The sequence below is a fragment of the Cicer arietinum genome, chromosome 2 (genome assembly GCF_000331145.2).
Source record: "Cicer arietinum cultivar CDC Frontier isolate Library 1 chromosome 2, Cicar.CDCFrontier_v2.0, whole genome shotgun sequence".
Taxonomy (NCBI): domain Eukaryota; kingdom Viridiplantae; phylum Streptophyta; class Magnoliopsida; order Fabales; family Fabaceae; genus Cicer; species Cicer arietinum.
In genome coordinates, this window is record NC_021161.2 from 2,021,993 (window position 1) to 2,085,591 (window position 63,599).

A 63,599-nucleotide genomic window follows, 5' to 3' on the forward strand; every position below is an offset into this window, starting at 1 on the left:
AACATTCACAAATATATTGTTCTTCTAACTTTCCATGTAGTTAAACAAGAGAAAAATATTGAAAAATCTGATGCCACCTCCATATAAAAACTTAGCCTTTCACTTCTTTTTCACCCATCATAGGATGATTTATGATATTTTTTATTCAGAATTACCTTAGTTGAATTTTTATATAGAAACAAAATTCATTTTTAGAAATAAATGTCACATTATGTTCTCAAAAGGAGGAGGGATCACAATGATTAGTGAACTAAATAAGTAAATATAAAAATTATCTATAGTGGTATTATTCATTTTATTGATCGATCTAAATTAAATTTCACATTTTATCTGATCAAACTAAAAAACTTAATTTAAATGAGATTTAAAAACAAATGAACTATTTTTTTTTCATGTTCGCAAATAAACATTTGAATTAATCAATATGAACGTGTGCATACACGCATCTAAATTAATTAAAAAATTATTGTCAACAAAATTAATTCATCTTGTTATATGAGTATGTGGGTATCCGAAACCCGACTGAGCTAGCCCGGTATGTGATTTATTAGGCTGGGCTAAAGAGCCCAATTAAATTGTAGAGTTAAATTTCATCTGGACTATTCGGGTTTACCCGATTGGGCTAGCCCATATTACTGGCTCTAGATTCAGGCAAATCCAACACTACACCTAAATTCAATGCTTCTTCATCATGCCAAAACAACAATAGAGAAAATATCGAATTAATCATTTAATTTGTACTAGTACTACTTCAATCTCAAGTATAAGAAAAAATAAGTCACACTTTTTAAGATTAGTTAATCTCATTTAATTTTATTTGAAGTAATAAAAAAAAAATTGTACTCTTCTAACTGTCCTTACGAACTAGCTCCATTAAAACAATTTTATTGTTGAAAAATAATAAATCTAAATTAAATAAAAAATATTTTATGAACGACACAAAATTATTAGTTATAGTTTGTTAATATTTTGAACCGCTTAACACTTTTAGATCAAGATGAAACCATCTTTATTTTGAATTGTGTTTATAATATAATTCGGTAAAAATCGAACAAATCTTTATGTCTAATGTATTATCATTATCATTATCATTATCATCTCATTCTATTATTAAGGTAGGTGTATTTGTTTGTTGCAATGAAAAAGACTGAAATCTAAAATTAGAAAATATGGCATAATTCTCTATGCTCATTTTCCTACAAATAATGGGATATTTTACGTGTACTAGTTAACTTTATTTTCCATTTTTGTAGGACCCACCTTAATTTATGTAATTAGTTCCCTTCGGCACAGGAAATGGTAGTAGCAAAATATAACTTTGCTACAAGGCTAAAGTTCAAAAACTTAATTAACTCTCTACAAGAAACAAATGAACGTAGTACAGTAAAAATGAGATTATTACTTTTAGATAAATGTTAATCTTTGTCCTTAAGGCATACCTTAAATATCAGATGTATAGAGCGCAACACCCTTATTATTATTATTACTATTACTATAAATAAGTAATCTTAATTAACAAAAATTGCAAGTAGAGATGGACCATTCAACCAAAGATATATGTCTTCTACCTTATTGAAAGAAATTTTGAGAACTACACAAAAAACGATGTAAATATTTCATAAACTTTTTCAACGAATAACTTGAATAAGAAGATAAGACTATTCAACCAAGTTTCGTACTAAAAATTGCAATCAGTACAAGATGGTTGCTTTGGAATTTGACCAATGTTCAAATCGCAAATTCCGGTAAACGAAAGTTTGTTCAAATTTTGCTATACGCGAAACAATTAGAAGTTAATTAAAATTTCATTATGCTATATAACTGCCATTTGATATTACTGAATTTGATGACTAGATCAACAAGTGACAATAAACTATCAAGTGTGTGCATCTTACCAACCATGCTCTTTAAATCATGGAATCATTCCATATATGTGAACTGCATGTTCTATCTCCAACTACACATAGATTGTAAAAGAGATTCACTTGTGCAATAGCATATACTTCAACTTTGTTGTTAATGAAAGAAATCAATGTAATACAGTTAATGCTACTGCTATTTTAACACTTCTGCATCCAGAAAATGGATTGGTTTGAGCATATAAACATGAAAATTTATTTGTAACCTTGTGAATATTAAGAGAACAATAAAATCAAGCTTACAATTAGAAAAATTTGAAGTCAATCTAATAAGCAACTTTCAGTTTGAATGGAAGCTGCGCTTGGAGCCATTAGGTTGAGGGCAAGTTTCAGTGATCAAAAAAATAAGCAAGTTCCAGTGGCGAAGTAGACAGGCTATGTCGAATGTAATGGATAGAAACATAAAATACGTGGATTTCAAATTTCTAAAATCAGATGACAAGGTCTTCACAAATCGCGGCCACAAAGCAACAACAATTGGAGCCGCATCAACAACATTTGACTACAATTCTCTACAATATCAAGGATTGCAACGTGACTTTAACCGTGACATGATTTAAAATCTTAAATTTCATAGGAGAAATCGAGAGCGAAAAAAGAACATATTTCGGGTCAAAAATTGTTGTCATAGTTTTTTAACAACAGATAACAAGACAGATAGAAAGTATAAGACTCTAGAAGCAATAGGATAAACATTAGTCCAATAAACATGGAGCAGACATATCACAAAACAACTACAGAAGGAGACATTAATAATAAGACAACAATAATCTTCAAAGTTATCACCAAATTGTTGTCTCCACAAGAGAACTCAATTTTCAGACAAAAGAAATCAATCAAATTAGAAAAGTGTTGTCGATTGCATACTGTGGAATATAGCTATTTGTTCAAATTCCGCTACGCTACAGTGCTATAGCGTTGCTATAGTCACTATTTGACTACATTTTGAATTAAATTGCATATCACAAAACAATAGCAATTTGTTAAAATTCTGCTACACTATAGCACTTCAGCACCACTATTGGCATTATTTAACAAACACGATAGAAAACCAGAGTTTACATTTACCTGCAAAAAAGATGTCCTGTACTTGAGCCCTCCAATCCATGGTTTTCATTTATCACCTCAGGCAACCACTCCTATAAGAGTCTGCCTACAATGAAAACCAATTTACTGAAAAAAGGAGAAAGTGTACACCACTGTTTTACCTGTGAAATTAAGTAACAGAAACCAACATATAAAGCTTTGCTGAAAATGTAATGCTTTTTAAGTTTTACATGACTCTAACAAGATTGAAACAAACATGACAAGATTAAGATGAATCATTCATATTAATGAGACCATAATCAACTTAATTCAGCACTTGTAGCATAAGTGCTTATGTATAACCTAAAGTCACACTATTTTCATAGAAGTTATAAATTGTTTTCATAAGCTATCATAGAAATTTAATGAAATAAACTAAAAACAACTTATAGACATGTTGTAAGTTGTTCCCATAAACTCTGTCAAACAATCTCCCAGATGCTTCTACCAATTTATAAGCCCAAATAAGTCAAACCAAACAAGCTAACTTATATAAAAATTGGAAACTTAAATCCTAGGCAATTATCACAAAACATGACATAACAACAACAGCCATTAGAGACAATGGAATTCAGAAACCTTGAGCAAAAATTGTTAAGAATCATAAATCTTGAATTCTAAAGAACTAAATTTCAAATCAATGTTTTTTTTATATTCTCAAGTATAACCAACTAAATGTGTGTGTGTGATCCATAGTTCCTTACAACTTATTGCCAAGGGGCTTATTTAAAAGCATCATAGTTCCTAATAGAATGAAAAAAACCATTTCTCTTCCAAAAGGACAAATTACACATTCTATAACTCATTCAATTTTCATTTCCTTTCTTCAAAATGATGTTGTTGTGTTGTATTGTGTTATGTCGCGTCGCCTTCTCTGATGTCACCTACTTCTTGATCTTCCGATGTTTCTTCGGTCCCGGAACTTCTAACCTACCAACAGAACATCCACACCTAGCTCTCAAAACAAGCACAGCTCTTCCATTAGGTGGTGCCATCTTCTTGAGTTCAGCTTCAAGTTCCTTATGATGATCGCGCGGTAATTCGAATAAACCCTTCTTATGAACACCACCAAAAGATGGTGAAGAATTCTTAACACAATCTTCAGTCTCCAATTGAATATCAAATTCAGCAGCTTTTTTCAAACCCTTACAATTTGGTTTCCCACATTTATTACTTGTGCAAACAACAACACACCAAGTAGCAAATGCAGCACAAAAAACACTTAAACCTATAGATATATAAATTGAAGGTGCAATAGAAACCTCTTCTTTGATCAAAATCAACACAACTTTTATAATCATAATTGATTTAATCACTATAAGTTCAATGTAAGGGAAGAACAAAAAACCACAAGATGAAACAACAGCAATGAACATAACAACATCAACCATAGCTGATCTAGATTTATCACAAGGTGGAATCTGAAGAGAATTTGATGATGAACTTATGTTCCTACGATTCCTTTGAAAGTTATTAGCTTGTCTCGATTTCGATCGATTTAAATCGATCGAATTCGACATCGAAGGAACTTGAGGTTGATCAAAGGAGTTACAAAGAGAGATTGAGCTATGGAAATAGACCATTTCAAAATCACACACAGAAACAAAAAAGTAACGAAATCGCAAAAATTCAATTTTTTAGATCAAACCCATCAATAATTAACCGAAATTGAATCGACCCATTAATCAAAAACTTGAAAAGATTGGAACTTTGAATTTGAAGTGATCTGGGCACAGAAAAAAGATCGAATTTTGTCGGTGCCCAGATGGATCAAAATTCACAAAAGGGGAAATTTTTTTATATATTTTTTTTTCTTTGCTGAAATTTTGATTCAATATGTGATGATTTAATAGAAAGAAATAAGAATGAAAAATAAAATTGGTGAAAAAAATGAGTGTGTTGAAATGGGTTTTAGGGGTTGTGAAGAGAGTTGATGAAGAAAGTAAGAAGACAAAGAAGGGTCATCATTCACTTCTTTATTATCATCATATCATTATATCATATAAATTCATATTATGAAATGAAATTAAAAATGTGTATCTGTGAACAATTTTATAGAGTCATACTTAAGTTACATACACGGCAACACAAGAGAAAAAAAATGAAAATTTCCTTAAAAAAATATATAATAATTTGTATACGTCGACTAGCATACCATCAAATCACACGTTTACCTCTAATAACTTGATTTAGAGATAAAAAAAAAAATAGATTAGAGAATTTGTATATATATATATATATATAAAATAGATCACAATAGATTTAACTTTAATAGTTAGATTTAATGTTAGAAAAATAGATATTAGATTTAATAAATTTTAGAAATTTAATTCTCGCTAATGTTATTAGAAGATAAAAAATATAAATTATTTATAAATATTTAATAAATTTTAAAAATTGAGATACTTCTTTTCTTAAATTTTTATTATAAAAAATTTACAATAAATTTGATGGAGATATTTTATAAATTATTCTAAAAAATAACACTAGTGTGATTTAACTTAATGCATTTTTACAAGGTCGGTATATAAAACTTAATTAAAAATGGATAAAAAAATAAATTAATCTGAAAAATGAAAAGACAAAAGAGAGAGAGAATGAAAAAGTTTAACATAAAAAAGGAGAGAATGAAGAAGAAGTACTACCACAAGGACAGGTTTTTGTGGGAAGAAATTGAAGTGGGCTAAATGATGGTTATAGAATGGTATATTAGGCTGAGAATGGGCTTATTCACTTTTTTTTGCTAACTATTTTCAAATCATGTTTGGAATGATTTGGTGGGACATTCCTATGGGCTTTACCCACTTTCCTTTTGAGGAAATTTCATTTTGCTTGCTTTGTTATTAGTGGAATCATCCTACGTCCCACAATTTTGTTCATAAGATATTAAATATGTTATCAAAAATTAACTTTTGATAATATATTTCAGTCAATTTTACATTACTGAAAATTGACTTTCGATAAAATGACATTGTCGGATGTCAACTTCCGATAAAATGTCTAGAAAATAGAGTCTTTGAGTCTTTGTCATATTATTATTTGCTATGTTTTTATTTAAATATTATTATTACATTCATTATAATTGGATGTGTGAATTGTAATACAATCATTGTTGAACTAAAGAAAATATTTTTGTATTTTTTATGGCAACATACTTTTATTTTATTTATGAATCTACCATGGTTGAATCAAAGAAATTTTATTCTATTCATTTCAATTAATATGCAACCAGAAAGAAAAAATTTAGTACAATAAAATAAAAAATTTGTACTTAACTTTCCAAAGTTTAGCACAATATAAACTTTTCAAAATTTACTAATTTTTTATCAACCACTCATTACCACAAGTTAGGGTCTTCTAAATCTATTCAATTATGCCAATTAAGCCACCAATTACAAGAAAACGACTATTCATCAACCATTAATTTTTTGTATTACACACATATATAGTAAATAAGTTAAGGTTGTTTTCTCTATTTTTAATTGAGATATCATCTCTTCATCTTAAATATGCACCTACATATTTAAACTTTATAAAATTATATCATTTCTGAACTTTGATTATCAATACCTTTACTACCGCGCTAACACGTTAGTTGCAAATTTAATATGTATTATATTAATTCAATTTTTTTCTATCTTATTACTATATACATATATAGTTGACTTTTGAATACTTGAATACGTATACATGTGGAGCTTTGCTTAGAGACTGAGAAAAAAATATGCATGGGAAGGTGAAGGAAAAAAAGTTCTCATGATTATATATATGGTGGTGAGATATATAAACCTTTTCTATTAAATACTGACTAGATTTCTTTGTTTTTTTTTTTTTTTTGAACAAATAATACTGCCTAGACTTGGTTTTCATGTGTAAATAACAAAAAGAGAGTAATTATTGGTGTCGCTACATTTGACAAAACAAAGAAAAAAAAATGTCTTCTTTTTGTCAAACTTAAGAATGGTGATGGTATTAACATTAGAGCTAACTCCCTAAAACTATAAGTAAGATAGGCAAAGATACATCAAGAATTATCAACGGTAAAATATTTGACTTTTACTTTTAAAAGATATTTAATATTGTGAAAAATATCAATTATATCAACAATTGATCTAAATAACCAACATTCACTCTAGAAATTAATTCAAGAGCCATCACCAAGATTTTAACTAATATTTCCATGAATAAGATGTAAATTGAGATGAATATCAGACCAAATAAAAGAAGATACAGTGTACCTAGATTGTTGATTGTTTTTAATAACTCTTTTTTGTCTGCCCTTATTAAAAGGCTTACATACCTTATTTTAGAAACACAACATCTTTAATTCTTAGTTTAAAACAACAAATACATATATTATTATATTGAATGTCTTATCTTAGATTTAAACCTTAAATCTCACACTTGTATATTAGTTTATTGTAGTATTTATCATTTTTTTTATAAAAAAAATAGCACAACCATTACTTACTATATATACATATAAAAAAAAAACTTTCCACAAAAAAGAATGTTACATTTTTTATATCTTGTTTACTTTATCAAATTATATGTGTTTTTTATTTTTTAAATTATGTGTCCATTTTATTTTCATAAAAAATTATTAATTAAGTAGCAATGTCAATTTACAAAAAAGAGGGGTTTGAATTATAAATTCACCCTTTTAAAATTCATGTTAAAAACTTAAGAAAATAACTCAAGATTGATCTTGATTGTGAAAACAAAAAACGGAGAACATTCTTGGTTTCAACTAGAAAATGGAGGACGTTCTTGGTTAGTTAAAATCAATAATTTAGTTTATGTATTTGACTTGATAATCAATCAGACTGAAAGTAAATAGATAAGGGAAGAGATACCACACAAGGATATATCCTGGTTCACCCAACTTGGGCTACGTCCAGTCCTCACAACTGTGAGATTTTCCATTAAGTGTTCAAAACAAAGAACCTTCTTGGTTTTACAGCACCTAGCTCATATCAACTTTGATTTGTTACAAAGTTAAAATCTTTCCACCCAGAAAGGAGTTCAATCAGGTCACCTATCAACCTTGATATGATTTCTTACAATCTACCCAAACTATAATAAACTCTTATAGTTTGAGTTTTACAATAATGATGAGATTGTTTTGTTAGATTGTGAGAAGGCTCAACACTTGATTGAGTTATGATTCTTTGACAGAAAAATACACGAGAATGATTCTAGAAATTGAATGAGAAAAATCAGAACTGATTCAATGTATATGAGTTAGAGAAATTCAAGTATGATTGAAATGAGTAATGAATTGCTTAGTACTTGAAGCTCTGATTTTTCCTTGAGTTTGACCTTCCTTTTATAGGTTTTAGGATGTTTAATGACAGTCAAAAATAGCCATTGGAAGTGAACTACTGTCATGTGTCAGATTTGACCAAAGACCACATTTTATGATTAAAAAATGTTCAAGCCTTTGAACACTTTTGACTTCTGTTTGACTGGTCTAGAGTTCTTCATTCTTGACTGTGATGATCATGTTTAATGATCCTTTAATCTTTAGATATATGATTGATGAGATCAGTTCAATACAGTATTTTGATTCGCATAAAACAAACTAGAGAATAATGTCAATCTGCTGGAGAATGATGTTGAAAATTCTAAAGACTGGTCTGATCATTCTAGAGACTGGTCTGACCATTCTGGAGACTGATCTGATCATTCTAGAGACAAATCTGATCATTATGGAGAGAAATCTGATCATTTTGGAGAATGATGAGAATTCTAGAGACTGATGAAAACTTTCTGCAGACTGATGTTATCATTCTCGAGATTGATGTTTAACATGCTGGAGAATGATGATGAACTTCTGTAGAATGTTTATTAAAAATGTTGGAGATTGATGATCAATCTGGAAACTTAGTCTTTCAACATCTTTGAGATTGATAATCAATTTAGAGGTTTCGTCTTAATCATTCTGGATGTCTTCCTGATCAATCTGGACATCTTGTATAATTCAAGATTGTTTAAATCTCTTGACAGTCAAGCTGGAGAATGTTTAGACTTGCTTGATGACCTTTTCTTTTTGTGATTTGAGTAGTTTCTTTGAATTTGATCATCTCAGTTTGTTCTTTGCTAAGTGCTGATGATATAGATGTAAAATTCATAGGCTAAAACTTCTTTTAACCAGTAGAGATTGATTGATTTTGGAGTTGTGATGGTCATTCTTGAAACTGGAGAACATTCTCCATTTTCCAGATTTTGTTAAGAATGTTATATATTTTTGTCTGTTAAGTTTCTTGCCTTTTTATACTGATTTCTTTGCTTTGTTTAAATCTTATCTTTAAATTAATACACTCAGAAACACAAGTTAAATTAACATAACATTTAGAATCTTAATTAGCATTCTTAATTAACTTTTTGTTTGTTTTCATCAAAACATTAAATTGAGATTTTTTCTCAACAATTAAAATTGTAATAAAAAAAAGATGAAATAATAGTTAAAAAATATATATATTAAAAATAATAAAAACATTGTTTTTATTTATAAAAATATAGACAAAATTTCTATAACAAATAAATGTAGATAAATTGTTCTGTTAATACAATTCAATTGCAAAAACTGAAGATAAAAAAAATTCAACTTGCTAGATTATTTTACGGCATAAAAGAGAGCTAAATTATTCCCTTCAAAAGTATAAAACAGTGAGATATGTTGATGTTTTAGCTCGTGCGTTCAATATTACACGTGTACTCGTGAGAGTCGAGACTACTTTTTAGTGGGGCCAACTTTATCTTTATTATAATAACTTAATAACAAACATATATTTTACTCATAGGATTTGCTAATACAGTCGCTTATTTTTTGTGGGTGTAACTTTATTAGATAAATTATAAATTTGTCATTTTAAGGTATAGTTTGCCATTTGGACCAATTAGAAAATTAGTGAATGCGAGACTTAGTAAATTCTATAAGGTATTTTTATGATAAATGAGAATTGAACTGAGTATTATAGAGTTTACAACATTCACAAAGATTGTGCACCAAGTATATACAATGAATTTTCATAAATCTTCAGGGATTTGTTATTTTTTAGTGGGTCTAATTTGCGATTTATAACTTTTTTTTAAGAAAGAAAACTATCATTTATTATCATGTTAGTTTTAATATTTAGTTATTTGATTAAGTTAAATTAAATTTAAATTTTGATTATTTTTGAAATTCTGTAACTAACAAAAGTTGAAGATAAGAATGAATTTATTTTTATCTTTTTATATTATTAAATAAACATCAATTATTTTTTACTAATATATTTTTATTTATTATATGTTAACTTATTTAATAATTATTTCACTATTTATTATTAACAAAATAGTTTTATTATTAAAATCAATTCAACTATAGTAAGAATTTTTTAGAAATTTTGCACACTCTAATTGAGATACTCCTTCTGTTTTATTATAAACAAAAGTACTTATTTTTACATTTATTAAATATGGTAGTTTAATACATTCAATTTTAAAAAAAGACAATTACTAACTGTTTCCTAATTATTATTATATTCCATAATATTAAAATATTAATGCAAATATATTTTTAGAACAATATCATTAAATAGGTATAGATTACCTAATTTTGTTTATATTTAAAATCCACAATTACATTCATACTTTTGTTTATAAATAAAACTAAAGAGTACTATAAACGAAGTATTAATAAATAGGTTAAATTACATTCGTGGTCCCTTAACTTAATTTCAGGTAACGTTTTAGTCCTTTATCTTTTTTTTTTTTTCCCGATTTAGCCTTTTATTTCTAATAATATCAAATAAAGTATGAAAATATGAGTTTATTTAAAGATTTGCGTTACGGATTTGATGAAATTTGTATTATATTGAAGAATATAATTAATTTTATGAGTTTTGATTGAATTTTTTTTTGAATTATTGTTTAAAAAAGGATAACGTTGTTAAAATTTTAAAACATAAAATATCAAATTGTCATTTAAAATTAAAATAAAGGACTAAGTCGGAAAAAAAAAAAGATAAAGAACTAAAACATTACCTGAAATTAAGTTAAGGGACCACAGATGTAATTTAGCCTAATAAATATTAATTTCAATGATTTGATTTAATTAAAAAATAAATATTAAAATATTAAAATATTAAAATATTAAAATTTTAAATTTATAATTTAATTTTTAGTAATGTTATTAGAACAAATAAAATATAAATTTTTATAAGTAGTAATGTAATAACTTTAAATGTTTTTTCATTTCTAGACTATACATTCCCCTTAAACTAATTTTTAAAAAAAGTATTAACAAGCATTAATTGTTTTGGAGAGCTAAAATAGGATAAGTTTGGACATGAATGAATGTGTTTATCTGTATAGGAAAAGTAATGACTTGGATTGAGAGAGATGGTGGAGTAGCTATTTTTCCACATAGAAAGAGTAAAAAAGTGGGAAAGAGAAAAAACTTTTCAATTCCACAAAAATACTTGTGGCTCAAATTCATTGTTGCATCTGATGCAGCAACTTTTTCTATTAACAAAAAAACAAAGCACTCTTCACCCACAAACACAGGATCTCACTTGAGTGAACTCATTAAAAGGGGCATTCACGTGGTCGGTTACTTCGTGACCGTACGATCTAAATCCAACGGTTTACATCTTTAATCCCTAACTTTTATTATTTTTAAAATTAAAATTTACTTGAGATGGGAATCGTTCGATCGGGAACTACACTAAATCCAAATACACAAACACAACGTGTCACTTTCTCTCTCTTTCTCTAAATTTTCTCTCTCTATGACTTTTTTGTCAAAAATATATTTAAAAAAATAGATGCTTTTTTAGTTTATCCTCCTTATAAAAAAAAATCAAAATTAAAAATAAAAAAACAGAGAAAAAATGTTGGAAGCTAGAGACCCAGCGATCAAGCTTTTCGGGAAGACGATTCCGGTGTCGGAGATCTCTCCTGGATCCGGTGACTCCACCGGTGCTCCGGCTTCATCTTCTTCCGGTGACGCTGTTGATGATGTTATTTGTCAGAACCATGTCTCTTCCAATACAGAAATGGATGGAGAAGAGCGAGAGATTGACGAGGTATGAAGAAATTTTCGATTTTGAGAGTGACCCATTATTGTGAATGTGAAAATATTTAGTGGGTTGGTGTTATTTTTTTGATTTCATGTTATTGAAGATTCTGTTGACTTGCTGTGTTTTTTAGTTTTCAGTTGAAGTTTTGGTGTTTGTTGGATCTGAGTTTTTGATTGGTTTGTTTCAATTTTACAATTCATATTTAGGTTTGTAATTGTTTTCATTTTTCATGTTTTTCTCTGACTTGATGCTGTTAAGTTTTTTATGGTTTAACATTGAACTGTTATACTGTTTTAAGTATGTTGGATTAATTCTAAAGATATTTGGTTTTATTAACATTAAATGATTTTAAGAAAAACCCTAGTGTTGAGTTAATCTTAGAATCTAAATGGTGTTATCAGAGTCTATCTTAGATCTGTTATTAGGTCACCTTTATTAATTGGCCTATGTTTGGAGCCGTCAGAATTGATTCTGGAGGTGTAAACTTGATTTTGACATGTTTGGTTGCTCTTAAGTAGAATTGATCTAACTTGAAGCTAAGATTTGTAGTTTTTGAGTCTAAACACGAATTTTACAATTTACACTGAACTTTATTTTTCAACTTTTACGTGAATGCATTCAAACATAATCCATTTTACATTCAATTGACTTTTAAGTAAAATTAATTTTATAGAATCTCTTCATCCAAAATTAATTGTCACAGCAGAACCAAACATAAACTTAATGGTGGGATCAATGCACCAAGTTTCAATTGGATTAATTAGAGCTTATACTGTGTAGACAATCCTCACCTTGCAAACTGTTTTTTTGGCTTTAGTTAGGTTCAAACCCTAAGAATAGTTGTTCTGGGACACAGGCTTGTAGTAAGATCTCTTTGTAAATTGTATGCTTCCGCTTCTAAAACTTTCTCTTTGTGTTTACATGGAAACCTACAGACGTCAATCTAATCTTTGGATTCTATATATTAATACTTTCTCTTTTTGAATGTGAAAAATGCTTTCTCTATTTGACTTCTGAATTTTGTATCTCGAATTTTCCAAATAAAGAAGATAAGATTTAAGAACAGTGCTGTCTTTCAAGTTTTAGCTCAATTTGTCATACTTTCTGCTTTGGTTTTTTTGTTCATTGTGTTTTTGTCTATAATCAGTTAGCCTTGCCTTCTTGTGGATTTATAATTGACGTTCTATCTTGAAGAGAAGAATAATTTTCTGTTAAACATTCCTCTTTGATTTGCTTCTCAATTTTGCTCACTTCCCTTAGTTTTTGTCCAGCCAATGTACTAGAGTTGGATGGTTATGTTTCAACCTCAGCCTTTGAGAAAATATAAGATTAACAAGGTTGCAGATGAAACACATCAAATTTTCAGTTTTGACAGTTGACATTGAACTGTGGATTCTAAACAAGTGATGAGAAATTTATTAATTTTAGTTAAATACTGTAGTACTGATTTAGTTTTCTTCTTATAAATGGCTTTTCTATACAACATTACCACTTTCATTTATTATTATATTTACTGTTTCAGAGTTTATTTTCAACTACGATTGATGGCCTAATATTGCTTCTACATTTTTTTAATACTTTTGCAAATATGTGTAATTGCATAAGGTAGAAAGTTAGCACACTGAAAATATTTGTGAGGCATTCTTTTCATAATACAATGCATTGTTTGTATTAAAGTTTTGTTCTAGAACATCACACTCATCAAGAGTTTTCTTGAATTCAGGAATCAAAGGAAGAGGAAGTGATTGAGTGTAATAAGGAAGATAAAACTATCACCCAATCATCAGAAAAGATAGCTGATCTAGACACTTCGTCAAGAGGGGAAGAATCTATTAAGCCTTCCAACGAAGAGGAGGAAAGCACACTGAAAACTGCAAAGAATAAAGAAGAACAGTCTGAGAATTCACAAGATAAGACGTTGAAAAAGCCAGACAAAATACTGCCTTGTCCTCGTTGTAATAGCATGGAAACAAAGTTCTGCTACTATAATAATTACAACGTCAATCAACCGCGTCATTTCTGCAAGAACTGCCAGAGATATTGGACTGCAGGCGGGGCTATGAGAAATGTGCCGGTAGGTGCTGGTCGCAGGAAGAACAAGAATTTTGCTTCTCATTATCGCCAGATAACTATCCCTGACGTAATAGTTCAGAATTCTCAATCTGACTCACCCAATGGAGTCCATCATCATTCTGTGAACTGTAATGGCACTGCCTTTACTTTTGGAACTGATACACCCTTGTGTGAGTCAATGGAATCTGTACTGAACATTGTTGATAAAGCAGTTACCAGTTGCCCAACAAATGGATTCAATAGACCAGAAGAACTAAGAATTTCTGTTCCCTATGCTGGTGAAGAAAAGAGCAATGATCATTCCAATAAATCTTCAGATGCATCAACAACGCCAACTGAAGATGCAACTACAAACAGTTCTCTAGAACAAGTTGTGCAGAACAGTCAAAGCTTCGCACCTCAATTTCCCCACTACCCGAGTGCCCCTTGGGTCTTGCCATGGAGTCCATCCCAATGGAGCTCTCAAGTACAATCACCACATGCTTTCTTCCCGCAAGGAATCGCCATGCCACTCTATCCTCCACCAGCTTATTGGGGTTTCACCATGCCTGGTGCATGGAACAATCCATGGCTAGCACAACCATCATCACCAAGTAGTGCAACCCCTAGCTCCCCAACTTTAGGTAAGCATTCAAGGGAAGAAAACACACTCACATCAAATGACGCAGTAGGTTCTGACGAACAAAGCAGCAAAGGAAACAATAAAGAAAAGTCTCTTTGGGTTCCAAAAACATTGAGGATTGATGACTTAGGAGAAGCACAAAAAAGCTCTATATTGACAACTCTTGGTATTAAAAACAGCAAGCCAGACTCAATATGTGGTGGAGGACTTTTCAAAGCATTCCAACCAAAGGGTGATGAAAAAGAAGACACACAAAACTCACCAGTCTTGCAGGCCAATCCAGCAGCATTGTCTAGGTCAATTAGCTTTCATGAGACCTCATAATTTTGTAGCTTATAAATTTGTTTTTATGTATTAGATGCAGCAGATGAGCCAATTGACATTGCAATATTCAGCAGCGCTTGAGGAAGTTACAAACTATAAGAACAAATTGGTTCTTCTGTTTTTATTTGTAAGATTTAGTTCTTGTTGATCAATGGAAGAAATTGAGAAGATGGTTCTTCCTGCATTCGCTTTAAGGAGATTGGAGTCTTCTTTGTCTTAGGCGGCGGTGGTTAGGCAATTTTACATTCTTCCCTTTCATTTAGATGGCTTTTTTTAGTTCATGTACATAAATGTAAGCTTATGTGACAGAGAGGCATAGTTATTTGTCTTCCAAGGTCCTAGATGTATGTAAATAAGATTGGAAGTTCAAATTGAACTTTTTTGTTTTGCTATAATGTTTCAGATTGTTATCATTTTAGTGAAATAAACATGGTAATATTTTTATCATTGAACCTTTTTTATATCTTGGTTAAGGTTGTAAAGATCCTGAACACATGACATAGTATCATAATCTAGATATATACATTATGTTGAAATCTAGAGCACTTTATATATATAATCAAAAAATTGGGTACCATCCTCTCACCGAAGGTCCTTCATACTTTGGATAAGAGCACCATCCCTTCACCTTAAATCTGATACACAATTCCTATAAATGTATTTCTTTTGATTTCTTGATTATATAAAGATACACTTTTTCGGTAGAAGTATGGTTGGAGATTTTGTATCCATTATTATTTTTGAAAGGCTTATTATTACCATAGTGTTTCAACTATTATGTTCAATTAATAACACCTAAAATTAGAAAAATATAATATTGTGCCATAATTGTATAACATGCACTCAGATAAATGAAATAAAATTTCTTCTTAGATCGGATCTTCTAGCGAATTTTGCATAAAATTCAACACATAACGTAACAGAAAAGGAAATTTGAAAAAATGTTTCATAATATTGCTAATTGTTTTTGTAGTGCTTGATATAAATAAATGAATCAGATTTCAACCAAGGGAACAGCACTTAAAAAAATGAATGAGGTATACAAATTGGTTTGACCTTGACATTAATGCAGGGTGTGAAATCCACTATCAACCTCATGCTCCTCAAGTCTTGTAATTGTTGTAAACTAATAATTAATTAAAGAAAACAAAATAATATTTATATTTGAAGCGGCTAATCAAGTGGTTAATTAGCTTTATTAATCAAGTGATTAATTATCAAATCCCTTCCACAGAGATAATTTCAAGATTAAGACTAAAAATAACAAAATTTAAACAAAAAAAAGTAAGAATGGAACTTTGATATCTAATTCAACTTTCTCCACTTCATTGATTTAACTATATGAATGACCAACCATCTTAGTGGACCTTAACCAGTTTTTTGGTATGAATCAAAGCCTCAAGTTGTAAGATTCATTGAACTATCAAATGAGTAGAGAACAAGTCCTCCAATTAGGCTAAATGCAAAGTTGGATCATACACCAGTATATTGTTCTTAAGCAAATATTTTGAGTTGTATCAATTACTCTCTCTAGAATAAAATATTAGTAAAATTAATTAAACTATACATATTAAAAAAAGTTAAAAATCACGTTTAATTTATACAATTTCAATAAAAAATTAAGTTTATAATCTAAATTTTTTTTCATGATTAATAAGTTGGTTCATTGGATGTTTAAAAAAGAATTGGTTCATTGGAAACACAAATAGTTAAATTAAAAGAGATGTATTTTAGAGAAACTATCGTTAAATAAGAGAGAAGTAATATATATTTGCTTATATTTCACTACTAAAAAATAAAATCTAGTTTTGTAAAATCTAATTCTAAGAGAGAAGTAACCGAATTGGCACGTCAAGTATTAGTATTTGATTGGTAGGTAAATTTTCTTATGTTGACTCTAAAATGAAGCCCGTATGGTTGGAGATGACATCACACACTACAAAAAATTATAATAATCCTATCAAGGAGAGCAATCTAAAATCTTTAGTCTATCATAAACATTTGACATGTGTGTACTCCCCTTTCAACTTACTATGTGACATAACTTAGTATTATCTTCTCTTTTTAGATTTGTTAGAAATGATGTAAATATTGAAAATAGATTCTATGCATTAACTACATTACACTATGTCACATAGTTACCATTGACCGATTTAAGGCATGACAAAATTATTAAAAATTGATTTGTTGAATGTATAATTTGAACCGTTTAATCTTAAATCATTGATTGATATTAATAACTACATATAACTATGTGTTATTACGTTTGTCAGATACATTTCTATAAATTAGTTGTAGTCGATTGTATGTAAGAAGGATTCTTTTTTTGTATATAGAATAAACAGGAAAAATATTTGTCAATTGAACTAAATATTGCAAATTCTAATTGAATATCTATAAAAATGAACAATTAGTTAACGAAGCTCATTTTCATAACATCCAGTCTCCTACAAAGAAACATTTAAATATTATGAAATTTTATTTTGATGCATTATCAATTTAAAACAAATATTTCACTTATATTTAATAATTTGTTTCCACATTAAATATGTTAATGATTACAAGTATTATCAAACTCCTTAATACATGCCAACTTTTATGGTATGACACAAGTGAATAATCAAATTCCTTAGACATTTAATTATGGATTCAAATTTCAGCTAATTGCATATTAAAAATATCTATTTGAGATATCAACTCATTAAATTTGTCTATTGTATTAAGTAACATTAGTTTATTATTGTACAAGAATGATATCTTAGTTTTAAAAAAAAAATGTTTAATGTATAACTTGTTAATGATATTTTATCACATTATCTATAATGTTCAATATATATAATACTACCAATGAAGGTTCGATTCAATTAGTAAAAAGTAGCTCATACCCTACAACAGTGATGACCTATTTTGTGATATCTTAGTATTTATGTCAGTCATCTTTGAACCTCTTTGAACCTTAGTGTCTACCCTGACCTTAATGAGCCATCGAATTTCAATTCATCTAAACTTTTCTTGCAAACAAATTCTCAATTTTGATGCCCAGAAAATGAAAACAGCTGCCATAAATTGGATTCAAGCAACATCTAAACTACAAAATTTTCCTCTACATGTATTACACTCACAAAGTGCTGGATGGAGTCTAAATAACATATCAATATGATCGAACAGTTACCAATATTTACAAATGGAGCATAAATTAAAGAGCTTGAAAATCAAGACTCTTTGTCTTTCGATATATTACGAGGCAGTCTGTTGAAAACATTCTCATCTACAATTCTATAATGTTTTGAAAATTGGAGGTGGATAACTCCGCAACACTTGTCTACATAAGCTCCATATTTTCTGTACAATGCAGGGATAGTAATCATCATGAGGGTTCCTGTCACCATAGAAGAATAAAAAATGTAAATAAAAATATTTATGAAGTCATGAGTTTATATATAAATCTCCAAATTGTGTCGAGACGAACGAAAAATATTAATACATGTTGCTCTTACTTGAAAAAAAAAAATTAAATGACTCTTCACAAAACTTAACATGATTGACTGAGATGGAAATTAGGATTAGTGACCAGTGTTGTTGAATAACAGCTATAGGGTAGCTGAATTTTAATAAGCCACTATTTTTTGCAATCCACGGTTGACAACACTTCTAGAGACACATGTTACCTAGTTTTAAAATACAGCCATGCTTGAGCAAATATCCAATAAGGAACAAGAAAACCATGCAAATGCAAAGAAAGTTGGGCAAATACCAAACAATAAAAGGCAGAAAAAGGAAAGGCAAAAGGTTCAAGTGAAACACATAAAAATGGTTTAGTATGGAATTTTCGGTACATTAAAGAGAAAGGAGGGTCTCAGTTAGAGATATCACACACTTTTTAATAGATAGACTTGGGATGCAAACATACCAATATATGCAAGTGTGAAGAAGGAGAAGATGCTGCCAATGACAGACAATAGCCACAAGCAAACCACCACCTGTTAAGTAGACAATAAACAATGAATAATTATATTCATTTTCCAAATTCCATAAAGTCATTTGCACAACATTGAGAATTACTATGTTCTCATTTTAAAATGTAAAAATTGCATTTTTATAGCAAAATAAAGAGTTGAAACATGAATAGTCAGAATAGACCATAGAGTTCTGTCATAATAAGAGAACATATCAGCAATTATAGTTGAAAACCAAATGAAAAATTGAGGGAATAGCGTCAACAAAAAAGCATTTTAGGACTTTGTTCAAGTTTCAAGGAGCTCAAAATTCCTCTTAAGCAAGGTCTCAAGTTTGAGTATTGTGAATGAAAGAAATAAGTGTTGTAACTTGTAAATGGCTTAGGTAAGGTAAGTAGGTTATGTTTATTTAAGACAATGCCTAACTTAGCTCATTTCCACACCTTAGAAAAGTAATCACTAATTATTATTTAGATAACAATTCCACCATCAAAAATCCCTAAAATATTGTAACCTGAAACAAAACTAACCTTGAAAAAAATTCTAAAATCCTTGCCAATAGTGATGTGGTGAGCTATAAGGAGCACATTATTAATTTTGACTCGAAAGGAAGCAGCTACATTGTTAACCATCTCCTCTGACACAACTAGCTCAGGTAATCTTGGTGGTTGTCTGCTCAGAGAGAAAAGGATAACCAAAAACATAGTGTTAGTGTTAAAATGGTGAAAAACATAATACAAGCACAACACGGCTTACTAATCATACTTATTTCTAAGGGCAGCATAGTTAGCATGCAGAAACAATACTACGATCAATAGCAGCAACACATCTGAACAAATTGTTAAGAACGGTAAATCAGTCCACTCGAGTAGGATCCAAGCAACCGTAGCAACAACAATGACACCGAAGGAAACTTTCCACTGCTTCCACAGTAGAACATCGGAAACTACAATAGAGAAAAGGAGTGCAAACATCAGAATTGGCATAACCATATTAAATCCAAAAATAAACTGCAACAAAGCAGAATAATGCTCCTCAGCAAATTTTTCCAACTTTGTAAAGCTACAACAACAACCAAGCTTTATCCCACTAAGTAGGGTTGGCTACATGAACCAAACGATCCGAATTTGGTAAAGATAAATAGAGTTTAAATTTATCAAACAAATATTTCACATATTAGAATTAAATTTTACATGGAAAATGTCAAACTCCTCATCTAAACAATTTTCAATCCCAAATCGAAACCATATTGAGATTAGACCAACACAAAAGAATAACAGAATATGCAGACCAAAAACAGAAAGATACATTAAACATGAATAACCATATATGTACATTAAAAAAATAAAGGTTCATATGTGTGAAACTAACTATCTATATCCTCATTTGAAACAATGCACTGGATGAAACAAAACATCTGTGAACACTTATAAGGAAATTACACCATTACCAAAGGTGGTAGTAGGAGGCAGAGCATCTGACTCAGACATTAAATTAACTCTCCAAAATGGAAGTCCTACCAACTGAATTGCCAAGACCTGGATACATAATCAACGCGTTAGTTAGCTGAATTACTATGACAACGAGCTTCACAACAGTAAAGCATCAAAATCATTTTTCAGCATTTAATCATCTCAACCAAATCCCAACAATCTGCAAAAATCTAACAGAGGCAATACACCAGCATCCTAATGCGATGCACTTAAATAAATAAAAACACACAAAAACCACTAAGGGTCGTTTACTTCATGTGTTCCCTATTTCTATTTCCACTTATAAAATAAACATTAGAGAAAGCATTATGGAGGTTTTAAAAAATGAATTTTAAACGTAGGTTGAATATTTTTGAAAATTCTGAAAAATTTCAAAACATTATTATCAATGTTTTCGGAAATGCATTATCTCTAGTTAGCTTATATCTTCTCTCTATCACAATTGTAAAAGGAAAGTTCATAATCAAATGTCATTTCAATTCAACCACATATGAAGGGCCTTTTTTAATTAGCTTATTTTAGCTTATCTACTAGCATAAGCATGAGTGAAACAGCTCTCCAGAGTTTATGGAAACAACTTATAACAAGATGTTTTCAACTTATATCCATAAGCTTATGAATACAACTTTTAACTTATATGAAAAAAGTTTGACTTTATTTTATCTTTTATTATAGATATAGAGTATACATAAGCAAATATATGCGCTTAATTAAGTTGTTTATCCAAATAGAGTCTAAGACTAAAAATGAAAATGTTGTTAGAAAGTAAACGGCTCCTAAGTGATTCAAACATGGAAGTGATGATGAAACAAATGGATATTTGTCCACAACTTGAAAAACTACTTCAAGGTTAAATTACCAAAATAAAAAAAAAGTCATATAATAACAACCATCCTAAAAAACTGAAACAGTAACAGTAATTAATTAAATTATGATTTTAAGCTAGAAACTATATCAAGATAATCACTTTTTCATTAGCAAAAATCACTACGCAAAAAATAAAAAATAAAAAAACAATAATAATAGTGATAATTAAAGTTTGACATGTGAAACAAGAAAAATTCAAAATAAAAAACTAAAACCAAAGACACACAGGTTCTGTACCTCGAAGATCTGATGAAAATGAAAATTGAATTCAGAAATGATAGTGTGATGCGGAGAAAGCAAAGCGAGAAGGTGAAAGGGAGAAACTTGAAAGGAAAATTAGAGACAATTGGGAATTATGAGTGAGAAAGGGAAAGCGTAGCAAAACCCTAAGATTAATAAGAACAAAATTAAGGGTTGGGAATTGGGATTTGATTGGAGAATGAATCAATAGTTTAATTCAAATGAGTTGATTGTAACAAAAAAACAATGCTTAATTAGAAACCTTCCAAACACTAAACTTTATCTCGAATGAATATGCTTTTTTTTCTTCCTTTTCTATTTGTTTTAAGTTCGTTTAATACGTATTATAAAAAAATTATTTTATATTTAGCAAGAGAGACTATTTTTAGAGATTTTAAAGAAAAATAGAAATTATTTTTAGAGATTTTTTCAAAAGATAAAAAATATTTTATATTTTCTTCACAATAAAAATTACTTTTTTTTTTTAAATAAAAATTCAATTATAAAAAATAATTCTTTTTATAAATTACTACAAATAATTTATCATTCAAACGGTTTTTAAATTATTCTTTTTCTCTTTCTTTAAAAGTTATAACAAAAGAATAAAACTTTCAAAACAATAATTATATTGTTTTATAAAAATGATCATTTTAGAAATAATCGTAATAAACAACTCTAAATCTATAATTTTCAGAGAAATGAAGTTATAGAAATTTAAAGTTATTTTAATCATAATTTAAATTTAATTTTTTTAAAAAAATTATTCTTAATTAAAACTTATTAATCATTTAAATCAAATCATTTGATTAAAATTATTTTTCAATATACATGATTTCACGTATTAAAATATACTACTTTTAATTTTCTCAAAAACAATACTACTTTTGATTAAATTGAAATATAAATAAAGGTAAACTAATATGACCGCATTTAATTTCTTAATGGTGAGAGGAGTAGCTATTATAATAAGGGACAAATTGACAAAGGTATTTTACTTTAAAAATGGAATCAATAAAATTAAACATATTTAACTATATATCATCCTTAATAATTGTAATAATATATAGTTACTTATAATTGAGTTCACAAGATGTATATGATTGTGCTTAAATATATACACTTGAAAAGTATCGTTAGTAATATTTAAAACCATGATTAATTGTATTGATTAACGAGTTGCAATATTTTGATATATTTATTAATTATCAATTAAGTATAATTAATTATTTATTAAGACTTCGTTAAATATCTAAATTATTTTTAAATCTTCTCATTAGATATCTTAGAGCTTGGAGTGCATAATTGAAACCAATACTCGTTAGGTCTCTATCATGCCCTAACTCATAGGTCCATTTATGTTATATGGAGAAAGTTTCTTTAAACCTTTATCTTTCTAAAAAAATCATAACTTCATTCAAAAGTACAAATTTAAAGGGCAAAAAACACATATTCTTGTCCAAAAATATAAATACATAGGAAAACAAGTTGTGTGTTTTTCGAGTGTATAATTTTTGAAGTGTATATAGGAGTGAGAAAATAATATCTCTTATATGTATTGTCTTCGCATGAACCTTTTTGCTTAAAAGATAATCATTCATATGAGGTTCATTTTACTAGTGTGGTATTGTTATGTACTTAGTAATCAACTTAATCTAAGTAATCACTTTAAAAATCAAAAAATGGCAATCTCTTCCAATTGATTAATATCGATGAAGGTTGTGCCCTAACCCTTTTGTTTTCACATTTGTTTACTTTAACCACAACACTTTGTTTTTGTAGTCATGTGATAGACCACCGCCACTATCATTGATCACCCACCTCTGATCACTGACACCGACCACCACCTCAAGCCACCACCAACACCATTCGAATCACCTCGAACAAACGTCACCACCATCTCTAACCATTGTCGTCACTTCCGACTATCGCCACCACCACCGACTTTCAAAACCATCTCCCATCATCAATCACCCACTTCTGACAATCACCATCACCACCACCACCGACCACCCACCTCCAACCATTATCTTCCACCACTATAGTCATTGTTAGCCACACTCCAATCACCACCTCAAACCTTCAAGACCAATCACTACTATGTTAGTCATCTCCCACAACTATTACTTTCCACCACTATTACTAAAACTATTATAATTCAACAAATTACAATTTTATAATATTTAAATTATTTTAAAATAATTAATTTAATATTACTTATAGTTTTTCATTTTTAATTATTTTAACAGAAAGTTACTATTATTATTTTATTCAATTTTCTTTTTTTGGAAAATTCAAAAGTTCTCATATATTTATTGTCTTGTGGTGTGTGGATTATACAAGATTTTCTACACATTTTAATTAGGAACTTGCAAGTTTTTTATCCACATTAGTCATACCCACCTTAGGACCCCCCTATCACTCATGTGATGTTTCCAAATAGTTACAACCTCGCTATTAATCCCTCTCAAGCCATTTGTAGGAATTGGGTCAAGTGGCTTTTTCATTTCAACCATTAGTCTCACCAATGGGCCTTTATGTTACTCTATTTTTGAACCTATTTCACCTAAACCCTATAAACTCTTATCACCCAAAACCAAATATGTAACACAACACGGTGACATCTCAACTACCTCATTGGTGCCCAACGAATTAGATAAGTGACATTTGCTACCATGGAGAACATCATGTCGATTTGGGTTGCATCATATCATTAACCATTATTAATTTCAGTACACAATTAATTTAAATTAGTATGAGAGAAAATCTTCATTGTATATGAATTTAATTTTTATACATTAGGAATTATTATTATTGATTTTTTAAACTAGCTTTAATAAATTTATAATTTATATAGTCATCAAAATACAACAATAAAAAATCATTTTAATTTTTACATTTTACTTTCATACAATAGAATTTGGTACATTAACACATATGGAATGGATCCTCTAATTTCCATTTGAGGCAAGAGAACAATAAGTAAAATCCTTCAATCACAACACTTTTATCCAACAATGGAATTCATTCCTCCTTTTAAGTCAGAGCAGCCATCCATTTTCAGCAATCAGTTTGTGCAATAAACTTTTTACCATACATTTAATTTTTACTACACAAATGAAGCTTGGACTTTTCTCATTCAACAATAGTTTCAAGTACAAGATGAATATACTTAAACAACATTGTAAAGATGCTCTTTCTAAATAAAGCTAGAATTCCATTTGCTAAATTCACATGACTTATTTCAAATTCTATCCTACTACTATCATTTTGGGTAAAAATAATTTGCAATATAAATCAAAATGTATTACATGGACTAAACCATCTTAGTTGTGCCAAATAGTAACACTTAGGAAACATTAAAACATACACAAACATGATACTGACATTAAACACCAACAATAATTTAAGAAAATAGAAACTAATGATTCAATATAAATATATATTCAGTGTCATGTCACTGTTTGATACCAACATTTGTTGAATATCAAACACACTCATGTACTGGATACTAAACACTCTTGCAATATAAAGTGTCAGTAGTAGTAGTACATAGATTCACACATCTACATTAATATTCAACTATAACTTAGTTCTTTTTGACTATATGCATTTAAAGGGTTGGTTAGTAGATGAATTGTCTTCCAACGTAGGTTTGTCCAAAGGACCAACTAGATGGGGCAACATTAAATGACACAATACTATGACCATTACTAGTTGTGACTACAAATGAAAGACTTTGTCCATTCAAATAAGAGTTGCTTTGCCAATTTTGCCCCCAATTCCTTGACATAGCTTGCCATCTAGTCCTTGAACCTTTGATGGAAACAGAATGAACATCACCAGCACCTCCAACATTAGTCACAAGGACTAAGTTGAAATAAGAATGGCCATTTATAGTGAATCTTATTCCACCTCTTCTTCTACACCTTACCCTTTAATAAAAAAACCATGCATTAAGAAAAAAAACGTTAGCTTTTGAACAAAAAAAAAAGAAGAAAAGAAAAGTGTTAGTTTAAAAGGCCAACAAACATGTGTAGTAAAAGATTAATGATATTTGCACAAATTACACTTACATACAACTCATTTTGTAAGATCTTATTGTAACTTTTTTTTAACAAAATGAATCTAAATAGTGCTAAGTGGAGCAATTATTTTCAAGTATATAGTTGTTTTAATAAGTCTTTGAAATTGCAAAAATCAATCGATTTAGTATCTCGAATTTATAAAATAGCAAATTAATCCCTTAAATAATATCAATCAATTTAGTTCCTCTATCAAAATCTTATTATTTTCAAGATTTGAACCTGCAACTTGCATGCCACATGAAATCAAGCTTACCCTTGAACCAAGACTCTCACTTTACCTCACATGTTATTAAGGATAAAGTAAAACAAAATTAAGAAAATCAAATTACCTTCTATAAACAACAGGAACAATACCAGCTTTATATTGAGCAATGTGTTGAAAAACAGGTTGAGAGAGATCAAAATGATGATTAGGAGGGTCACACCAACCACCAGGGGGACAGAAATTAGTGGCAGTGACAACAATGGAACTAGGGAGACACCATTTTGGATCATTAACACATTTAATTTCATAGCATGCACCACAACTCAAACCATTGTTGAATAATGCACTGCTAAGTGCTGCTGTATTAGTCCCATAACCTTGACTGTACAAATTTCCATATCCACATGCCCCACCTGAAATTTTTTATTTTTGTTACATACCCATCAAACTATAGGACATAAAGCACAAAACTTTATCATAAAAATTTGTTTTTTTTTTTTGTTGTTGTTGTCATAACCGAACTATCTGCTTGTGACAATTTTGTAGCTTATGTTTATGCAGACATTAATTACATATAAAACATACCCATTGTGCCAGAAGCATCACTGCCACCATAGAAAGTTGCATGTGCATTAATCCAACCCCAATTGTTACCATAACCATAAACACATGAAATCATGGAGAAAATAATTCCAAGAAATCCAAGAAGAGACATTTTATACAATTTCCTGCATAAATGCAAAACAGAATAGAATTTCAGAGACAATTCAGCAATGTATAGTAGATTGTGCAGTAATTAACATATGAGTAAAGTATATAGTATACTATAAATTGAAAAAGAGAAGAAAAGAAGAGAATTAATTACAAGAAGGTGGTGAAGAGATTTTGAGGGGAAATGAAAGGGAGATTGGAGTTGGAATAAATAGAGAGGTCAGTCAACATCAAAGCTGACAGAATTGGGACCATGCAAAGGCAGAAAACTGTGAGGCAGTAAGAGGTCTTGGGACTATGTTTTATGGAAATTGTGCTTTTCAATTAGGATCAAGGCATTTACTATTTTACCATATGCTACTATTATACTAATTCTTTACAAATTTAATGACTCAAATTACATCATTTGGAGGTTTGAGAAATACTTCAAATTATTTTCTCATGCACTTTTGTAATTGAATGATTTTAAATTCTTCTAATCAATTTTCCCATTTTTTAGATTTATTATATTGAATACTCTATACAATATTTTTTTTTTCACTTTCGGTTGTCTTATGTTATTGATTTAAATAACGACAAAAATTTAGAAATATAAATAGAAAAAATTTATCTCTAATTTCGTTGCTAAGTGTTAAAGACACCACATTTGAAATCAATAGAGTATTATTTTACAATAAATCTATTTTTGGTAATTAAAAAAAGCTTTATTTAAAACAAGTGTGTTAAATTAAACCATCATTAATTTTTTTATTTCAATAAAACCATTATTATATTTTTTGAGAAACCATCATTGTTAACAAGTATCTTTTAGGTCATCATTACTTAATAAAATCATAATACATTCTATTTTATTTCATTTACCATTAAATATCTAAATTATCACCTAAAAATTATTCTATTCCTCAAATTTAGTCACCTCATTATTTAACTTCAATTTTTTCTTTTATATATTTGTAACAAAAAAAGTTTTTAAATTGTAATATGGAGATTATCAATAGTGATAATCAAGAAAACAAATACCTTCTAATAACTACACAACAATATTCTCAAAAGTTCAAATTAAATTAATGATCAAAATTAATTAAAGAAATGAATAATTTAAGTCGTCTGATCTAAAAATTATTTACTATGTGTAACAATAATTCAAAAACACTAGACTAAGTTTCCTTGTAACATAAAGATTCAAATCTAAGAATTGTCCCTCTAAGACATCTGAATTGTGATTGAAAACGACAATATATTAAAATAGTGACATAAACTATGCTTCCAAGATATCATATATTTGTGAAGGAGGGTGAGCATAGTATAGTATGCATCATGCTAAGTCCCTTCTTAGAAGGCTAACAAAGTTGTTAATGGTGCAATCAGTATGGATATATATCCCATCATAATCAATTCAAGAGACAATTTTAATAAATAAATACATATGTTTCTCTACAATGCCGTAATTAATCAAACATATGAAATGTATGTAAGGCTGGTAACCATATAAGATTGCTAGGCCATTAAATTCAAACACATGTGCTATTTATTCACATAAGCTGCCAAATTGTGATCAACATTTCAACTCGTTTATTTAACTTGGTTTGCTTCTTTAAATTTTTTGAAGGTTGGTTTCATTTTTGTATCTCTAATTTCATATGTATGTAAGAAAATATTTATTTTATCTTATATATCCACTTTTCCTCAATCATATTATTTTAAAATTAGATTCTTTTAAAATGAATAAATTATTTTAGAGAATAAAATAAATCATTAATTTATTCTCTAAGATTCAACAATATATTGGGCCGACCCAATAATGAACAATATTATTATTTTTATTTATAAGATAAAAATTAAAATCAATTATTTTTAAACCATTTGATTGCAATATTTTAAGCGTCCATAAAATCTTGAACGCATGAATTCCTGATTCCTTTGACTGCACGACATCAAATTCAAAAAAATAAACAAGTTTGATGCATCTAAAGCAGTAACAAAATAAAAATAAAAATTGAGTCTTGTAAATTTATTTAATTTGAATCTATTTAATTATTTAATGATTTAGTGATAGTATATTAAAATTTCATTTAATGCCCACCTTTTGGATGTAAATAAATGAGACGTTGATCAGTGATTTGTAGTAAGTATTTATTTATTTGTGAAATATATAAATATATGAATATAAATATAAAATGGAGATTTCCCACATAACATTCAATTGAAGATAATAAAGTTTGAATTTTTGTTTGTGTTACAAGATAAGACCTCACAAAAAGGTAGTTATTCGAACTAAAATTTGATGCAAACATTTTGATGATATTTTAATTTTGTATAGACAAATTTATTACCTTATAAAGGAGTAACTTCATAATCAATTTTAGATATTCATTAAGATGCTAAACAAGCAAAGAAAAAATTAAACAATTTTAGATATTCATTTTGTCGGTAGAGTTGTTATGAAAGTATACCTCAAAATTTGTTCATAATGTGGGGTCAGTTCATACCTTTTCACATGGGAAGAAGAAGGACTCTTAGCCCTACCTCCAAGGACATTTCTAAACTGCATTTTGGGAACACATGCTTTGTAGGAATTGGATTAAGATTTCAGATTGGTAATTAGAGGTGGGAACTGGATTACCCCATATAGCCACGTGGCTAAGCTTATGTTAGATTTGGGATAAGCTTAACTTGTTTTTTAAAATACAAAAGTTTAGTTTATTTTATTTTATTAAGATTATTTTGTTTTTTTGAAACGTTAAAGATTTCTTAGTTAAAATGGCAAGATGATATATATATATATATATATATATATACGATAAATTTTTTAAGTTTGAATCTGACCTATGATCTATCCTAAGCTTTTTGTTTGACTAATCTGACCTTTTATAAAAGTCTAATCAAACTTAAAAACTTATTTAAAAATTTATTTTACATTAAAATATTTAAATAATACATTTTATATTTTTTTCAAATAGGCTAACCTAGGCCTATATGTATAAGAAAAACTAGTCAAATAATAAACATAAGACAAACCGATAAAAGTTATACTTTTTTTACTTAATAAATACTAAATTACCAATATATAACAATATTAGTAAATATATATATATATATATATATATATATAAGTTGATCTATTTAACTAAATATAAATTAGATTTTTTACCATGTATTATATCAAATATTTGTTAACATTTTCAATAATTTAATTATAAGAATATTATGCTACATAATTTTTTTATGTGATTGTAAAATAAAATTTAATGAGTTTATCATATAATATCAAATTAGCTAAAAATTGAGATTATATCTCATTACATATTTATATCAGACAAATAAATCATAGTGTAGCCTTATAAAATCTAAGTCGCGCTATCTATATCTATTTATATCTTCATTTCTCATTTCTTTCTGTGACACATGACTTTTTCTTCTAATTTTGATCATCTACATATGGCAAGTGTGGTCAAAATTTAACTCTCTTACCCTCTCATAATTGTAAAATTTCTCTCATTTAATATGTTTCATTTATATTTATATAGTTTGTTGTAAATAGAACTTTATTTTAGTCCAACGTTCTATTTAAAAAATTGATAAGATGGCTTATTCAAATATGTTAATATAAAATAGACATTTAAATAAACTAATAAATTATATATGACTTTCAAAAATTGTATATGAGGTAAAAAACTATGACGATTTATAAGTCTGGCATGTGTTTTGATTTGTTTAACGGATCAAACCTAATTATGCCAAGTCTACTTAAATCTAAACTAATTTGAAATTATTTGAATCTAATCTCGTGTACGAAGGAGATAATGGACATCTTCTAAGCAATGTAGAAATGACCAAGTTTAACATTGGAAGAAGACAAGATTAGGGTTGGATGAGAGAAAATTTTCAATTGCAATTATATTTGTCACTATAAGAATGTAGTTCAAGTTTTCCCTTGACTCTTCTCAATCTCATAAGTGGACTATTGACGTATATGAAATTTCGACCTTAGAGAGGGAAAGGATATGGTGTTATGGGTGTAGAATGCTATCATATGTACTAGATGGACATGAGGGTAAACTAAAGTCTTGTATATATAGTGCACCCTAGCAATTGTCTTGTATTGTTACAACAGCCACAGAATAGTTTCACATAGTTTTGACTACAAAAAAGTGGATAGATCCAATCAAAAGAAAAGAAAAATCAATGTGTACAATATTCCTCTATCACATATTATAAGACCTTTTTTTTGGAAAAATATTCCATATTATATGACGCGTTTATAAAATTTATAGATATTAAAAAAAGTAGTTGTAGTGTTAAATTTGTCAAATATTCAAGCTAATTTTGGAATTCGCATACATATTGTGGGAATTTTTTACTATGTACATGAGGGTGAATATTAAAGTTGCGTTTGTGTCTTATTTTGCCAAGGTTTTTAGTGTTTGGACACTTCTATTACAGCTAGCTAACTTTTGAGAGTAAGACCAAATGTATTCAACACATTGAAAGTTTGTGCAAATAGTAACATTGATAGAAATATTTTAAACCCAAAAAATAATCAAAATTCTAAAAAGTATATCAGTATATACTAGGAGACAATAGCAAATCTAATGTGGGAACCAGAGTGTTGATCTCTGATGATAAGATATGCAAAATTAAAGGGGGAATTCACATTTTTGTCGTACTTGGCCCAACATGAATCCCACGACCTATATGAAGGAAATACTAATGGTGTTAGGAGGGCCCTTTTTTAAATATATATATATTTTAACACAAATTTTAACCGTTAACTAGATTTATAGGGTGAACAATATTTTATAGGGCCCTTTTGAATACTTTATTAATTATTAAAATATAAATTATTAACCACTAAAATGTGAGACATTAACTTATGATTTAGTGGTTAAACAGTATTCTAAAGTGGTTAATGCCATGTATTTTAGTGTCTAATGATATATATGTTTAAAAAGGAGTTAATAACATGTATTATAGCCGTTAATGAAATGTTCAAGTGATTAATGATACAAATCTATAGATTATATTAAAAAATGTTTTAATTTTTTTTACAAATTCTTGTTTTGTTTTTGGAAGAAAAAACAAGTGAAGAGTACACTATATACATACGACGTCTATGTATAGCTTTGTGTTGCAATAACACAACTGTTTTTGTTTCTATACACTACTATCTATTTGTTGATTTTAATCCTTTAGTATCTAGAAAAATGAAGTCCTAATAGTTGAAATTCAGATAAAAGATAAATAAAACATGATTAATAATTGTTCTAGTTAAATTTTAAATTCATATTTTTTTGAACGATTCACCATTAAATGAAGTTCATTAAACTTGAGTTAAGACACCAAAAAAATATTACGTAGAAAGTTGAGCACTTGATGTATGTTATTATTAAATCTTTTTCTCCTAAAATTGCCGATTAACAATTTTCTCAAAAAAAAAAGACATGACAATGAGACATTTTGTGAAAATTGTTTCTGAGATATTTTGTGATAAATGTTGATAATTTTTAAATCTTATATACTAATATTTTAGTGATAAAACTATTATGTTTTTGTTTTATATATTTTAATTTTTGAAAGTTTTATGTTCCAAAATAATATATTATTTATTAAACCATTACTATAGATTTCATTGAATTGTATTTTCAATTGATTATAGAATCAATTTAAACAAGGATATGTTACCTCACATGCATTATGTGGTGATGCTTGGTACAAGCTTGTTTAATTATATTGGCATATTGAATGGTGGAAGTCCAATTATAGTTTTTGTTGTAAACTGTTATTTAGTATAAAAAATCTTCATATCAAATCTTGACCAAACGAGTAAATTACTGATCATACACGAAGAAAAGGGTAAGTAGGATTTAGGGGATTGTGAACCATCATTTGTTGCAGTTCCTGCAAAAATATTTCATTCTATTCTTCTTTTCAGTTAAAAAATAAAAAATAAAAATAAAAACCTGATTTCTATATACTCACCTAATTTAGGTGTTTACGGATTCATTTTCCTCGCTCTAAACAATAATTTTCGTAGTTTCTTTTCTTTTACTTTTCCATGTGATTTCAAAACATTGCAGATAGAGGATTCAAGACTTAGAGAGAGAAAATTTATATCTCTAGATTCAATGGTTTCCACTATCGATGCACCATAATTAAAGCAAATGCAGAGGATCCAAATTTGTGTTGTTTATTACACAAAGATGCCCTTATTTTTTAAATTAACACATGCATTAAAGGCAACAAAAAGAAAAAAACAAAGGAAAAAAAAGAAGGTAGCCAAATCAAACAAAATAAAATGGAAATATTTAGCTACTACTGCATGCCTTTGCACCACATAAGGGTGGCTGACATGAAGAAATAAAGAAAATAAAACAGATTAATAAGTACAACATAAAAAGCCCTGTAATAAATTTAGATAATACCCGAAAATAGTGGGTAGTTAGGACAAAAGGTGTCATACGTGAGATATTAGAAATTGAAACTGAGGGACAAGGAATGTTATTTCAGATGAAATATTGAAATATAACTTCCTAACCATAATAAGGTTGAATACCAGGAGGCATATGAGCATGAGGCAAAGCACCAGGAACCCCAGGCTGAGTGATTCCCATGGAACTTGCATTGTGATCTATATGGTTGCTTTGAGTAAGAGGTGAGCCAGTGGCAGGGGGCAGATAGCCGGGAAACGGAGGAACGGCTTGACCAGGAGGCAAAGTACCGGGTGCCGATAAACAACTTTGCGTAAATTCCTGCTGGTTTGGATCCCATGATGGCATTTGTCCCTGTAAACCAGGGTACATAGGAGTGGTTTGAGTATTCTGCCACAAGGAAACTTGTGTCGCATGGAGACTAGGATCTAGAACTGTATAGTCTCGGCTTTTGTCACTGAAAGCCTGAAACCAAAACAATTATATTTTGTACAATACTAAAATCAGATTGAGTGAATATCATTCAAAGATTAAAAAAATACTATTAGAAGGTCAATCAAGTGTTGAGAAGCATACACTCTAGAATTATTTCTGATCAAGAAAATGCTGAAACCAAACTGCTTCTAAGAGTATCTTTAATCCCACCCCTTTTCTCATATTCTTCCCTCATGAATATTTAACTCAAACATATTTTTTTATACCTTTACATTGAGATCAGTATGACGAGAGTATGTTAGATGAAGCTTACAATAGCCACCATCATATATGCAATGTCCCTCTAAAGCTTCTCTGGCTGCTGCTCCTGTTGTAACATCTGAAAGGCGGGAAAAAGATTACACATGCTGAAAAGCCACAAAAATAAATAATTTGTTGAGAAAAGGATGCACAATTATACAATAGATGAACAAATAAGAATTTTACTTGATTGTAGATCAAAACATGATAGATAACAGAAAGTTCTAGAGTTGCAAGAGTGAGAGTTTGGATAACTGTATGATAATTAACTATGTAAAACAACAAGTTCAAATGGTAAGTAATTTATAGGATTTTACAAAACTGCTAAAATTAGTGTCATAATCTAGGGGGGAAAGCCAACTTGAGCATGAACTCAGCTTGATCATTTTTTATCAAATTCATGTCCAAGCTTGATTCAAATTATGATTTTGTAACTTTGTAAAATTTTAAAAAATTTCATTGATAAACCATATCATTATTTAATTAAAATATATCTAATAGAATAATAAACATTTTATATAACAATTAATTTTTGGTTGAGCCTATCAAACTCGGATAGAGTGATCCTGTTTGGTTGTGTTGAATATGATGCCATAAAAAAGGACTCTAATCTACATGATCACAGACCCACCAATGATAATGAAAAATAATTATAATTATGAACAGTAAAACATAGCTTAATAACTATATACTGACATTGTATACAAGTTTTACATAAATATCAAATTATTTTACAATCTTTCCATTTACACTGCGAGAGAGAGATAGACATTATTAGTATAATAAAGAATAAAAACTCGAGCATAAGTCAAATAAGATTAATACCAGGGTATTGAACCAGAGCCTGAGTTTGTCCATTCTTTTCAAATATAGCAATTTTTTGAACAGTGCCAAATGCAGAAAACACCTGAAAGATATGTCAGCAATATTAAAATACAAATCATGAAATCACCAATAAATTTCCATTTTAATAAGAAATACAAATTCTCACCGTGTGAAGAACATCTACGGTGACAGCATACTGCATATTTTCAATTGTTGCCAAAAGAACATTACTCTCGGGTTCTTTCTTCTTTCCGTCAGGACCAATTACAGGCTAACCATCATGATTTGTTAGCACATCCTAAAAATATGCAAAACATATATATAGTTAAATAATAATAAAATGAAATACCTGTAATGCACCATCAATAGCAGTCTGATTAACAGGAAGCATAGGATTAGTGTAGTCCCTACAAAGACAAAACAAAAAATGGATATAACCAAACCAAGCATTGAAGTAGGACTAATATCTACAGAACATTTATAAAATGGATATTTGACTATGCACATTCAAACAATGCCATGCACTCATGCAGGAATTGAAGATTAAAAGAATTGGGTGAAATGAAAATGAATGATCATAGAACGTTTAGACCAAAATGGACGACTAGGAAGATAAGTGACATAAATGGTTAGACGACGAGATTAGATAACCTTTAATGCTAATGCTAAAAAATGCAAGGATATTAGACATAAGATGCTTATTCCAGAAAGCATGCTTATTTGTACAATATGGTTCGCTAACAATTATTTCTAATTCTGAAAATGCAAAGATAGAAGAAATGAAGATGCTTACTTCAGAAAACATGTTTCTCATACAATTATGGCTCACTAACTTTACAATTTTACGAAAACATCAAACTGTTGTAACATAAATGTCCTCCAAGCAGTGAGGATATTATAGAAACTCAAACATATTAATTTAAAGATCAGGTAATAATAGATGTCCCAGTTCTGATTTATTTTTCTTGCGAACTATTATGTAACTTGTTTATGTAAAACAAGTATTTAAACTTAGATTCTCCATAAAGGGGGAAAAGTAAGTATTGCCAGATATTTCTTATCTTACAATATAAGATATTATTAGAAAGAATCGCCTTATATTGGCCAGTGGAGATCTTGGCATAATCAACCATGGACAAAACTAGAAGCTTCCATAGAAGAATAGTAGAATACTAATTTCATAATGACAACAAATTCTTCTTAACAAATGGAAAAAGGTAAAGAAAATTGCTAAGTGGTTATCAGTCATCACATGCAAGGCAAACTATATTATGGCTACCAAGTTTAACTAACTCCTAGATGAAAAAAGAAAAGCACACATGTCAATTGGAAAATATGACAGGGCAGGGTTTTGACATAGTTCTGACAACTCAAAGAGACACACTAATAAGTGAAAACACAACCAGAGGAATAATATATGATAGGTGTCTTGTACTCCATTTCTACCTGCTGCGATTGGATTGGAATTTGATATTAAGGTCTCGATGTGCTGAGTACGAGATACGCAGGTTGCAAGAACCAACATGCTCTGGGAGCAAGTATCTGGAGATAAAAGCAATCACCACAGTTAATGATCAGAGTCAAGAAGAAAGGAGGAGATGTAAAAGCAAATCTTGCCTGGGTATGCTTCTCCCATCCAGTGCATTCCTAGCCGAAGAAGCGGTCTCAGCATCAGTGAACTGAATCAAAGCCTACCCAGAAATAACACAGAGTGAATACTGATACTGATAAGATGCAATAAAAGAAGTGCAATTCACTATTTCACTAACCTGAAAACCTGCAGTCTTTTCAAATGTGGCAATTTTGTGGACAAAACCAAAAGCAGAAAAAACCTGAATAAAGAATAAAGAAATGTATTGATTCTACTCCAAATCAGCTATTATCATTATGCATTAGAAAAAATAAGGTTGTAAATTACACAGTTCACCCAAACAAGGCACATGCAACCTCATACACAAATCCAAATCAACTAGTTAACTCAATATCACTTACCAAGTGAATAACATCAATGCTCACATCTCCGGCTTCAACCCCTTCAATTGTTACCAGCAAGACATTTCCAGGGATATCTCCAGGGCCTTTGTTGTTGACAATTTCGTGTCTATTAGAATATTGAATGTAAACAGTCTTGCCACGAACCTGAGCAGGCTCGGAAGATGAAGCATAATATGAAACCATTGAAATTGCTTGATTTAAATCTGCCTGGTAAAGCATATATATGTAAGTAGGAGAATCAATAAAGCACAGATAAAGATGGGTCATTAAATATAAGAAAGCTTATGATGCAGCTCATGAATATAGTTTAAATTTCAAGTCATAGTTGTTGTTTTCTAGTCAGTTTCCATTGACACGGTGTTCAAATTAAGTAAAAAGGCTAAAAGAATATACAGAGAAGCAAGTTTGATCACCAGTTGTGGAACGAATAGTATATGTCTACATATTTCCAATTGATATTCACTTGAATTAAGACTTCTAAAATTTCCATCATACATTTAACTTCATTTGTCTTTGAAAATCTAAAACATTTGCTAAACATTCTATCTAAAAAGTAAAAACTTCTCCATAACTTATCATCTCTATAATCTAGTCTCTAGTTCAATCTCTTTCATAAAGACCTAGGAAGCAAGAATAAAAAAATATTAGGACACTTGTTTGAAGTGTCGTTAGGCAGTAAGGGGTCTCAGACAGCAACGGGGACGTGTGTCTAACACGGCGACACGTCTAATCCAAGAGGTGTATGTGCTTCACTGCAAGACACACATTCAATCTAAAGTGTCTATGCTAAATTCGAATTGCTAGTAAATACTCCCTCTATTCCTATTTAATTGTTGTTTTTTGGCATTTTACACATAACAAGACAACTAATAAATTTTGTTACTTTTGATACTGTTATTCATCTTTTTCTTGTAATACCTTTAATCATTAAGTATTTCAGTGCATCTATTTCTCTCTTCGCAATAAATAATTAGGAGTATTATTGACAACCCAATAACTAATGACACATTGAACTTTGAAAACCACAAATAAAAACAAAATTTTCCTACAAATGCGACAATTAAGAAGAAGTACAAAGTATCCATCTTCCAATATATCTCATTCTCTCTCAAAATTCATCACTAAGCTTACAAACCTTGTAGCACCAACAATTCTGATCGTGTCCCAGTATGTGGCGTGGTATTGGTGTCACAACAGTGACACATTGATTACATTCAATTATTAGTGGTGTCTACATATACATGTATGTGTGTTTCATAGCTTACGAAATTCACCAGATAAAACCCTAACATATTCCTAATTAAAAAAAACAGAAAATAAAAATTGAAGAAAAAATTGCAAAAGAAATAAGTAGAAGCTTACGAATTCAACAAAAGCTTGATTCCGATTGGCGCCAACATTACACTTAGTGTTGACAACTTTACCAAACGGACTACAAATATCAATGAGTTCATCATCTGTACACTCCCATGGAAGGTTACGAAAGTGAAGAACCTTTGAAGGAGTTTGAGTGTACCGAAACTGTTGTTGGTTTGAAGAAGACATGAGAAACCGATTCAATTGAGATTCAGATGATGCAATTTTCCGAGAAAGTTTTGATTATATGAAATGGAAGAATCGAAGAGACGAAAGATAGATTAACGGTAGCTGACGTTGGTGATTCACTCAACTGGGTTGGGGTTTATGGAGTGCCTTTCTTATGCATTAAAGAAAAATAATTGGTTCTAGATTTTGCAAATTTTTTAAAAAATAATCTAGTAGCTGATATTTTTATAAAAAAAAAATTTACTACAAAATAGTTTATTATTTTTTTAAAAAAAATTTAAATTATGAAATATCAAAATTATTTTTTCATAATTTATAATAAATGGATCCTTGAACATATGAGCAAGTGTTTAACCACTTGAAATATTAATATAATTGATGATTCTTTTTTTTAAAAGTAGAAATTTATGGTTCTCCTTGTTCATACGATTGAGATGATTATCTGATTGATATAAATTTAATGAGCTAAATTTTGAGGGTCATGCAATTGTTTTTCTTTGTTATGAGATATTCAAATTAAGTCAAAGCATTTCTAACGATAATTAAGATTCATTCCTACAACTTTCTTTAATTATGATATTTCATTTCCTTTGCATACAAATTCCAATATATGAGATCATTTATTAATTGATTACACTATATGTGATGTTACATTCAAAGTGGATATATGTAACTAAATGTAAGACATGATTCATAGTCTATAATCTTCATCTCCTAAATAGTCAACAAAATCCGTTGAGTCTTGCAAAATGATTGCACGTCACATTGTTAGAGGGTTTATTTTTGTGATTAGATGATGGAATGAGGGAGCACTTGAGAAAGACATGCAATGAAATTAATGTTTTCTCTCATATTCATCTTCCTTTCTTTTTTTTCACTCTCTCTTATTCTTAGATAATTGAGTTCAAACTCCAATTATACCTATTTTATTTAACTAAAGGCCACTGGCCGAGCTTGGTTGGGACATCCTACCACAATGTCCCCAACAATTTAAAAAAAATAAAAATAACCTATAAAATTATTACAAAAAATACTAATTAAAAAATACATTAAATCTTTCAATTTAAATTACACTTGTATATGTTTTGAGTTTTGTCTAGAGATATAAAAATTAAACTAATGTTCTAATAAATTAAAAAAAAAATTAAATCATATAAATTGATTTTTTAATGGGTTCGAGTTCAATCTAAATCGAAACAAATGAATTCAATTTTTGTTGATTTAAGTATTATTTTACTTCATTTGAAATCGACCACTGATATCTGAATAAAATTATTTATCATATATATAGAGAGAGAGAGAGAGTTTATCACCCTCATCTATTAATTTATAGGCTTAATGCAGTTATAGTATTTTTATTTATATTGATTCACAAAATTGGCCCATCTATTTTAAAAGTCGATAGTATTGGTCCATTTATCTGATTTTTTAACTAAAATATGATGACGTGAGATTTTTAAATAACATGATATATGGTATGATGATGTAGAGTGATTTAACACCTATGAAATTGAAATAAAACGCAGTAAAAACTTAAATTCAACTTTGGAAATTTTTCATATTTTTAATTTAATTAATGACATATGAATAATTAATGACCTAGATAGTTTTGTATCATATAATTGTATATCACGTCATTTAAAATATATTAAATCGTCATTTTTTAGTTAGAAAACCTGAAAGAGATAGAGATAGATGAATCAAAATTGTTGACTTTTAAAATAGAGTGACCAATTTCGTGAATCAGTATAACTATAGAGACCAAAACTGCAATTAAGTCTAATTTATATCATATTACAAATATCATTAACAACTCAATTAATTAAGAAGATATTACACCTCATGACATTTCATTATAAATATCATAGCAACCTATAATGGTTGCTAACTTATTTTATTTCTCATTATACAAGTGACATCTTTAATTCAATTATTAACTTCAATAGGATATTGGAATTGGTTTGTCCTAGACATGTTGAAAAATGATACATATTTTTTTTCATCCTAACACATTTGCACCCATGCTTTTATGGCATTATACCCATTTTTACCTAAATAGTTTTTTTAATTTTTTTTTATTTTAAAAAAAGCAAGATGTTGATAGCACAACTATGATTCTAATCCAACTTGATTCTATGGTTTGACCTGTTTGAATAAAACAGTGCTAAGTGTTGAGTCCGATAGTGTTAACATTACAAACGAAAAAGGAATAACAAGGACCAACATAAACTCATTTATTAAAAGGAACATGACACCGAAAGTAATCAATAAAAGCTATAATTGATATATTGGAAAGGAGAAATAGGAGAATACAATGTATTTTTGAAAGCTTGGACACATGAATTTGTGTTTGACACAATTTCATGGTTGATCCTCCATTTATATAGTTTAAAATCTCATTTTTACTTTGTGAAAAAACTCTCTTTATACTGTAAAATAAACTTTAAATGAGTCATAAAATGGTCATTTTGGAATGTGAATCATGTTCCTTTGCACTACAAATTAAATGTTAGATATTTGTACAATGAAACGGTTTTGTATTACAAGGTCATATTTCGTAATGTGAAACAAGAATCTGGGAAGCTATGATTGCACAATAAAGCTTGTCTCGCACGGCAAGACATCGCGTCACACTATGAAGACATGTAAAATTCAAATGTTAAGGTTGATTTACAAATTACATATTTCAAGTGATTCAATGAATTCCTCGTTGAATTATATCGTTTAGGCTTGGACAGTCTAACAAAAATAGTGGTGTTATACATAAAAATTCAAGTAAACAGAGATTCGTAATTCAAATGTTGCTTATAATATGCGCATCTTGAATAATTTATGGAACAAGGATGGTGACAGAGGGTAATCATTTCATAATCATGATTTCACTTTAAGTTATCTCAACTCAAATAAGAAAAAAACAATCTACATACTATGCGTGCGAGTATTTATAATATTTCTACAATGATTGGTTCTTATATTACTATTTCATTTAGCCTTTTGTTGCTTTTCCTTTTTATTTTAATCATTTTTTTTTTCTTTTCTGTGGGTAATGCCTATGTCCCTAGTATATTTTTTTTTTAATCTACTTTTTGCTTATAGAAAAAAGAAAAAAGTTTAATTGTCATGCATTGTTAATGTTAAAAAAATTATATTTTCATTACATCACTATCATTCATAAACAAACTTTACTGGTAATTATAGTGAAAGTCAAATATTTTTAATGATCTAACGATTGTAATTGATTAACAATATAAAAACTATTTACACGGGTTGAATTAAATTCTAAAAAAAAAAAAAAATCTATAACTCAATAAATTATATGTTGAAAAACGTGTAATATGAACTTGATCCAAAGGTGAATCCTTATGTATTTATGGTGAATTTTAGTAAAATATTATTTTTATTTTTTATTATTGGAAAAATTATTTTTTAACTAAAAATGGTAAGAGTTCTTCATTATATGATCCTTTTACGTTATTTATTTCCATGTGGTGAGAAAATCCCAATTGAAATTTTTTATTCATCTTCTTGCCATAAAGACGACATGGGCATTCATGAAATTAATTTGCAGTAATATGGAAAACTATTTTAAAATAGGTTAAAAATAGAAAAGCAATCAAAACATTTCATTTACAATATTGTTAAATTTAAATTATTGATTCATATATCGTGAAAGTGAAAATGTATAGTGGTATAAGTCATACATTTTTTTTTTTGAATAACGCTACTATATAAGTCATACATGTTAATGCTATAAACTTAAAATGATTTATTCGGTAAAAAACAAATTGCTCTATATATTGTGAAAAGGACATTAAATATAAATTTGTAATAATGAAATTATTAACACCCATTTTTTATAAGCAAAATTATTATCACCCATTAATCTCTGTCTAAAAAAATACATTATTTTTTATCCTTTTTTAAGAATAAATGTTTTGTATAAATATCGGTAAGATTCATTTTGAAGCAAATCAAATGAAGATAATGTATCAAAGTAGAATGAGGAAATACAAGGTTGCAATTGTGTTGTTTTGGACATTCATTGTCTCATCTATCAAATTAGAATTGAAAGTTGAAGCACAATCATTATTTTCAGAAGAAGAAATCCAAGCCAAATTGAAACTTCTCAACAAGCCAGCAGTAAAAACCATCAAGGTATGCAATTTAGTAACACGATTTATTTTCCATTAAATAACTCATTTTGAAAAAAATCCAATTTATTACATATTTTTACAATATATTTGAATGACTTTAATTTGTTATAGTTTGTTGAATATCTTTTAATAATCAAATTGAGGTTTTATCTTAGTTGCAATAATTGATCTTTTGTATCAAATTTGGGTACTATTTCTACTCCTTTCATTCATTTTAATTATCGAGAAAATGAAAGAAAGTAAGCTCTTAGCCTTTTATACCAAATCCAAAATCACTTTTTGTTCTACATGAGTTAATTGTGAATTCTCTTGCAAGGGTGGTCCTATCTAATTCTTGTTCTCGGTATTTTAATATATCTCATTCTAGATTGTATTTCCTAGAGTTTGAAATGAAATTAATAAGATTAAAATATTTATAATTAATTTTGTTAGAAACAATTATAATTTTAAATTTTAGATTTACTGGATTTGGAATATCACTTAAAATTGTTTTTTTTTATACAGAGCGAAGATGGAGATATAATTGATTGCATTAATATCTACAAACAATCTGCCTTTGACCATCCTGCATTAAAAAATCACACAATTCAGGTACATTATTAACATTAATTATTAAATAAATTTTATATGTTTCAAATTTCACTAGTGTCTGTATCTAAATGCTCATTCAACACTTTTTATATTTTAAAATAAATATGGTTTAATGTTTTTTTACATAAATTAAAAAAAATTAAGTGTCACAATTACGTATTAAAATATAATTAGTTGAGAGTGATGCACCATAATAATTTGGAAATAAAATTGAAAAATATATTTTATCATAAAAAAATAAAACTAACACTTATTTTAAATTATTATTTTCTTTATTAAAATGACACTCCATAAATTAACAACTATATAAATGTCCAATATATTAGAATTTAATTTATCAAAAATTAGAACTTGATATTAATTAACACATATATGATATACCCTAAGATATTTATTTCACTGCTATGGACGTTACTTTTGACTCAAGTTTTTGTTCAAAATTTAATTGCAGTTTTGGTCCTCCTATTTTAATTGAATCACGAAAGTAGATCCCTCATTTTATTTATCTCCGGTCTTGGTCCCCCAAATAGAAATTTAGTCAAAATTTTGATGAAATGTAATTTTTTTAATTCACACAATACTATTTATAATCATATATTTCAGGTACAATTGTTACACTATGAGATCTTGAGACATGATGTGGCTTAAATAAGCGGAAAAAAATGACATTTCATCAAATTTTAGACCAAATTTTTGTTTGGGTACTAAAACTGAGGAAAAATAAAATGGAGGACTACTTTCGTAATTCAATTAAAATAGAAGGACCAAAATACAATTATGCCTAGATAATATTAGGAATATATGAGGCAACTTTCATCTTAAAATATAAAACTTGATATTGTTAGGCTCAATGAGAAGAAGGTAATTAACTACATATAATAATATATTAATAACTAACAATATTTGATTACAAAAAAATTATTTCGACTATATCCTAGTGATACTAAATTTTTGTAATGGTATTAACATAATATTTTTTGATTGAGAGTATTAACACAATTAGTATGAATTGGCTTGTGATTTTATTTATTTATTACAATTATCTTAGATTTCAAAACATTAGACTTAATTTTGGAGCTGTTTAGTTAAAGTGTTAATGAATCCTAATATTGGTATGGCCTTAGAAATTAGATGCTATTAAATTATTATTATTATTTGTGTCATCCTTGTGAAACTAACACATTTTGTGTCTCTTTGATTAAAACAGAGGACACCTATGTTTTTTCAAGAGTCACAGTACCTAAGCACAAAATATGATTCAGAAGCAAACATAAAAGTATTCCAGACATGGCAAAAAAGAGGAAGTTGTCCAAAAGGAACCATCCCCCTTCGAAGAATTCTAAAGAATGATTTAATGAGAGCTGCTTCTCTTAATCGTTTTGGATTAAAATCACCAACATTGTTTCTCAATTCAACAAACACTTACCTTAATTCCATCAACCTCAATGGATCCTATGCAGTTGTTCCTCAAAGTCGTTCGGTACAAGTCTCAATTAATATTATTTTGAAATTCGTCTCTGTAATTGTTATTTTCCAAATTTAATCATATACATTCAATTTCGTTTTAAAATTGTATATGCTATTAATAACCATTAGATTTTCTGTCCAATTTTAAAATAAAATTGAACTTACGTAGTTAAATTTAAAGAAATTTTTTTATACAGAAACAAAAAAAAAATTAATTTACAGATATCAAACTTATATTTAAGTTTATTATTTATATAATTTGACATAAATAATTAGATATTTTGATTTTTAGGTCGCAAAGCTTGTACATTAGTATCTAAAGTGAAACACATATGGTGATGTGCAGGGAGCACATCTTGCAGCATCGGGATCCAGTTATATAGGTACCCAAGCAAATATAAATGTTTGGAATCCTAAGATTGAACTACCAAATGATTTCACAACTTCTCAAATTTGGCTTAAAGCTCCCAATGGTTTTGATTTTGAAAGCATCGAAGCAGGATGGATGGTCAGTGATAAAGATCATCTCACTCTCTTATCGTAAAATTTATCTCATTTGATATAATATAATATATATATATATATATAATTTGCTTCGTAATTGTTTTTTAAATAATTATAGGATGAGTGGTTTCGTTACAAAAGTATATACTTATATAATTTGATATTAAAATGAAAGTCTACAAGTTTTTATATAAATATAAATTAATTTTATATATTAGTAATTAAAATGCATCAAAATTGATATATATTAATTTATGATATATTTTAATATCAAATAATTTTAAATTTAGATAAAAATTTAAATACATGATCTAGCTAATGTAAACTTTCAATTTTAATGGTAAGATTTGTAATATGGATTTAGTTAAAAGTTAATGAAGCAGAGTAATAGTATCTTTAAGTGTTACATTTGTGTATTTTGACCTTTTGCTATTTATTCATATGATTAAATATGAATCACACGTGCTTGACTTATGCTCTATGTTTGTTTTAGGTAAATCCAGAATTTTATGGTAACAATGACACTCGATTTTTTAGCTATTGGACTGTAAGTACCTATTTAGTTGAAAGAGAAATCATTTTGTGTTTTTGCTTTGTTGTATATTCAAATATAAATTGTTTTGTATAACCATAAATTCAAAGGGGAAAATTAAACATTCAATTTTTGTTCTTGTTTGATTCTATATGATTTAGAAAGATTCATATAGATCAACAGGTTGCTTTGATCTCACTTGCTCTGGATTTGTGCAAACAGCCACCAATGTAGCACTTGGTGCCACAATAAAACCCATATCATCTACTTCTGGTCAACAATTTGAATTCAATGTTGGAATATTCTTGGTAATAATAATATAATTTTTTAATTTAAAAAATAGTAAATATTGATCTATAAAAGTAAAATTTTCTCATTTAATTTTGTTGGTTATGATATTAGGATGAGTCAGGAAATTGGTGGCTTAAAGTGAATAATAACATTCCAATAGGTTATTGGCCAGGTGAATTATTTGAAACATTAAAGCATAGTGCAACATTGGTTCAATGGGGTGGAGAAGTGTTTAGTCCACAAGTGAAAATATCTCCTCACACAGGAACACAAATGGGTAGTGGAGATTTTGCTGAAGGTGGATTTGGTCATGCATGTTTCATAAGAAATATAAGGATTAAGGATTATTCATTGATGCTTAAGTATCCAGAATCTATAAATGCAGCAACTCAAGAACCTTCTTGTTATAATGTTCTCAATGATGTTCAAAGTGGACAAGACCCCACATTTTATTTTGGAGGACCTGGACGAACACCTCCCAATTGTCCTTGAATTTTTATTACATTAATAAAATTGATTATATAACACTTCTCTTTATTATAATATTAGTTTACATGTTGTTTATATAGATGATTAATTTAACCATTTCAAATTTATATAATCTAACAATTTTTTCTTATTTAAGTATTATTGATTCAAAATTAATTGTAATAAGCAATTTTATTAATAAATTTATTAATTTGTTTATTATACTAAAACGATGGGTGTGATTAGTTTGAATTATGATATTTTATATTCGATTTTTTTATTTATAGTTCCTATATTCAATTTTGAAATTTTTTAAATGATTGTTTTGAAATACAAAATTTAAAAACATGATGTGTTTTATGGATTAATTGTTAGCTGTAGTAGAAGAAGATTAATTGATTACACAATATTTATTTAATTCAAATAAATTCCTTTTGGGACTACTGAAATGTCAAAATTCTTTTATGGTACAAAATTAATGTCTATATTTATTGATAAAAGTCATTTATAAAAACTATCTCTTTTATCTTTTTTTTTTACTAAATTCAACTTCGATTTCAAAAATTTAAAAAAAAAAAATATTCAAAACTTATCTATTTAAAAAAAATTTAAACTTTATAAGTTTTTCGGTAATTTTTGTATACTAAAAAAAACTTGTTTAAAACTTTTCGGTACATAAAAGTGTTAGGAAAATTTAAATTTTGTGTATAGAAAAATTTAGAAAAAGTTTTCTGGTGTACAGTATATTTTAAAAAATTCGAACTTTGTGTACTAAGTTCAAATTTTTGGAAAAACATATGTTTTGATTTTTTTTTTTCTTTTTGAAATTCAAATTAAATTAGTGGAGTAAATAATAATAATAATAATAATAAATAATAATATTTTTTTTTAAAAGATAAAATAAATAGTTTGTATAAAATGTGAGATAGGAATATAAGCTTAAGTTGTATGGTAAAAATTTCCTTTTACTTTTTTTTTTCTTTTCTTTTTATTGTTATAGAAGGATGAACTATATGTTTGATATTTATATGATTTTTTTAGGTGTTAATATTCTAGCAGTTATATGGCATGTAATAAATTTAAATTCAATATTTGTATTTTGAATCCTATGCATTGTTTTGATTTAATATAATTCCTGTTTTTATTTTTTACATTAATTATTTATTATTTTAACTTATTTTTAAATTTGAAACTAAAATTATTGTTTATGTTGACTGTTGTGCTGCCTTTTCTGGTCCTTTTGTTGAGGATTGTTTTATGAATATTTTTTGGATCTTCAAATGTATTATTAATAGATAAATAAATTATATGTAAATATATAAATAAAGTTATTTTGATCAACTTTTTTTGGATCTTCAAAATCTAACCTATTTAAATAAATAGGATTTGTAAAAAGTTCGATTATAATCTTTTAATTACTTGTGTGGGGGACTGCTATACATATCATGTTTTATTTTGTAATGAAAATTCTAACTTACTATATATATCCTTTTATATAGATATATGTTTAGAATAGTTAGTATATTATATATATTGTCATTTTCTTTTTAGTTGAATTTAAAGTTACTTAAACATACCAAGAAAATGAATAACTTTTTTTTTATATTATTTTTCCTATAATAACTTTAATTATTTATTTATTATCTAATTTTATATATTTATCTCTTCAATAAATAATTAAATGTATTATCCATGAAATAATAATTAATATTATATTAAACTTTAAGAATAATAAATGAATATATATATATATATATATATATATATATATGAGAACATTTTTTTCTCATAATTTTTTTTTTGACTTAATAAAATTTAAATTCTATATAAATTATAAAATAGTCATTAGTATCACTATTATAAAATATTTATTTTTTCAATTGCTTTAAAACAAAAAACCAAAAAAAAATAGTTGATATAATAGTCATATTTATCAATACCGTAAATAAATATAATTGTGAAAATACACAAACAAGGAGAAATATTTTTTACAAAAATCAAATCAAACACTACATTTAAATAAGAAATTACACAATTAACAATTGCTTCTGTTAAGGGAAGACGAAGAAAAGAGAAGAAGAAATACGTGACAAGTGAAAAGGAGAAAGAAATTAGATTGAGGAGAAAGAAATTAGATTGAGGAGAAAGAACAAAAAAATGAGAAATTAAAAATATATATTCTCTTTTATAATTTAAAAAGAAAAAAGAGATTGACAAAACTTGATAAATTAGATCATGAATAACAATAATTTGATATAAAAAATAAGAATGTTTTAGAGATATCTATGTTAATTTTCTTGTTCAGATAATAGTTATATAACCTTGATTTTTTTTTAATGTTTAAATCCTTAAATATTATTTGCTACCAATATTGAATTCTTTAAGAAAACACCTTTCTAAAAAGATACTTATCAAAAATAATTTACTATATAAACTATGTATAAGATAGTTATTTTACATAGGTCAATTAATTAAAAAATATTTTTTACAATAAAATAAAATATATAATATTTAATTGGAAGTGTGTCTGAGTATATTTTTCTATAAAAATTGTATAAAAATTATAGTATAATTGACTATATACATGAACTACACAAGAAACAATTATTTTTTATTTATTAATATATTAGTTAAAATATAACATTTTACAAAATAATTATTCTAGAGAAAATTATGTATCAGTATTTATTAATGGTGTATATTTTGAATATCTCCCATATAACTTTACCAAATCGATATCTCCTATATAAATATTTTAAAAAATATAATATATTGATTATAATTTTTTATGTTTTAAAAAAAATTATAATTTAATATATAAATCATACAAATATTGTTAGTTGTTTTGTAAGAAAAAATCTTTCTAAGAAAAACATTATTGAAGATAATATATTTCCTTAATATTATAAGGAACTACTTGTCATAAAAAAAAACCCTAAACTGTGACATTGCTACGATTCCTCTTTTCTCTTCAAACCACGACTTTACTTCTGCGTTCAATCCTCTCTCTATTGTAAGCATCTTCTCAGATCTCTATTTTTTTCATCAACAATTTTTCATTCCATTCAACAATTTTTTTTTCAATTAGTTGTTTTTCAATTTTTTTGTTAATTTTGAATTCCAAATTCAATTTTCACTTGTGAGAGGAATCCCCCCTTGATGTGAGACTTGATTTATTATCGTAATGTTAACGTAATCTGTTATCCGTAATTCGTAATTTTTTAATTTATAATTCAATTATCTGTTTCAAAATTTTCAATTTTTTTTGGAGATGTGAAAATAACTAATATTTTTTATTCTTGTTTTTTGAGATTAGTTGGTTTATAAATTGTGTTTTCGATTGTTGAAGATTTTATGTAAGATTTGGAATGAATTTTTTTTAATGTTTTTAGCCTGTTGTTTGTTTAAGTTTTATGACTTTTTGATGTTGTAACTTTGTGAACCATTGCAGAGTAATTTACTTTTTTGTAAAAAGCTTTGAAATTTGATTTAGAAGCTGAAATTAAGAATTTTCTGTGATGGGTGGTCAAAGAAGTAACTATGGTAAGCGTCCTCGATCTCAATCGGACTATGACGGTGGAGGAAATAAAAGGAGGAATGGAGGTGATGATAGGGAGCAGTTTGTGATTGATAAGGATGATACTGTTTTTCGTTATTTGTGCCCCGGCCGAAAGATTGGTAGTATCATTGGTAGGGGTGGTGAGATTGTTAAGCAATTGAGGGTAGAAACTAAGGCCAAAATTAGGATTGGTGAGACTGTACCAGGTTGTGATGAGCGTGTTGTTACTGTCTATAGTTCTAGTGATGAGACTAATGCTCTTGATGATGGTGGTAAGCATGTGTCACCTGCCGAGGATGCGCTGTTTAAGATTCATGATAGAGTGGTTGCTGAAGATTTACACAGTGATCAGGAGGATGAAGCTGGTCCCCAAGTGACTGCTAAGCTGTTGGTTCCGTCTGATCAGATAGGTTGTGTTCTTGGAAAAGGTGGTCAGATAGTTCAGAGCATACGTAATGAAACTGGGGCTCAGATTCGTATACTTAAGGACGAACATGTGCCTCCATGTGCCTTGAGCTCTGATGAGCTTGTGCAGGTAAAATGAGTGGAATTTTCTTAGAGTTACATTTTACTTATGATTTTGATGGTTCTTTCCTGTTATTTATTTTGTTTCCTTGTTAACATAACAGCTTATAAGGCTTGTGGTTTAATTGCTATCTTGACAACTTGATTTTGTCCAAAAATTTTTGTTGCAATAGTTGTGCTTGACAAATTTTATACCTGAGTTTTCTCTCTTATATTTATTTTGTATATTTTTGCCTATAAGGATTTTTCTCTCTTGGTTTTGAAACTCCAGATTTCTGGGGATGCTGCAGTTGTGAAAAAGGCTTTGCATCAAATTGCATCTCGACTTCATCTTAACCCTTCACGAACTCAGCATTTGCTTGCTTCTGCTGTTCCTGGTGTATATCCTCCCAGTGGTGGTTCACTCTTGGGTCCAACTGCAGGACCTCCGATTGTGGGGATTGCTCCTCCTTTTGGTCCTTATGGGGGATATAAAGGTGACACTGGTGACTGGCCACGATCAATGTACTCGGCCCCAAGGGATGAAACATCTATCAAGGATTTTTCAGTTCGATTGGTTTGTCCAACTGGAAACATTGGAGGTGTGATAGGGAAAGGTGGTGGCATAATAAATCAAATTAGGCAGGACTCTGGGGCAACAATCAAAGTTGATAGTTCTGCAAAAGGAGATGAATGCTTAATAACCATTTCAACAAAAGAGGTGAACTATTAATCACTAGTGGTCCATTTTTCTTTCTTTTCTATAAAAATTGTGGCATGGTTTGTACTAGATCTGTGAGATTTAATTAAATTTGCTAATTGTGATTCCAATGAAAGAGAAACGTTACTTCCTATCTTGCTATTATTGTTTCTATCTTAAAACTTTCATTTCTATTGTATTTAACATTTTCTGAGTTGTGCTTATACAGTTCTTTGAAGAAACTTTCTCTCCAACAATAGAAGCAGCTGTGCGTTTGCAACCTCGATGCAGCGAAAAAATTGAAAGAGATTCTGGAATCATCTCTTTCACTACCCGTCTGTTGGTATCATCATCACGAATTGGTTGCCTTATTGGTAAAGGAGGATCTATTATAACTGAGATGAGGAGGCTTACAAAATCTAACATTCGCATACTGTCAAAGGAAAATCTTCCTAAAATTGCTTCCGAAGATGATGAAATGGTGCAGGTACGGGTACTTTTTTCTCACTTTGTTTGCTGTTGTTGCATTCTTCGTGTGCTAAAAAGTCATGACTTTTTGTCCTATAATAATGTTGGCTTTCCCTGTATATGCTTTGTTGATTAGATTTCAGGAGACCTGGATGTTGCTAAAGATGCTCTTGTGCATGTCCTTACACGATTGAGAGCAAACCTTTTTGATAGAGAGGGAGCTGCTATGTCTGGATTCCTTCCAGTGCTACCATATCTTCCTCCTTCAGCAGATGTCTCAGATGGTCTAAGCTATGACAGTAGAGATAGCAGAAGACATGGACGCGGACATTCATATTCAAGTGGGTATGGAGGCTCAAGCGATTTAGCAGCTGGCGACACTTATGGAAGCTATGGTGGTTCTCAGGTACTTCTTTATAACCTAATGTGATTTTAGGAGAACAGAATCTTAATTATTATTTCTCGTCTTATGTTTGTAATATTGTTCTGTATATCTGTAGCTTGCTGGAGGCAGTGCTTATGGGGCCTATGAAAGTTATTCTTTGGGACGGAATAGTACTGCTTGGTAACCAATCTTTCCTCAAGTCTGGCTTTTTTCTTGACTTTTTCCATTTCTTCCTTCCTGTGTAATATTTATTGTAGATGAATGAGACATCTGCTTTGTAGACGAACCTAACAAATGATAACGGCTTTTAAGATAAATCTTAGATATCTGGTGTGATATTTTAAGGGCTGAAAGTTTTGGTTGGGTGCTACTATTAATCATGATTGAAACATGAAGTCATTTGAAACATGTCGGAAGCATGAAGTTATTTAATGGAGATTTGATTTGTACTATTTATTATGGGTGCATTTATTTTGCAGAAATTATTGTTTCTTGATTTTTTATTTTCTTATGTTGGATTCCATATATTGTTTGATGTATTATTATTTGAAACCCATATATTGTTTGATGTCTTATGCAGAACAAATTAGAGGATGTATCAATCTTTTATAAAATATATTTTCAACTTAAAATATCCTCTTGGCAAATATTTCTAGGTTGAATACATCATGAAAAGTTAAGCTACTTTTTGGTTTGTAAAATGTTTATTTTGTTTTTACTTATTAAAAATCCACCTTTTTTAATTTTCTTTTGTTTAAAATATTTGTATAGAGAAGTGAATAAATTTTTTTTTCATTGTTTTCTTTATTGTTTTAAATCCAGAAATAAAGTGAAAACAAGACGGCATTTTTGTAATTAAAAATGAAAATAGGAAATGTTCTCTTATGCCAAGCATGCCTCTTTTTCCATATGCAAATTTTATCACATTCCATTATTCCAAGTTTCTTTATTGTTGCCTGTCTCTGTGCGAAGAGACTACCGTTATATTTTGAGTGTTAGTTCACCTGTTTTTGGTGTTTCGTATTTTTTTCCAGGTTGCCTAGTCAGAGCAGTGTTTCTAGGAGGAGAAACCATGCTTACTAAACTTGATTGGTCTCCACTGGTATGTTATAATTTTCATAAACCTCTTGTCTTTTGTTTAGCAACTTCCAATGATATATATAGGTCAGTCACATTATTACTTAAGAAATTGATATCTCAACCTGACCAGTGTCCCGATTAGAATTCTGATGCTCTTGTTTTACCTTTGTTCCCTTTCCCTTACCATCCAAACAGCCGAGATGTGTGAAGCCCGCAGCCTGCCTACTGCCTAAACCAGAAGACCAGATGAACCAGGATTTGACAAATTTAAGGCCTACCTTGACGCATCTACTTAGGGGACCAAACTTATGTGGAGCCTATTAATATTGGCCACGTCCATTTTACCTTTATTCCCAAGCTTGATAAACTTGTGCTCCCAAGAACCTATAAAGCTGGCTTGCCTTTTGTTATTTATTGCTCTTATTCCTTTGTCTTTGGAACTAAAAAAACACCGTGTAGCTATGATTTCCAGCAGTTGTATACTTTATTACCGATTGTGTTTAATTTTTCTCATATTTCACTCTCCAATTCAATGAAGTACGATCTTTGTGTTTATTTGATATTCTGCGACAAAATCCTATTAGTAGACCTAATACATCTAAATTTGGTGTAGTTTTTGGAGTCATCTGTATTGCAGGGTACCAGTATTTGCATACAATAGATAGTAGTAACCAGGTAAAGGTGTATGCATTATTTGACTCTGATAATTCATACTAATGGGTGTGTTTTGAGTACCTTACATGACTACTGATCATAGTTATTATGTTAACTGCACTACTGAAGCTCATAGTAAGTAGTTTGAGAAAGATAATGCTTTGAAAGAGCATGCATGATATTTGGTGATTCAGAAATAGAATCTCCTGTTATTCTCCTTTCTCATTTACCATGTGATAATACATTTGTGAATATTTTAAATTATGGGTGTCAGGTTTTTGTTTGAGCATAATTAGCATTAGGCATTCAGCTGCACTGAATAATTTTTCATTTTCCATTTCTGATTGCTTGCTATCAATGTATTGGAGTGCGGCAATTCAAAATGTTGCTTACATAAAGAAGACATCTGCTATGCTATCATGCCATTGGATCACCTGCATAGGTCATGAATTCAAGTCTTTTGATACACTGTCAGTGATCCCATGGCCCCTGTGCAAAGGTGAGCGCGTGTGTCTAGTGTTACTATAATATTGTTGTCTAGAAAAAGTGGTAGTTCTATTTTTTTAGAAAAAAATGCGGTAGTTTTTGTTTGTTTGTAGGTTTTCTATATTGTTTTGATTGTTTTTACTTTCTACCCATTTGTAATGTAATTTTAAACTGAATGGAACTTGATTTATTCTGTGCAAACTCATTTAGGGCAGACCTATGAAGGTGTAAATTGATGAATTGATGATAAATTTGATTTATCATTTTGTTAGTATTGTTTTATTATCCTATTTCTTGGTAGCTTGGTAATTGGTATATTGCATTCATCAGCAGAATGGTGTGCAAAGGAAATCATTTTTGTTGACTTCAAAGGATTAAATTTGACTAAATTCTAGATATAGGAGAATCTTTTTCCATCCCACATTTCTACAAAACCATGTGTCTGCGATATAATTTGTTCTTCGAATATACGTAATACATATTTCTTCCATCTTTCTTCCGGATGTGTACATCTGAAATCATATTGCTACATTTTAAGAAAATAAACATTCAAACGCTTGATGAATTAATGTTCAACCAATCGAAAAAAAAAAAGAGAGAAATATGTTGGTGATGCTAGAAGTAAATGAAGATGAGTAACTAGTACTGCTCAAATTTAATGAGCCTGTTATCATATTTCTTATTTATTTTTCATCAATATAAAAATTTGAACTAATAAACATCACACATTAACTTGATGAAGATAGTCTTCTACCAGATAGGAACATACTTGGCAAAGTTGTTTAAAGAGATATACCTAACTAATTAAAATTGATATAGTTCAATATATGTATATACAATCACACAAAGAAACTGTTTTTTCTGAGCAAAAGTCATACAGCTGCCATAACATTGAATCCCTGTCTTTATGGACAAATGTAGTAAATTAGATCCACCTAACCCAATGAAGAATGGACCATTTTTTTTCCAACTTAATCAATAGTGTACATGTTTTAAGTGTAATGGAAATCATTGAACAAAGTCTTATTCTCTTAATTGACAAAATCAAATAAAAAACAGTTTTCACGTGGTTTGACACATTCAATGTTCTGGATCATGATCAGACGATTTAAATTTTAATATGGATTTTAATTTAAAAAAAATCTAAAATATTAAATTTGAAATCACGAACAGTTCAATCTTGATTCAATTGCATTGAAGACTGTGTGAATGCAGACTTTTTCCGAATGTGGACAATTTCGATCCTTAATTGACACATTAAAAGAGGAGATCTTAAAAACCTACTCATGAGGTGGGAGATATTTCTAATAAATTTCTCATTATTTCTTGGTTTCTTCACTAATGCAAAGTCACATCTTGCAATAAGAATCCTCCACATTATACATATTTTTCAATTGTCTTTGAGATAAAGGACAACAATTGACAGTTCTAGTACTGTTCCCTCTGCATGAATACAAAGAACTTATTAATGCAATTTCAGTTGCCAACTTGTCATTACCACGTCTGGTAGCATAACCAATTTTTTATATTAAAGCTTATCAGAATGCTTTCTCTGCTTCAAACCTCATTCGACTATTTTCTGCCAAGAAAGATCTTGAAATCCAATTGGCTTCTCCTTCTCAACCAGTTATCACAGATACCCCTATGAGAATCATCCATGTGTGTGTTTTTTGTCAAATATAAAAGGGTTTTATTTGTTTCTCATTTTAATAGAGAATGTTGTCGTCCACATTTGGGGAAAAGTTCCTGCAAATTTTATAGCTCTGTTATTATGACAGTATGGACTATTTGATTGGTTAAACTAATCATTGTTTTCAGCAAGAATAATTTATATATTCTTGTAGATTATTGAGCCTATTTTCAGCTTGTGATAATACAAATGTCATCTAATGTCTTGCATGTGGGAATGAGGTCATATATACAGCCAAGGATGACTTGCCGGCGTGCTTCTTTTGGTAATTTTAAGACCTACTAATCATTTGGATAACCAAAGCTCTTAAACTCGCTTTGCACTAAAAGAACATGTCTTGTTATTTTTGTGCAAACTGAGTTTAGAGACCTTACAATGGCTACCAAAAGATTGTAGGTTCTAATGTGACTAATTGACCGGCAAGTCGTCTTTGGCTATATAAAGGCCTCCTTTTTTCATGCTAGATTTTTTGATGATGATATAGCCATTCACATTTTGCAATTTTGCAATGACCAATGGTGAGACTAAATCATACTATTGCACAAATGCTAGCCGAAAACAATATATAAATAGAATTTTCTTGTTGCTTTATTTGATTTAATTAACTTGCTTGATTTTGCAGGTATATTTCAGCATTTTGTTAATGCTTCAAGTGTTTACTAACTTATTTTAAAATTCAAAATATCAGCCTAGTGACTAACTTAATGTTGTTTACAAGCATTTTCATTTGCTTCTTTTTATATATTTTCTTTTTCAGCTTATATAGGCAATATATTTCTGTTTTTTTTGCTGAGAAAGCTTAGCTTACTTGTATTATTAATTTTTCACTGGGCCATTTCTTTTGGCTTCATGTTGAAACTGAGTCTTAAGGTCATTGCATATATATTGAGAGGAAAAGAAACTTATTTTCAGTTCCCATTTCTATGCTTTCTTCTTAGTCATTTCTTGTTATGTTTGAAGTAGATTCATTTATGTTTGAATGTTTTTTAATCTAAAAACAAGTTTGGTATAAGTATAATAACAAGTTTGATTCCATTTTTTTTTCTTCCATGTTGTTTTAGCATCACAATCAATAATCTTCGGATTGTCTGATCAATATCAGACAGTCATAAAAGCACTGACCGCAAAACTATATACAATTTTAATTTGATATTTTGATGTCAACAATAGAGAATTAACTCTACTTTACGTAGCTTCCAACCAACCATGCAGTGACACTATTCTTTTAATTGTTTTTGTATTGAAAATACTAAAATATTCAATCTAATGTAAAAGTTATTTACTTTTTTTTTTTTTTATCACTTTTAATCAAATCAATATTTAAATGTAATTAAAAGACTTATTTGTGTGTATGTACAATCACCAACTCCAATATTATTTAAATAAAGAAATTTGTAAGTTTTGACATTTTAGAAATATTGTCGATCATCATTAAAATTTCGATTAAAGTTTAAATATTTGTTCATCATAGATCATCTATCAAGTAAACTCAGTTTATTTTTGTCCATCATATACTAAACACAAATATTATTTTCTAAAATAAAAATAAATTCTGATGACAAAGAAAGAATTCCTTTGAAATTGTTAGGGTGAGTGAAAGTGGGGTCTATTTTTAGAAATAAAGTATATAACGTCCTGCAGTTTTTATTTATGTACTTATGAGCGGACACAAAATTAATGTAAACTGTTTAAACTTACTTCTCTCTCCGGTACCAAACAATCAATGTTGTCACATGGAACACCTTTAAAACAAATTCTTACTTAGCATAGGACCCATTCTCATAAACTCATTTCACTTTCCATTTTCCATCCCACCCTAAGAGTAACATTTATAAAAATAGTTTACCTTTTATATATATATATATATATATATATATATGAGATATTTTCAAAATATTGGATAATATATGTATGTATAATTCGTGATAATTAACATGAAATTGTTCTTGATTTAGTGGTTGTGTTCATTGTGTGGAAACATGGACGTGATTGTTCGTTAAAAATGAAGAGGCATAGCGGCGATTCGAACCCGGATCCTCACGCGAACAGACCAGTAAACAGTGGCAGAACCAAGAATTGCAACTTTTTCTCAATTGCCATCCACTTTTCTCATCTATTCTTATATGCTAAGTCATCTTATTCTTTTTTAATGGGATTGGTTATCTCATTTGCATCTGATTGATGGGGGCGAATCGAACCTAAAGGCTAGTGTAACAACACGCTTTGGAATTTGCTACATATAATCTTCATCAACAACTTCACTATTAAAGTCTTGCAGCAATTGTCACCAACACAGATCCAACAATATATACTTTTTTTCTACAGTAAATAAAATGGTAAATACTGCTTAAAACTCACATACACACCTGTAAAGTCTGAGGTTCAAACGCATGATATTATGTTCAATTTAACTGTATCAACATTTTGCTAGTTAAACTAGAATTTACATATATATTTATCTTTTTTTTTTATTGAAGCTTAATTGTCCTTTTAGTTCTTTATTTTATCACAATTACGAAAATAATATCCTCATTTTAATATTGAATTGGTCTCTCAACTATCGTATTAATTGTAGGTTTGGTACTAATTTAGATTTATGACAATTGAAATACATTTATGAACTTGATAAAAATAATTTAATAACATTATTATTCAATTTTATCATTTTTTTTTAATTTGTGTAAAATAATAAAATGCATTCGTTATTGTGAGACAGTAAAATATAAGAACGATATTTATATTTTTAGATTTTACTTTCCTAACCTATTAAAATTATTTCAATATAGTACTTGCTACCACTAATTAACTTTAAAATTTAATTAAATTATAAAGCTTCTTGTCAACATCTGATCAATTAATAATCAATTTAATTGATTATAACTTCTTTCTAACTTGCTAATCAATAGAAAAAAAACAATTAATTCTGTAGAGTTGTCAGTTATCATAGCTGTACATTAGAGCCAAAAAAAGATGTTGTCTTTTTTGAAGTGTTTGAGCAGATGCAGGGCTCATAATTGCTCAAATGAAAATATAATATAGGAACTCAAACTACAAATAACTTTTCCTTCAACCCTTCATAAGCCAATATTTAATTTATACCCGGATTTTCTATAGTAAATAAATCACAAATTTTGCAAGGAGTAAATTTGTATCCATTAGAAAGATTTCAATTTTTAATTTAAAATTAGAAAGTTGTAATTAAAAACCACGAACTAAATTTGCATCCATTCAATTTATACTCATAATACATATGGAAGAGAAAAAAAATACTTGCAAAAATTTAAAATAGCCAATTAAAGACTTATTACAAATAAACATGTAAAATTCAGGGATACAAAGGAAAGGGAAGATTAAAGGAGAAAAAGAAAAACAAGGATGAATTAAAAAGATATAAAACCTTCTCCTACAAGCAATCCCAACATGAGAACTAAGAGACCAATTGCTATGCATTGACTTGGTTGTATGAAGGTTTGTGTGTAAGCAAGTAAGGTAAATGATGCACCTATTAACCCGATAAGAAGTGCCATCATGTTCTGCTTCATTTTCTTCTTGATTTTCTTCCTTCTTTTTTTGCTTAGGGATGTGTTCTTGAAGATGCCAATCTATTTGTCAAAGTTTAGTTCTGCATCAATCTTACAATCTTTTATATTTTTTTTTCTTTCTTGTAAGTCAACGCTTGTATATGATGATGGTATTAAATTTAAATAATATAGAATAATAGATTCATTATTGATCCATTTGAGATTAAAATATTCTTCATACTAAAATTGGGTGGAGGTAAAACGGATAAACTTGCTACGATTTGACTAGAATCGCCATGGTCCGTCTAAAACAACGGTATCGTGGGATGGACCAACTTAAATAGAGTGATTTAAACTCTCACCTGCTCATATTCACGAATCAGTGGGTTGATCTATTTATTTTTTATTTTATTTTATGAGAGTTGGATCTATAAAAAAAAAATTGAAATTAATTTACTAAAAATTTAAAGTAATAATTACATAAAAAAGTAAAACATTAAACAATATAAGATATAATATTGATATTATTTATATTTGAATTTCTCATTAGATGATTTGTGTGTAAGTATAAAGAGAGTGATGTTAATCGAGTCTAGCGAAAGGGTTAGACTCTCGCAATGTAGTGAGCTCAGGTTTAAATTGCTGCTAAAAGAGTTACTTACATTTAATATCCGACAGACTTCAAATATGATTATCTTCGATGAAGAGAACTTATAAAAAGAGAGAGGGAGTGATAAATTTGATTGAGAGGTACTCCACCTTCTAGCATATAAATAGATATGAGGAAATCACCACTTTCTTCATAAGAAACTAATGATAGAAGAAACTTATAATAAACTCGATTTATAACTTTTATTTTATTTACCTACACAATATCTCATTTATACGAACCAAATGATACAATTGTTTAAAAAAGTAGGCTAAATTACATTTTTGGTCCTTTAACTTAATCTCAGGTAACGTTTTAGTCCTTTATCTTTTTTTTTCCCCGATTTAGTCCTTTATTCCTAACTATATCAAATAAAGTATGAAAATATGAGTTTATTTGAAGATTTGCGTTACGAATTTGATGAAATTTGTATTATATTGAAGAATATAACTAATTTTATGAGTTTTGATTGAATTTTTTTTTGAATTTTTGTATAAAAAAGGATAACATTGTTGAAATTTTAAAACATAAAATATCAAATTGTCACTTAAAATTAAAATAAAGGACCAAGTCGGGAAAAAAAAAAGATAAAGGACTAAAACGTTACCTGAGATTAAGTTAAAGGACCACAAATGTAATTTAGCCAAAAAAGTAATAAGAAGCCAATACAACTATAATAAGTGTAATAAGAGAGTATCTGGGTTACCTAAGTCATGATATGTGTGACGTTGGTGAAGTACTCTATTATGGTGAACACTGATGATGTCAGGCCAATTCAACCATCTCGTGGTATTCGTCAAAGGGATCATTTATCCCCTTATTTATATATTTTATTTATGTGCAGCAGGTCTTTCTAGTTTAATAAAAGATGCATATCAACAAGGTCAATTGCATGGAGTCAAGATCATTTGAGGTGCCCCTGAAAATCTCTCACTTGCTTTTTAACGATGATAATTTCATGTTTGTAAGAGTTTAAGCACAAGAACCTGCATGCTTTCAGTATAGAAATGCTTGGTAAACAAGAACGAAAATTCATTATCCAACCGGATGCTTTAGTGAAAAAGTTTTTTAAGGCTAAATTATTGTCTTTTTTGAATGCCCAGATTGGACATAATCCTTCTTATTCTTGGAGAATCTTATGGCCCACACGAGCTTTGTTGAATGAAGGGGGTAGATGGACTATTGGTAAGGAATCGAACAATCCAATATGAGATGAGGCTTTGATTCAGGATGACATTATTCTTTTATGTCCATCAAATATGAACTCTATCATGAGGAACTTAAAAGTGACAAGTTTGTTGATGCCGAATATGAAACAATGAAATGATCAATTGATCAATGTTGTTTTCCCCCTATATATAGCCTAAAAAACTACCTCTACCCCTATCTATGAAGAGGTCATTGATGATTGTAAAATTTGAAAATCAACTACTTTAGGTAACTATTCAGTAAAAAGTGGATATTTACCAATGAATGATCTAATTGATAACAATGAACTGAAGGATGAAGGTAATTGATTGCTTCTATGGTAACAGAAGATTCGACCAAGAGTAAAGATTTTTCTCTGGAGGGCCCGTAGACTCTGTTTACCTTCAAGACTCCAATTACAATACAAAGGTATTGTCTGTCTTAATACTTGTCTCAATCGTGATAGTGAAATAGAGAACGTGACACCTCTTGATTATGTGTTCAATCAGTGAAGAATGTTGGAGGAGGTTAGGTTGTGGATCTTTTCACCCATTTCTTTATACATCTAATTCTTTTAAACATTTCTACTTTACCTTTCTAGAAAGCAATGAACCATATATCAGAGCTCGTTTCACGTTAACTCTTTAGAGTATATGACACACTAGAAATGAAAAATATTGGAATCATAAAGTTTTATTTTCTCACCAAATTGTGGAAAGAGGACATAACTTCATTTGTGATTGCATCGAAAAGAAACAACATATTGAAGTTGTGGAAACTATACCTCAAAATGACTATTTGGTTAGTTGGTAGCCCCCTCCCACAAGTTGTTAAAAATGTAATTTTGATGTAGGTTTCTTCCGATAGATAGGGAAAACTAGTTTTAGTATTTGCATCCGCGAAGGAGAAACTATTTTTTTCAAGTTAGAACATTTTGGGTTTCTTATTGTTTATCTACTCTTGAAGGAGAAGTTACAAGTTTTCTTTACGCTCTCCGCTGGGTGAGAGACTTGAGCCTCCAACAAGTCATCTTTGAGTTAGATAGTCAAAGAATCAATTATTAATTACTTATATGAGCCTATTGATTATGTCTCTCAACTTGGTGCTATTGTGAAATTTTGCAAGCTCCTTCTTAGTTCATTTTCAAATTACAGCGTTAGTTTTGTTAGACGCTTAAAAAAGAGTGTACCTCAGTTTTTAGCAAATGTGACAATATTTATAGTTAATCACCAAGATTTTTTGCATTCGTTACCTTGTATTTTCTAGTTAATTTTGAATAAAATGCATTGAATTATTACTTTTTAAAAAATTGTCATAAAAGAGATAATACCAAACCTTTTATGGAGCCGCTGGGACCACAACATCCCTTTTTTTATTTATTTATTTATTTATAAATAATAGTGATAGATTATTAAAATAATAGTGATAAGTTACTAAAATATCACTCAAACTTTAGGGTATATGGAAATCTATTCAATATTGCATCCCTTATCTTTTCTGCGACTCTTCTCCGTCTCTCTCCGTTTCAATCTGCTTCTTATATTTTTTAGGTTCTTACTTAGTTACTCTTTTCCTCTTCTACTATTTGTTAATTATAAATTGTTTTAGTTTTGGATTGTGAACTTGTAGTAGTTTGTGAATTATATTTGTGACTTTGTGAATTTTGAACAGTTTAACTGTGAGAATTGAGATTGTGAACTTTAATATGTGAATTATGACTTTGTGGTTGTGAACATTTTTTCTGATGTGTAGTGTTGACGTGTGATTGTGAATTTGTGACCTCTTTTACTTTGTGAATGTGAACTGTTTATATGAATGTGTTTGTAAAGTTTTTTAAGTTACTAAGTTATTGTTATGTAGTTAATTTACGTATTTTTGTAGGAGTGATACGATGTTTAAGATACATTTTTCAAGAAGAAAGTTTTCGACAAAGATAAAAATTATAAAACTTCAATATTGACACTCATTTCGGTGATTTAACAGTTCAATCAGATGTTACACCTATAGCTTCATCACTCTAAAACTTAACAATTTATCAATCTCATTTTTACTTTCTCTCTCTGTTATTGTGTTTACAATTTTTTATATGTTTAAATTACAAATTTATAATTTAAAATAAGAATATATAATATTATATTATATTTAATTTATTAATTAAAACACTTTTCTTAAGGATATAAACACTTGGAGTAAAATAAGGAAAAAGTATTTAATAGTAATCATTGGACATAATATATAATTCATAAAAAAGAACTAACAATTATGACGAAAAAAATCAACTAATTTTTTATAAGCATAACAAGATTGATTAAAAATACTATATACATATATAAGAGATTGCTTCAAAAAAGTATACATCTTGATTGTATTATTTTTCTTGTGAACCAAAATGTCAATACACGCATTAGGATTAATACACTAATCAAATAGGAAAATAATAACTATAGCTTGATTTTATCCAAGACTAGCTCTAACAAATCACCTCGGTTTAATTATCATATACTTGCAATGTATAAAAGTTCTTTATATTT

General features: G+C 28.8%; 8 protein-coding genes across 16 annotated transcripts; 3 read left to right on the forward strand and 5 right to left on the reverse strand.

Moving 5' to 3' along the window:
* Positions 1 to 3,596: 3,596 nt before the first annotated feature.
* Positions 3,597 to 5,075, reverse strand: LOC101489684 (uncharacterized). The gene has a single exon (XM_004489341.4). The coding sequence runs from the start codon at positions 4,586 to 4,588 to the stop codon at positions 3,890 to 3,892; it is 699 nt and encodes a 232-aa protein (XP_004489398.1). The 5' UTR covers positions 4,589 to 5,075; the 3' UTR covers positions 3,597 to 3,889.
* A 6,756-nt stretch (positions 5,076 to 11,831) lies between these two features.
* Positions 11,832 to 15,539, forward strand: LOC101490004 (cyclic dof factor 2-like). The gene is made up of 2 exons (XM_004489342.3): positions 11,832 to 12,079; positions 13,797 to 15,539. The coding sequence occupies exons 1-2, from the start codon at positions 11,885 to 11,887 to the stop codon at positions 15,090 to 15,092; spliced, it is 1,491 nt and encodes a 496-aa protein (XP_004489399.1). The 5' UTR covers positions 11,832 to 11,884; the 3' UTR covers positions 15,093 to 15,539.
* Positions 15,540 to 18,139: 2,600 nt separating this feature from the next.
* Positions 18,140 to 21,944, reverse strand: LOC101490343 (reticulon-like protein B16). The gene is made up of 6 exons (XM_004489344.4): positions 21,646 to 21,944; positions 20,499 to 20,586; positions 19,814 to 19,994; positions 19,579 to 19,720; positions 19,003 to 19,072; positions 18,140 to 18,471 (listed from the first exon to the last, which is right to left on the reverse strand). Exons 2-6 carry the CDS (start codon positions 20,536 to 20,538, stop codon positions 18,305 to 18,307), a joined length of 600 nt encoding a protein of 199 aa, XP_004489401.1. The 5' UTR covers positions 20,539 to 20,586; positions 21,646 to 21,944; the 3' UTR covers positions 18,140 to 18,304.
* Positions 21,945 to 25,050: 3,106 nt separating this feature from the next.
* On the reverse strand, positions 25,051 to 26,943 carry LOC101490864 (expansin-A10-like). Its single transcript, XM_004489345.4, has 4 exons — positions 26,804 to 26,943; positions 26,524 to 26,666; positions 26,063 to 26,351; positions 25,051 to 25,580 (listed from the first exon to the last, which is right to left on the reverse strand). Exons 1-4 carry the CDS (start codon positions 26,902 to 26,904, stop codon positions 25,271 to 25,273), a joined length of 843 nt encoding a protein of 280 aa, XP_004489402.1. The 5' UTR covers positions 26,905 to 26,943; the 3' UTR covers positions 25,051 to 25,270.
* Positions 26,944 to 32,912: 5,969 nt separating this feature from the next.
* On the reverse strand, positions 32,913 to 38,358 carry LOC101491180 (polypyrimidine tract-binding protein homolog 1-like). 7 transcript variants are annotated; one of them, XR_003471648.2, is made up of 10 exons: positions 37,995 to 38,358; positions 36,630 to 36,839; positions 36,407 to 36,469; positions 36,255 to 36,328; positions 36,084 to 36,179; positions 34,987 to 35,044; positions 34,804 to 34,908; positions 34,638 to 34,719; positions 33,654 to 33,891; positions 32,913 to 33,542 (listed from the first exon to the last, which is right to left on the reverse strand). XR_003471648.2 is itself a non-coding variant. In XM_027332186.2 (10 exons), the coding sequence occupies exons 1-10, from the start codon at positions 38,175 to 38,177 to the stop codon at positions 33,148 to 33,150; spliced, it is 1,221 nt and encodes a 406-aa protein (XP_027187987.1). In that variant the 5' UTR covers positions 38,178 to 38,358; the 3' UTR covers positions 32,913 to 33,147. The 7 variants fall into 7 exon arrangements, 5 of the variants coding, with proteins under 5 accessions (XP_027187987.1, XP_027187986.1, XP_004489403.1 ...); XM_027332186.2 differs by having other exon boundaries at positions 32,913 to 33,431; positions 33,826 to 33,891; XM_027332185.2 differs by having other exon boundaries at positions 32,913 to 33,431; positions 33,779 to 33,891.
* Positions 38,359 to 42,174: 3,816 nt separating this feature from the next.
* LOC101491720 (protein neprosin-like) lies at positions 42,175 to 46,208 on the forward strand. Its single transcript, XM_004489348.3, has 7 exons — positions 42,175 to 42,332; positions 42,836 to 42,922; positions 44,130 to 44,402; positions 44,736 to 44,897; positions 45,387 to 45,440; positions 45,587 to 45,733; positions 45,828 to 46,208. The coding sequence occupies exons 1-7, from the start codon at positions 42,177 to 42,179 to the stop codon at positions 46,206 to 46,208; spliced, it is 1,260 nt and encodes a 419-aa protein (XP_004489405.1). The 5' UTR covers positions 42,175 to 42,176.
* A 2,849-nt stretch (positions 46,209 to 49,057) lies between these two features.
* Positions 49,058 to 53,621, forward strand: LOC101492037 (RNA-binding KH domain-containing protein RCF3). Of its 3 annotated transcripts, none has more exons than XM_004489351.4 (8): positions 49,058 to 49,197; positions 49,636 to 50,278; positions 50,540 to 50,968; positions 51,177 to 51,434; positions 51,552 to 51,821; positions 51,916 to 51,980; positions 52,835 to 52,902; positions 53,494 to 53,621. In XM_004489351.4, exons 2-7 carry the CDS (start codon positions 49,703 to 49,705, stop codon positions 52,881 to 52,883), a joined length of 1,647 nt encoding a protein of 548 aa, XP_004489408.1. In that variant the 5' UTR covers positions 49,058 to 49,197; positions 49,636 to 49,702; the 3' UTR covers positions 52,884 to 52,902; positions 53,494 to 53,621. The 3 variants fall into 3 exon arrangements, with proteins under 3 accessions (XP_004489408.1, XP_004489407.1, XP_012568117.1); XM_004489350.4 differs by lacking the exon at positions 53,494 to 53,621 and adding an exon at positions 53,076 to 53,435; XM_012712663.3 differs by lacking the exon at positions 53,494 to 53,621 and adding an exon at positions 53,076 to 53,290 and having other exon boundaries at positions 51,916 to 51,970.
* Positions 53,622 to 58,908: 5,287 nt separating this feature from the next.
* LOC101492811 (uncharacterized) lies at positions 58,909 to 59,377 on the reverse strand. The gene has a single exon (XM_004489352.4). It carries the CDS (start codon positions 59,250 to 59,252, stop codon positions 59,091 to 59,093), a length of 162 nt encoding a protein of 53 aa, XP_004489409.1. The 5' UTR covers positions 59,253 to 59,377; the 3' UTR covers positions 58,909 to 59,090.
* Between the last annotated feature and the right edge of the window lie 4,222 nt (positions 59,378 to 63,599).

Coding starts and splice junctions, on each gene's coding strand:
- LOC101491720 (XM_004489348.3), top strand. CDS start 42,177: ATGAGGAAATACAAGGTTGCAATTGTGTTGTTTTGGACATTCATTGTC. Junction 44,898..45,386: donor GCATCGAAGCAGGATGGATG/GTCAGTGATAAA, acceptor TGTTTGTTTTAG/GTAAATCCAGAATTTTATGG. Junction 45,734..45,827: donor TCAATGTTGGAATATTCTTG/GTAATAATAATA, acceptor TTATGATATTAG/GATGAGTCAGGAAATTGGTG.
- LOC101489684 (XM_004489341.4), bottom strand. CDS start 4,588: ATGGTCTATTTCCATAGCTCAATCTCTCTTTGTAACTCCTTTGATCAA.
- LOC101492037 (XM_012712663.3), top strand. CDS start 49,703: ATGGGTGGTCAAAGAAGTAACTATGGTAAGCGTCCTCGATCTCAATCG. Junction 50,969..51,176: donor TAACCATTTCAACAAAAGAG/GTGAACTATTAA, acceptor GTGCTTATACAG/TTCTTTGAAGAAACTTTCTC. Junction 51,822..51,915: donor GAAGCTATGGTGGTTCTCAG/GTACTTCTTTAT, acceptor GTATATCTGTAG/CTTGCTGGAGGCAGTGCTTA.
- LOC101491180 (XM_004489346.4), bottom strand. CDS start 38,177: ATGTCTTCTTCAAACCAACAACAGTTTCGGTACACTCAAACTCCTTCA. Junction 35,045..36,083: donor TTCCAATCCAATCGCAGCAG/GTAGAAATGGAG, acceptor TTGTCTTTGTAG/GGACTACACTAATCCTATGC. Junction 33,543..33,778: donor ATACTGATCTCAATGTAAAG/GTATAAAAAAAT, acceptor TTTTGGTTTCAG/GCTTTCAGTGACAAAAGCCG.
- LOC101490004 (XM_004489342.3), top strand. CDS start 11,885: ATGTTGGAAGCTAGAGACCCAGCGATCAAGCTTTTCGGGAAGACGATT. Junction 12,080..13,796: donor AAGAGCGAGAGATTGACGAG/GTATGAAGAAAT, acceptor TCTTGAATTCAG/GAATCAAAGGAAGAGGAAGT.
- LOC101492811 (XM_004489352.4), bottom strand. CDS start 59,252: ATGAAGCAGAACATGATGGCACTTCTTATCGGGTTAATAGGTGCATCA.
- LOC101490343 (XM_004489344.4), bottom strand. CDS start 20,538: ATGTCTGAGTCAGATGCTCTGCCTCCTACTACCACCTTTG. Junction 19,995..20,498: donor GCCTCCTACTACCACCTTTG/GTAATGGTGTAA, acceptor TCTCTATTGTAG/TTTCCGATGTTCTACTGTGG. Junction 19,721..19,813: donor TATGCTGCCCTTAGAAATAA/GTATGATTAGTA, acceptor CTCTCTGAGCAG/ACAACCACCAAGATTACCTG.
- LOC101490864 (XM_004489345.4), bottom strand. CDS start 26,904: ATGGTCCCAATTCTGTCAGCTTTGATGTTGACTGACCTCTCTATTTAT. Junction 26,667..26,803: donor AATCTCTTCACCACCTTCTT/GTAATTAATTCT, acceptor GCATTTATGCAG/GAAATTGTATAAAATGTCTC. Junction 25,581..26,062: donor GTTCCTGTTGTTTATAGAAG/GTAATTTGATTT, acceptor TTTTTATTAAAG/GGTAAGGTGTAGAAGAAGAG.